This window comes from Pseudonaja textilis, chromosome 3 (genome assembly GCF_049901715.1).
Source record: "Pseudonaja textilis isolate UNSWEBS1 chromosome 3, rPseTex1.2, whole genome shotgun sequence".
NCBI classification, from domain to species: Eukaryota; Metazoa; Chordata; class Lepidosauria; order Squamata; family Elapidae; genus Pseudonaja; species Pseudonaja textilis.
The window spans coordinates 132,072,656-132,144,744 of record NC_141992.1 but is presented as its reverse complement, the minus strand read 5'-3'; the positions used below and the strand labels follow the sequence as shown (position 1 = coordinate 132,144,744).

General features: G+C 38.6%; 2 protein-coding genes across 7 annotated transcripts; one reads left to right on the top strand and one right to left on the bottom strand.

Annotated features, from left to right (window-relative positions):
* The first annotated feature begins 36,157 nt into the window (after window positions 1–36,157).
* On the top strand, window positions 36,158–63,288 carry ECI2 (enoyl-CoA delta isomerase 2). 6 transcript variants are annotated; one of them, XR_015743101.1, is made up of 12 exons: window positions 36,158–36,316; window positions 48,790–48,952; window positions 49,406–49,504; window positions 51,603–51,785; window positions 53,780–53,849; window positions 55,090–55,192; window positions 56,178–56,298; window positions 58,148–58,237; window positions 58,684–58,827; window positions 61,814–61,999; window positions 63,041–63,141; window positions 63,236–63,288. XR_015743101.1 is itself a non-coding variant. In XM_087930797.1 (11 exons), exons 1-10 carry the CDS (start codon window positions 36,243–36,245, stop codon window positions 61,967–61,969), a joined length of 1,203 nt encoding a protein of 400 aa, XP_087786923.1. In that variant the 5' UTR covers window positions 36,158–36,242; the 3' UTR covers window positions 61,970–61,999; window positions 63,236–63,288. The 6 variants fall into 6 exon arrangements, 5 of the variants coding, with proteins under 5 accessions (XP_087786923.1, XP_087786922.1, XP_026570815.1 ...); XM_087930797.1 differs by lacking the exon at window positions 63,041–63,141; XM_087930796.1 differs by having other exon boundaries at window positions 63,041–63,288.
* Window positions 62,091–70,009, bottom strand: LOC113445717 (testis expressed protein 56-like). The gene is made up of 3 exons (XM_026715032.2): window positions 69,739–70,009; window positions 65,726–65,906; window positions 62,091–62,340 (listed from the first exon to the last, which is right to left on the bottom strand). The coding sequence occupies exons 1-3, from the start codon at window positions 70,007–70,009 to the stop codon at window positions 62,091–62,093; spliced, it is 702 nt and encodes a 233-aa protein (XP_026570817.2).
* Window positions 70,010–72,089: the final 2,080 nt, after the last annotated feature.

Below are 72,089 nucleotides of genomic sequence, written 5' to 3'. Positions count from 1 at the left end.
TGAAAGCCAGAGAGGGTATAAAACCCAGAGACTCTCAGCATCTCTTCCCTTTTCTTCGCCCAAGAGCTCCAAGGCATGTGATCTTGTCCACCATTAAACCAGGGGTGGGATTCTACAGATTTTCATTCAAAGTTACAATGGCACTGAAAAAAGTGACTTATGACCATTTTTCACACTTACGAATGTTGCAGCATCCCCACTGTCATGAGAGGCCAGGCGAGGAGAAGCGCCCCTTGATGTGAGTGACCACAAGTTGACCATGCCCACCCAGTCACATGATCAGCAAGCCATACCCACCAACTAAGCCATGCCCACAGAACCGGTTGTTAAAAAAATTGAACCTCACCCCTGCATTAAACCATCTTTCCAAACAGCCTCCATGTTTCCAGTGCCTTTCTCCCCACTTGGAACTGAACCCAGAAGGATATTTCTTCCAACACTATATAAAGCATAATAAAATTTTGGTTTTTTCTCTCTCTTCCGTAAGTTGCATGATTGTACTGTTCAATAGTTTCATATGACCACTCTTCTTTTTTTAATGGACAAATTATGAAAGCCCTTACAGAACCATCCAGAGATGATTCGACGTAATAGGACTGAATCACAGTCATTCTGAGAAATGTGTCATTAAGTAAACCAAACTTTACTTTCTGAATCCACCTGACAAAAAGTAAGAGGGATGTCCTTCTGCCTCTCAGTTGGTCCTGACTTATAGCTTCTTCTCATTGTCTGAACCGTATATCTGCAAGAAGGACCCATACAGATTACTTACCTATGTTTGACCTGCTAGGTTTTTTTAAAAAAAATTATACTTCCACTTTTGTAGAGCAACACTTGAAAAGTATGCTTTAGCATATGGAGGGGAAATTGTGCCCTTCCATAGGCTGAACTATAATTCCTGTATCCTTGAATGCTATGTCGTCTGGGCTACTGAGAGAAAGCCTAATGAGCGAAAAATCAAAAGACATCCAAGTATACTCTCCGAATAGGAATGGGACCATATTTCTCCAATTTTTCCAATCGTTTATCCAGAAGAACCTATTGTTGATGGGTTCTGAAAGCCCACTGATAGGTCCAAAAGAATCAGCAGGATAGCACTCTCGCTCTCTTCTCAAAGACAGTTGCAGTTCAGAATGTGAGAAATCAAAGCAGCTTCTTTTTCCAAAGCTAGGCCTGAAATTGGATTGAAACGGCTGAAGAAAAGTTTCATCTAAATGGGCCCGAAACTACTAAGGAAACATTTAGGCTTCTTACTCAGAAAGAAAATGTTAGTAATTACCTTGCACATGCATTCATCTAAGTAGAATATTCTCGATGACCCAGTATTCTGATTTATCAGGATCCTGGCTGTATGGGAGGGGAAAAAAATCAAACTCATGCTTGATCAAACACAATTAAAATGCCTACTTCAGGACTTACTACTCAGTATAGCACAAGTGAAGGGGTGAAAAAGATCAGCGTGAAGAGATTTTTCTTTGTTTGTTTACTTAACTTGCTGAAAAGTTATCAGTGTCACCTTGGATATGATTTATGTTTCAGATTCTTTCCTTAACCTAACCCAACCTGCTTCACTCTTTCCCTCTTTTTCTTTTTCTCTTGCATTAAGCAATAGTGGCAATTCTGCAATTCCTGTAAAGGAATGTATGACCTTCCTCTTGTCCTTCCATTCCATTTTGTCCAGAATTTGTACCCATATACCTAATAATTGTATTAACCACTCAATATTTCCACACTAGGAATTTATAGAGCATTTTTATGGTGATACATCATTAATAGAGGCAAGTTTTATATTGCCATAGCAATGTCTGGGTGACATTATAAATTACAAGTGTGGAGATATTCATTGCTTGTTTAGTTTTTAAACATTACACAAATATTTCACCTACCTTTGGTTTTCAAAAACAGTTATTTGGTATGTTCTTTATTGATTTCCCTTCTGGATGTCTTAAGTCTTCTGTGGCACACAGTGGAGTTATCATCCATCCTGTTAACTGCAGTCCTGAAGAGACCTGTTAACTACAACAACCACAAAAAAAAACCACCATTCAAATATTACAGGGATGTCAAACTCACGTCATCACGTTGTTGTCACATGATGTATCATGACTTTCCCCCCCGCTTCGCTAAACCGGTAGTGGGCATGGACAGCCCATGATGCATCTAGCCCACAGGCCGCAAGTTTGACACCCCTGAGATCAGTGGTGAGATTCAAAAAATTTTAATACTGGTTCTGTGGGCGTGGTTGGGTGGGTGTGGTAGGGGACGGATACTGTAAAATCTCTATTACCTCCGTACTCCTGGGGAAAGGTTACTGAAAAATCCCATTTCTTCCCCACCCCACTAACCTACTTTCCAGCTCTGTTCTCCTGTGCAGGGCAACAAAAGAAGACCCAGCCGATCAGCTGGGACTCAGGAGGCAGAGAATAGATGGGGGCAGGGCCAGTCAGAGGTGGTATTTACCAGTTGTCCGAACTACTCAAAATTTCTGCTACCGGTTCTCCAGAACTGGTCAGAACCTGCTGAATACCACCTCTACCTGAGATATTACGTGAGCTCCTTGAATACACTGGACATTTACTAGATTTATTATTGAACATGTGTTTACTAGTCTTTCAGAAGGCCTGTAAATCTGTCTGATAACTAAACAAAAAAGAGATGGGTCAATTTAAAAGATGTATTGGTAGTTTCATCCCAAATGAATGTATTATAAGTTTTCTGCTGATTTTTCCAACAAGTGTATTTGCATGGCCATGCTTTCTGTCTATGTACTACTAAAACTCTTGTTATCATGGATTTTTATTTGGGCAAAATGGTGAATCACAGAGCAACAATTTTGAACCATGATACCTAACTGGCAGAATCTGGGATCCATGATTTCCACGGGAATGAAATTTGGGGACGTTGTGGCTGCTTTGGGTTGCTGCTGTGGTCAGGCAGGTGCTGCAACACATGTTCATTTTGAACACATCATGACAGCTGCCCAGCCACTCCCACAATCCCTCAATTCCTCTCCTATCCAGCAGCAGCCACTCAGAAAAGAAAAGAAAAGGTAGAAAGGAAGGAAAGGAGGGAGAGAGAAAGGAAGGAAGATTTCTGATGCTTCATGCTAGTTTTCCACAAGAAAACTCAATGGGGAAGCCAGCAGGAAGTCAGAAACTGCTTCTGTTCCCACAGGTTTTTCTTACCCATTCTGTTTCTTTGTTTAAGTAAGGAAATATCTTAAAACAATGACTTAATGGGGCACCGGTTGTCTGGTTGTATTTATTACTTTGGGAGGGGAACAATTCAATTTTATTAGGTACATTTCATGAGCTATTTCTGACTACAATTCACTATGGCAACTCATAGCCCCCTAGTGGGGAACTGAGGTCCTCCCAATTTCCTCTTTTTGCCAAGTGAAGGAAGTCACTGCTCTTAAATTGTTCAAGAGTGAAACTATAAAGATAAGACTCCTCACAGGTATTGTTAATGAAGGCAGATTAAGAGTCAGCTGTCAGGGCAGCACAAAATATGCCTGTATATTTTTCTGCCAACTTAGTGACTAGAGGAATGCACATTAAAATGGCCATAAAGAAAATCCCTCAGATGCTCGTTTAATGATCCTAACAATGCCAAATGCTTACATATGTGTACGGTAGCACCAAATTCATGTGGAGGCTTATTGTTAGTGACTTTCTCAAGATCATCACATCAACGAATTTTGTAAAAGCTGCCACAAATTAATGCCAAGATTAACTAGATTTACTAGACACAGACATTTCACCACAAAATAGAAAAGATACAATTCAGTAGCCCTGCCAAGAACTCTTGTTACAACTGCAATATCTGTCAAAAGTAGCTTTTGGTAGCCTTTCCAGGGTTTTCAGGAAAACTATCACTGGTGGATTAAGTGAATTACTTTAATTAGCAATATAATTACGGTATTGTTGGATTCTATCTATCTCCTTGTCTCAAATGAAACATTGGAACTAATATAATGTACTATTACGCTCACTTAATATATGCCTTACTTATTTTTATCTTTGATTGCTTGGCATGATTTTGTCTCCTTTAGTCACTTAATAGGATTTGAAATGTAGTGCTAACTTGGTCATACTACTGAGTGAATTTCTCCAGATATGATACTGGTAGCCATGTTTTCGTCAAGCATCCGGGTTAAAACCAGAACTCTCCCAAGAATATGCAAAAACAGTTTTATTGATTTCAGCTTGAGTGGGTGTTTTTCTGTAAAACTCCAGATCACCTGAGATTGTTGCTTCTCTTATTACTTTATCCAAGCTCTTTCCATTTGCATTATACCAGTGGTCAGGGAACAGGGGTAAATTACCCCAAATGGGGTAAAAGTGAAAATCTGGGGGTAATGAGGAGGTTGCGCTGGCCAATGGCGGAACTATCGGCATAGCAGCAGTTATTAAAACACCCTTGAGGCAAATTTATCCCCTCCACCCCACCCTTGTTTCCTGGGTCGGAAATGACTCCAGGCTAGATTCTGCAAGAGCCCCGCCGCCCATTTTTTAGGGGAAGGCGAGCTTCTGGCATAGGGCAGAGCATTTTGGGAAAAGGGACGCTTTCCCCGCTCTGCGATGACTGCACGCCCAGCGCGCAGTTTGTGTCACCGTGGCTCCCAAATATCATCCTCCCTTCCCGCTTCCTCGCCCCAGGCCCTGCCTGCCTGCCAACTAGCCAGCCAGCCCGGCTCCCTCCCGAAGCCTCTCATCACTGCCAGGCACACAGGAAGCGAAGAGGCACCTGCAACTGCCGCCTTGGCCCCGAGAAAATTCCCAGAAGCCCTCGGGAGCCTGGTGACATTTCATTCCCTGGAGCGAGCTATCCCGCCTTCTTCCCAGCCGCGGGGCACCTCCTCCCGCCTCGACCTCAAATTATGTGTCAGCAGCCTGAGGTGGCCGGGGGGGGAGAGGCCGGGAGGGGTAACGCCTGCGTTTATAAATTTTGGGGGTAAGAGGTAAAAGTTCCCTGACCCCTGCATTATACCCTCCTACCGATTTTGCTAAATTAAACTAACTGCAGCTTGTCAGCATCTCATCAGGGAAATATTTCTTAGCTGCCTTTTTTTCACCCACAGTATTTCATGTATGCCTTTTCATATTTTATGTAAGCATAAACATAACATTACACTTTGTCTTCACACTCTTGCAAGTCCAGTGTTTGTGTTACCTTCTGTTTAAGTATGACATTTAAGTAAGCCAGCTTATCTAAAGAAACCTGGAAAAAACATTTCAGAGACTGAAACTGCGATACCTCTTTTCTGGTCTGTATTTCTTTCAAGTACTCCATTCTTAACAAATCTAACAATCCCTTCACCATCATCAATCAAAAGGCACCCACCACTTTGATTTACAATAATCTCCCTAATGGTTTTTTATTTCCATGTCACATGTCCAGATATTCTGTTATCCTGCTAAGAAAAATATTGCATAAATACCCCTCAAATAATTATACTAGCTAAAAATTCTGTAGTCAACTGAGCATTGTCATCTCTCTTAATCAATCACTTCTTGATCATAACTCTATGTAAATAAGTAGATCCAAACCAAAGTAAGTAGTTGATTCTTCTTTATAGAAAGAGGCGCCAGGCAAGGATATCACAAGATCACTGACCCCAATATCTTCTATTGTCACTTATTGTTAAAAGTAAATCAAATTAGAAAAAAAATGTGGTGAGTGCTACTATAGAAGACTGAGGAACTTAGCAATGTAAACCATTTTCCCCCCTGGCACACACAAGAAATATTTGTATAGCAAGAGATATCTAGCCAGCAGAGGCAATACATCTTTAATTTTAACACTTCTATGTTACATGTATAGAGAGCCAGGGAGATAGCCTTGAAAGAAATATTCAGAAACAATTATGTAAACAAAGAGGGCAGAAGCATTTTCAAAATTTCTTTTCTTTGAAAAGGGAGGTAACATTAATAAGAGGCTCAGGATGACTCATCCCACACTGCAGAGGTGGTTTTCAGCAGGTTCTCACCAGTTCTGGAGAACCTGTGGTGGAAATTTTGAGTAGTTTGGAGAACCGGTAAATACCACATCTGACTGGGGATTTTACAGTATCCTCCCCCTGCCAAGCCCGCCAAGCCACGCACACAGAACCTGTAGTAAAAAAATTTGAACCCCACCACTGTCACATTGGCTTGGTCTCAGAATTGCAGAAGTCTGTTACTGTAGCCTATGGTATATGTGCCTCCTGACCTGGTCTGCTTTAAAAGTGTGACATCACGCATGCTTAAAAAAAGTTACTTAGCAAGCTTTAAAGATTACATCATTGTATTGTAACTCACTCTTAACTGTGAGCCTTTTATATGTATTCCTAGTTGTAATAATCAAAATAAAGCCAGCATGTAATCTAATTTAACATGGGGGCGGGGGAACCTAGGTACAAGAGCAATGACCACACACTGAAAAACAATGATTCCTAGAGAAGTATTTTTAGCAAAGAATCACTTATCTGGGTTCCCAGATTATTGATTGGAGATACCAAACTATCCCTAGGTTTCGTCTGCTAGAAATGATGCCCTTTTTGTGGAGGCAGAAAGTCAATTATTTGTATTTCCAAGTTATCAACCAGAGATATCACATTGGTTTCTAGGGATACCATCTTGCTTAAAAATATCTCTTAAAAAGTCTACGGTCTGAAGTTATGACGAAGTCTCTGATAAGATGTGATATCAAGCCATCTTCACATATTATTGTCTGTATCTCCTGTCTCTTAGGAAAGAAGACAAAAGCCCCCAGGTAGCTTGAATCTCAGAATAGACCTAAAATCCTAGAAGAAAAGGAATTGCATAACTGTTGCCCAGTTCCAGGAACCTGTCTGGTAGCACGCTGGGGATTACTGATAAACTGAAAAGACAGGAATGAGGTACATGTTTCTCTATAACTCTCAATGAAATATTTTTTCACATGTTATTCTGGTCTTAACATTGTCCAAGACTCCTAAAGAACTTGCTATATCCTAACTGGCTGCCATTAACGTAATATATAAGCAAGAGAAAACTTACATTTTAACAAAAGCAGGGCACCTGTGTTCTGACCCAAACCTTGTTCCAAGGAAACAAACACAAAACAGAGGTAACAGAAAAATCTTTTAATGATTCTTTACGAATTCCGTTCCTTCATGGTTAAAAGGCTGTTTCAAATTAATTATCTCTGATAAGAACAAGCCTTGCCAAGGTGGTGCAAGGCTGCCAAGAACACTAGATAAAGTTACTAAGAAATATTTCAAACACAAAGAGTCTCCAAACACCAACCAAGATATTCCGAATGTCCACAAGGCTTGAGTGCAAAAACTTTGCTTCCTGCAAAAAACTCCAGTTTCTCAGCTAGCTTTTATCTCTTGAGGGAGGGTCCATTACCTTGCAGCCTTACTCCCAAGTCGCCCATGCTGCTGCAGCTGCTCTTTCCTTCAAGCAGCCCTGCGCGCACACGCGCTGGGCACAGGCTCCTCAGGAACCTCTTCATCACTGCTGCCAATCTCCACAATCTCCAAAGGCAGCATTCTACTCCCTGATGGTCCTGGCCCCATCCCTGCATCACACGCAGGCCCCTCATCTGAGTCCTCGCTCTCCAAGACCCCAGCCGTCAGCACCTGCTGCCGGCAAACCAAAACAACCTGCCTAAGAGACCCTTCAAATTTAGCCAATATAATCAGTACTTAGGGATGTTTGGAATTGTAATTCTACATCATTGTCATGGGCACAGATTGACTATGTTTTATGTAAATGGGCTGCTATTTTACATTACCGGGTCTTTGAGAGAATCCAATGCCTGACTATTCAAACATATGTACTTCTACACTTAATAGGCCTGCTCTTAAGAGTCCATTGAGTTGGGCAGACAGTAAATTCGAATAAATAAATGTTCTAACGAAGAACATCTAGTGAGGTCTCCAAAAGATTGTTAACCTATGTATATGTGTGTGCTTATCTGGATCTCACTACTGCAGTTAATTTTGAGTAGACACATCTATCAAATGAGTAGACACAACTATCTCATTTTGTCACAAGGATATCTATAATATATGAAGCCTTGTTCTTTCCAGACAGTTTCTAGAAACGGAAATCTACATTTCAAAAAACAATTTTAAAAAAAATCACAGAATATTTTATGCTGCAGATATGACTACCATGTTTCTCCAACAATACGCTCCCCCAATAGGAAGACCCAGCATGTTTTCTAGGCCTCCCCCCAAATTTAGGCCTAGTTTAAAACATGTGAAATTGGGGGAGAGGTGGGGGGAACTTGCCATTAGGAGTGCCCCACGGGCAGCTACCATCAGCTGCTCCTAACAGCCAATCATGGTGGAGCATGGAGGGCTCCCTTACCCCTCCCTTACCCGGGTCAGCAGGCAGGCCACGTCAGCGTGGATGTCCGGCAGCATTTCAGCTGCTTCTCAGGCCTCCGTAGCTTCCATGGTTCCCACTGGTGCTGCCGCCTCTCTCGCCAGCGCCGTCTCCAACAACAGCATCTGAGTCGTTCCCGCTTTTCCCCCATCCCAATAACAACAGGAAAAAAAACCATATTGAGGTACCTGGGAGCGCCACGCACTGCATTTTGGTTTAATCCCGAGCGGCTGGGTGGGCATGAGAAGAGCCGAGCAAGCATCTCTGCTGCTGCTACCCTTGGTGCTCCAGCCTTGGGCTCTGCAAAAGTCCCAGTACGCAGCCCGTTCCTGCATTCCAAGTGCCCAGGCTGAGCGGCAGCTGTCCCTCTCTCACTAGCGTCATCTCCAATAACTGCAGCAGCAGCAGCGGGAACCGTGGAAGTTATGGAGGCGGCTCCCCCACCCGAGAAGCGGCTGAAATACTTCCATGGTACCTCAAAATCTTTTTTTTCCTGTTGTTACGGGGATGGGGGAAAAGTGGGAGTGACTCAGATGCTGTTGTTGGAGACGGCACTGGTGCACCCGGGGTGGGGGGGAAGAAATTAATTCACCCCCGAAAAGATGTCCTAGCCGTTTTTCGGGGCTCAAAAAAAAAATAAGGCCCAGCCTTATTTTGTGAGAAACACGGTATTAACATCAGAAGACGAATTGATCAAACCAGTAAGGCTAGTAAAGGAAATAAGGAAATCTTGAGGAAATTTCCTGAGATTAGATTAAATTTAACTTTGTTAACATAAATATATCAATATATACAGAATTTATAACATAAATATATACAGAAGAAAACCACAAATTATTATTATAGGGCTTATTATGGCACAAACTTTGAGTATATTTGCATCAGACAGAAGCTTTAGATTAAGCTATGTTTGAATAAAATTATACAAAATATTATTTAAAACATTTAATTTTTTGTTAAAAATGTATTTTGGCTATAATTTAAATATTAAAGTCTCCAGTCTGTACTATGACAAATTCTATTTTTGTACAACAGATTTTAAGGTGTTTTTTTTTTCTCTATATTTCTGAACATTTTGCTACAGCAGCATTGGCCATATTAAAGACATCTAATTATATGTGTGAAAAGTAATTGAAAGACTTCTTTCAGCCTAGCGATGCAAAATATTTGAACTCTGTTCCTAACAGCATGTCTCCCTTTCATCATCTTGATTATTCTTTTTCAAGGCTGCCAGATTGAATTTTCTGAAGTTCATGTAATAGTTCCCCAGCTTGTGGCTTGGAAAGATCACATTCATGATTCAGATACTCATGAGTTCAGCTATATTTACAAGCTCTGACAAGAAAAAAAAAATCAGATATACAGCCTAATCTGTATCTGTTCTGCAGGCATAAGAACATTGTTGTGAAAGGAGATACTGGAAATAAACAGAAGAGCACAGAATGTGCTCTTGGATGATTACACCCAAGTTCTTGTTATTTGGAGAAAACCAGTTCGATATATCCGAAAACATCGGAGTTCCTGTCAATCATTTTACCATGGCAATGCATATTAGGATGGCATCCATTGTGTTCTATGTGTTGTACCTGGAAGACCACTGGCATCCACTGCAGCTCGTGAAATGTTGCCTGTGTGTACTGTAAGATAAAGGTAAAGGTTCCCCTTGCACAAATGTGCTAGTCGTTCCCAGCTCTAGGGGGTGGTGCTCATATCCATTACAAAGCAAAGAGCCAGCGCTATCTGAAGACATCTCCATGGTCATGTGGCCAGTATGACTAAACGCCGAAGGCGCACAGAATGCTGTTACCTTCCCACCAAAGTGGCCTCTATTTTTCTACTTGCATTTTTACATGCTTTTGAACTGTTAGGTGGGCAGAAGCTAGGACAAGTAACAGGAATTCACCCCGTTACGCAGCATTAGTGATTCAAACCGCTGAACTGCCCACCTTTCGATTGACAAGCTCAGCGTCTTAGCCACTGAGCCACTGCATCCCTGTCTGTACTGTAGTATGTTCCTGATTAGACATGGTGTTGCATTCTGGATCAGATGTCACTTTAGAGTGGCTCTCTAGGAGCTTCATTGTGGAGTACACACAAGAGGGAGGTATGGAATGAATTAATATCAGTTGGGCTTTCCCACCTAGTGAAATTGGCAGACAAGATGGATATGTGCAACAGCCTTCTGAGTGACAGATTCTATATGTTTTTCAAGTAGGAACTGTGAATTTCAGAGAATACACAAATTGTACACTGGGGAAATGTTTTTTCCAGTCCTAACCAGAGATGCCAGTGCATAATCTTGCTCTGCCTATGACCTGTTTGCATTTCTCAGCTGTCTCTCCCCTATTTGACCAGCTGCTTGGATGGAAGCAACTTCGTGTCATCTCTTTTTGCTTATCTGCCTGACCCACCTAATCCCTGCCTACCTAACCCAGAACCAAAATGTTCAAATACCACCCCTTTCTCTTAGTTGAAATTATGCTGTTGGCTTCTTCAATAAAAAAAACTTGATTTTGGAATATAGTTACATCATAAAATTGTAGGGCTTTGCAAAGCATTTAAAGGGCTGCTTTGCAATGTGCAGTGACATCAAACCACTGAGGAGGCACATTCTCAAAGGAGACTGGTGAAGTTTCTTTGAAGGCTCTCATGTTGTGCCTACCTGAGATTTCATGCATAGTTATGTTGCTTTGCTGGTAGTTCCACCTAATGTGTTTGTTCGTTCGTTCATTCTCTCTCTTTCCCTCCCTCCCTCCCTCTCCCCCTCCCTCCCCCCACCTCTCTCTGTCTCTGTAATATATAATTTGGGAAAGCCTGTGAAATTATTCTTCCAAAGGATGTAGCTCTCTCTCAATCCCCCAAGGAGGGGTATTCATGCAAATATGCATTGCAAACTGTGTTGAGCATATTTTATAAAGATCTACTGACTAATAAAGCTATGAGTCTTTCAGAAACAATTGAGAAGAGGAGCTCCCAAAAGCAGTGTGCGTGTTTTCGCAGACTTCCTGATGAGCTTTTAAAAAAAAAATGCAGCTGCTTTGGTGATTAAGGATCAGATTAAAGATATAGCTGTTTTTACAAATGGGGCTGTTAAATAAAACAAGGGGTACTGTTGGAAGAAATATCCACCTGATTCAGTTCCAAGCTGGGAAAAAGACACTGGAAACACAGAGGTGGATTGCAAAGATAGTTTAGTGGTGAACACAGAGGTGAACCACCAAGCACATGATCCTGGTGCAGCTGACCACATGCAATTGAATTGAGAGTGAGAGGTTCTTATACCTTCTCTTGGGCTTTGAACATGAGGTTCCTGTTCCTGTGCAAGAACATGTATTCTATTGGCTGTTGTACGTTCTATTGGCTGGCACTGTAGGTTGTCTCAGCTCCCAGGTTTGGTTGAAGTTTAGCTGATGCAATGCAGGGGCTTGTTGGGCAATTCCTATTGAGGCTGAGGGCTAATCCTACCTTTGTTCAGACCTTGCTGCAGGAAATTTTTGCCTATGAATAGAGCTAGCTACCTCTTTATCTCTTAAGTGCTGGCATCTGCTGTGGGCTATTAAGGAAGGTGGGGGGTGCTTTCCAAGAGCAGTTTCTCTGTTTCTCCTTTAGGGAAATATAATATTCTGCCTTTTTAATATTTCCTAAAACATTTCATTCTTCTGGGAAGGAGTGGCTTCCCACAGTACACAAGCCTTAAAAAAATAAGGTTACAAAAAGTTGCTACACTTGGTCTTCTGCATCTCCCAAAGCAGCTCTTCTTAGTCATTTTTGAAACAGGTCTAGCCCTTCTAGTGAATACAGCGGCATTCTGTTCCTTAGTAGCCAGCAAGGCCCTAACAAGGTTGCTCTTACAACTGCCCTCCCATTCATTTATACAGAGAAGTGTGCTTTTTCTGGGTCTGAAGGTTACTGTTAGGATGATTAGAAACCACTAACAGTTTCATCCACTATTGATTTGTCTGATCTCTTTTAAAGCCACGAAAATCGGTGACCTTCCTAACAAGTGCAGCAGTATATTTCATAGTTTAATTATACCCTGTGTGGATTGCTGACAGTTTAGCTTCATTTGATGATGGCTCTAAAAGAGAGGAATAAAAATTCTCGCTCTCTGCTTTCTCTCCATACCATGTGTGTAATTTTGTACTCCAGTATCGTCTCCTCCGTAACTCACCAAGATTGTCACTGCTTCTTAGGGTCTGTTAGGCATGCTGGAGTACTGATAAAATTCTGGGCAAAGTAGATACCCAAGTCAAACGTAACTCTGCTAGATTTCTAAAAAAAATAAGGCTGACATGAGAATGTGCGAGTTATTTTTCACGACTGTCACTTTCATGCACTTTTAAACCGATGGGATACATTGTGGAGCTGATGGGATTCATTCATTTGCTGTTGCTGTTTTGTTTTCCTAAAGTAAGGATTAATAAAATGGTATTGTAGCAGCAAAATCTTGCTTCCAAGAATTAGGACACAAGACCACGAAAGGCCAGAGAATACAGGTTTATTTACGCAAAGCGTTCAGAGTATTAACATGGCAAATTCTGAACCCCGAGCTCTTCCTGGGACTATACTTTTATACCCAAAAGGACATCAGCAAGGACTTGGGCATTATTCCTATTGCATTTACCAAATATGGACAAAATTGCATACTGTTCTATATGAAAAACGTACATTTCTATAAAGGAAGCATAAAGAGGAAATAACAAGTATATTTCGATCATTCAGCTATCTTACACCACCAGTGATTTTCCATATCCACCCATTCTCAACTACAAAGCTGAGGTTCCTTGGAGGAGGAGGCCCGCCCCTTCCTACTGGCCTCTCTTCCTTGTTTCTTTCTGGGTACTCCCCTTTCCAGTGCCCTTGATTCTTACAGAAGGCGTACTGATTGCGTCCTAACTCCTGCCTGCCACCTCTCGGCAGACTATTTCCTCTGCCCCTTGGTGGGTTGAATCCCCTGCCCCTTGGTGGCCACATCATGGCCGCTGCCACTAGCTCGACCTTTCATTGCATTTTTTGATCCTTTTTCCTTTCCTCCTCCTTATCCCTATTAGCGAAAACTTTCCTGGCCACCTCCATAAGTTCGCTCATGGGTTTTCCCAAGGCCCCCTCAAGTCGTTGCAATTTGCGTCTTATGTCCAGTGCACTCTGGGAGATGAACGCCATAGCCAGCATTCGAGCATTCTCTGGGTCTACGGGGTCAATGGGGGTATACATGTGGTAGGCATCAATCAGTCGAGTATAAAATGCCTCTGGGCTCTCGGTAGGTTCTTGTAGTACTAAAGAGGGTTTGAACATATTGACTACAGGTTTACCTGCGAGTCGGATAGCTTGCACTATCAGAGACTGATAGTCTCGCAGCTTTTCCTTTCCCTCCTCCTTGTAGAGATCCCAGTCTGGATCACTAGATGGGTACTTTTCCTCCATAAGTTCTATAATGGAGTGATGTAATCTAACATCAGGCTTCAATATTTTGGTTACTGAATTCCTGATCTTCTCCCTCTCCTCTGGATTAAACAAGGTCCCCATGATCTGTTCGATGTCTAGCCAGTTGGGATTGTGTGCATCCACTATCGTTTTCACTAAATCAGCTATCTCTGTGGGTTTTTCACTAAATGGGCCATAATGTAACTTCCAATTTAACAAGTCTGAGGAGGTAAAAGGCACATGTTGGAACAGTGAAAGTGTGACTGACTCAGCGGGGTTCTTAAGATTAATTGCTAATTGGTTGACTCGCCTAAGAGGAGCAACGAGGGAAGCCTGTTCAGTTTTTGCCCTAGTCCTGGCAGCTACCGGTTCAGTCATACATGAAGAGCCTGGGCTTGTCAGCAGCCCCTCGGGGGGTGGGGTGCTCCCTGTATCTCTGCGAGGAGACGGGAGGGGGTCAGGCCACTCCTCTACTGGAGTGGAGGCCATCGGGCGGGGCCGGTCAGCTTGGACCGACCGGTCCGCTTTCAGTGGTTTTGGGGGACTTTTCACATAGGGGGATAACTGATCTAATTGGACCATGAAGCCAGAAACCCCTGATGAATCCTCACCCTCAGAACCACTATCGAATCCACCCGGGGGCACTATGGTGGAGGATGCGGCGCTTCCTCTGGGCAACTGGGCAAAACTTGGATTGCCTTTTGCAGCTTTTTAAGGGACACATTTCATGATAATAGGGCCTTACAGCATCGCATTTTAAGCTTTCTTAGCCACGGAGGAGGGTGAGTCAGCAAATCAAGCCAAACGTCTATGTATGGGGCCTGGTCTGGATGCCCTAAAGTAGGGTGGAAGACTAGGCGGTGTACCTGTACTGCTATGGAATGTCAAGTGTGCCTATAGGGGGCCACCCAAAACCAAATGTGGGCCACTCTGTTTCGCAAAATTTCCATAATTTCAGCCTACTCCACTTATAACCGTAATCCTGAGACTGATATGCCTCCTTAAAATGTTTTAGCATAACCTCTAACGGGGTCACAGCTTGCTTTCTCCACCACCCATGAACCCCCAATTAACCAGACAAGACAGATGAGGAAAGGGATTGGAGAGGAGGGTGTTATGACTCCCCTTTGAAATTCAAACGAACAAAACAGAAAGCAGCTGTTTCACAATTAAATCAAATGGAAAGAAGTCTTACAAGATAACGGCTGGCAGAAACCACAGCATAAATCTTTACTCTGTCCGGCAAACCAGTCCTGGCAATAAATCTCCAGTCTCAGAGCTCCTTGCTGTAACGTCCTCACTCAAATAGTCATTTTGTTCCTGGCAAAATGTACCAGCCCAGCTGTGTCCTTTTATACTCATTGAGGCAACGTGCTAATTTACTGATTTGCTCTTCTCATTCGCTCCAGCTGATTTTGCCTTTTCAGCCGTCTTCTATTTTTTACATTTAACCACAAATTTTCCAAGTTCTCATCTCCACTAGAAGACTCTCTCAAAACTTCCCTGTCAGCCATTCCCGGCTGTTGATCAGATAAAGAACCAGAGGAGGTCAAAGGTCCTGACAATTCTAATACATCAGGTCTGTCGTCCTTTGTCACGTCCATCTCCTCATCCTGGTTATCAGTCCAATCAGTAAGCCAGGCCGGCTCATATTTTTCTGCGATGACCTCTTCACTTGAACTCATATCAATCACAGGAGCTGAATCCAAGCCCGGAGCCACAACAGGAGGGTATGGGGTCCCTCCTTTTCCAGACACAACAGGGAGTTGCATACACTCACACCCAACCCAGGGAGCCGGATGCACACGGTCTCCAATGGGAACTGCGGATGCCACTCGCTTTCTACTGGCCCACGGTGCCGGACACTCAGAGTCACCAATGGGAACCGCAGTAGTCTTTCATTCCAAGTGAACTTGACAATTCCTCCCACCTTACCTTAAGAGGGGGTGATCAGTCCTCTCCTCCGTCCCTGCTTACAGGGAGGGATTATTCCCCAAGTTCCATACTTGCCTGCAGGCGTCTTCCTTCTTCACAGCTGGCCAGACCCTGTCCTGGTCTCCTCACCTTTCACCAGTGGTTCTTGGAAGCGTCAATCGCCGACACCAGAGAATAGCAGTTTGAGGAAGTCCCTCAGATTCAAAGGACCGATGGCGCCTGGGATGTTCCCTTCAACTCATTGATACACTGGCAGTGGGGATGGATCTTCCAGAGGACCTCAGGGCCCCTAGTGTCCCATCTGGGTCACCAGAATGTAGCAACAAAATCTTGGTTCCAAGAATTAGGACACAAGACCACGAAAGGCGGGAGAATACAGGTTTATTTGCGCAAAGCATTCAGAGTATTAACATGGCAAATTCTGAACCCCGAGCTCTTCCTGGGATTATACTTTTATACCCAAAAGGACAACAGCAAGGACTTGGGCGTTATTCTTATTGCATTTACCAAATATGGACAAAATTGCATACTGTTCTATATGAAAAACGTACATTTCTATAAAGGAAGCATAAAGAGGAAATAACAAGTATATTTTGATCATTCAGCTATCTTATACCACCAGTGATTTTCCATGTCCACCCTTGTTTACAGTAACGTGGTTAGTTCAAGTTCCTTAAATCAGCAGTTTGTGGATTACACAATGTTATGTTAAACAAGGGCTAAAGGAAGCCAGGACCTTTGCTAAATATGACTTGTTGACCTATCCTAAATATAAAATGTGCTTTATATGAAAAGTGCTTTATATGCTCTTTTGCTCCCCCGCTTCAGTATCACATATACAGTGAGTCTTTTTCTTCTTGAAACTTTATTATTATGTACAATTTAATTACCTTCTCACTTAACAATGGTGGTTAGAACCTAATTTCTGTCACTAAATGATGTAGTTGTAAAACCTAATAATGTCATATGACCATGCGGCTTAGAAATGCTGATTCTGGCACTTCTGGTTGCCACTTTCATTAAGCAAGGATTGACATGGTTGCCATTTGCAACTTCCCGCTGGCCTCCCCACTGATTTTGCTTGTAGGAAGCTGGCAAAGAATGGCATAAACAGCAAAATCTGTGACTGTGGGATATTGAAACATCATAATTACAAGTTGGGTGCAGAGTACCCAGATTGTAACTGTGTGATCAGCAGGACATTGCAACCACCATAAGAATGAGGAATAGTCACCGAATTAATGGTTGTTAGAGACTAAAATTTGAGACCAAGGAGAGCCAGTATAGATGCACTACTCCATTCCAATCTCATCAGAGGTCATCAACAAATGCAACCAACGGTATCTTCCAGTGGTGACATGGTGTTGTGGCGGCACAGGGAAACAACACTCTGTCCCCAGTGCCAAAATTCTTGTGAAACAACACTCTGTCCCCAGTGCCAAAATTCTTGTGATCAGTGGCCTTTCGAGGTAAGATCCAGTCCTGAGGGGACTGGCAAGAAAGAGAGACTACTTCAGAGGTGACGCAAAGAGGTATGATCTCCCACTGTGCTAAGAAGGGGCCCTCAATTCTGATGAAGAAGGAGCCAGCCTTTATGGCTGACCCGGAGGCTTGACATCCGCATTTAAGAAGAAGGAAGCAAAGAGTGCAAACAATGCAGTAATAATGGTGGGAGCAGAAGAAATTGCCAAGTTTTCATTTTTGATTGCTGGTGAGGAGGTGTCCAGAGGAGCAACAAACAAATGTGACAGCTCCAAGCAGTAAACGGGTGGCAAAATGAAGGGGGGAACAAATCAGGAGGAGGGTGAAATGCAAGACCAGTGGCGGAGTCATGGAGAGGAGAAGAAAAGACGATTGAGATTAGAAGAGATCGAAAGTGCTCTGGAAGACTGGGAGAGAGTACTGTACCTGGAACTGAGGTGCTGAAACTTTTCCACTAACTTTTGGTGCTCTAACGGCGGAAGAAGAGAGAAACGGGAAGAAGGAAGGACAGTGACAATGAGAATTTAACAAGACTGCAATTTTGAAGGCAAGAAAACAGCTGATTGTCAGTTTTACAGCTCTATAGTAAGACTAAAGATTTAAAAGATGATTTACTCTTGAATTGCTTAACCCATATAACCTAACAGAAATTTTATATGTAAACCTACCCATTCTATATGTAATTTTTATATCGATACCTATATTTACACATATACCTATATTTATACTTATACTTCTTTTCATACAGTCATGTATAGATTGAAATATATTGATACTCATATATTTATATTTTTATTAGTATTTATTGTTATTTAACGATATATTTAAATTTAGAGTCAGTCTTAGCTATTTATAATTATAATGGAACAATCCTATTAAACAATGCCTCAATTAACCTTATTAATTAATTAACTGATCAATTAATTTGTCAAATAATTAATGAATAGATTGTATTGAATAGATTGTATTTTACTACAATTGTTTTTACTGTTATTAGTATTAATCAATACAAAGTGTATTAATTTAGAAGATTGTATTACCTACGTAGCATTTAGAATATAATATATATCATAGTACATCATATCATAATATAAAAGAACAGAGATTAAGAAAAGAAGTCTAAGAGAATATTGGATGAGGGTTTGGGAAAAGATAGATAGAATTTTAGGAGACCAATACAGAATTCTAAAGGAAATGACAAGCATTATGACGACCACCCTGAAGACTGGAAAGAAAACCACTGCAACAACATCTGCAGCAATTGTGTCTCCAGCAAATCAGAGATCAATCGAAAGAATGTTTGCATCATAAAAATCAAATCCCGCACTGAACATGCAAACTATGCAGGTGTTCTGTCCCAAGCCGTTTTCCAACAAATCAAACACAATCCAAAAGGAACAGAAACCTTGTAATGCTTTTACAAAATAATTAGCTGTGATAAGCACAAGCCTTGCCAAACTGTGCGAAACTTGCCAAAAGATAACAGACAAGAAATAATTTGCAATACAGGAATCTTTAAATACAAAATCAGGATACTGGAATGTCCAGAGGCTGGAGTTTCAAAACGACTTTGCCTTCTGCAAAGTACGTTCCTTTCATAGCTGGCTTTTATCTTCTTGAAGGAGGGGCCATTACCTTGCAGCCTTATTCCTGAGTCACCCATGCTGTTGTAGCTGCTCTTTCCTACGAGCAATCCTGTGCGCGCATGCACTTAGCACAGTGCTAAGGAACTCTGGGAACCTTCCCATCACTGCTGCCAGCCTCCACAATCTCTGAAAGCAGCAGTCCACTCCCTAATGGTTCTGGCCCCTCATCTGAATCCTTGCTCTCCTCAGCCATCCGCACCTGCTGCCAGCTAACCACAGCAGTAGGTTACATCATTAGCAATTCAGGAAACCATGGTGAAAGTGCAAGAGAATATGACTAAAAACCATGGAGAGATGAAAACAGAGATGGAGGAGGTCAAAAGGGAAGTTAAGAGTGACATCCAGAAATTAGATGAAAAAATGGGCTCGATGCAGGACGCAATACAGAAGAATGACTAACGAATAAAAACAATTGAGAAAAGAACAGAACAAACAGAAAAAAATTAGAGCTGGTGGATTGGAAAATGAGAGAATGAAATAAGGAAGTAGAGGATTCATTGATCCAGCTGGAAATAGAATGGGCCTCGTTCTACCTGAGGATCCAAAATGTTGTGGAGACAAAGGAGGAAGATCTGGCAACAGTAATGGTGGAAAAGATAGCAGAGGCCCTTCAGCAAGATAAATGAGAAATAATAAATGAACTAGATGAGGTCTACAGAGTTTATACAAATTATGCCAGATGCTACAGATTGCCAAAGGAAGTTCACGTGTGCTTTGCCTGAAAAAAAGTAAGAGACATCATATATTAAATAACCAGGGATGGGCCATTGACATACAAAGGAAAAGAAATAATCAAGAAAGTCCGAGAGCCATTTTTTAGCAGCTGTACTTAATAAGTGTCGTATATTGTTTTGATGGATAACACCAGTGTCTTGGCAGGGGAGAAAAATTAAAGTTGACACATTAGATAAAGCACAAAATCTCCATGATCTCCATCTTGTTGGCTCAGGGGAAATAGGCAGCAGCAGAAAGGAATTGGAACAACAAGCCAAGAGGACCATCAACAGGAAAGGAAAAACAAAGAACAGAAAGAAGAGAACAAGAAGGAAGAAGAACTCCAAGAAGAAGGAGGGATGAGAGCAAGAGTGGAAAGAGACCCAAAAGCAACAGAAAGCAGTGAGTAGCAGAAAAGTAAGGGAATGGAAAATAATTTGAAATTGTTATCATTAAATATAAATGGACTCAACTCTCCAATCAAATGGAAGCAAACCTTCACAAAATTAGCAAAACAAAAAATGGACATTGTGTGCCTCCAGGAGGTACACATTAGAAAGCAGGATAAAAAATACTTATAGTGTAAAAAATTAGGAGAACTTTATGTAGCTTTGGAAGAGGAGAAAAAAGAGGGGTGGCATTGTATATAAGAAAAGGAATAAAAACTGAATTAATATATGCAGACTTAAAGGGAAGAACATTGATGATTGAAGTAATGTTGGAACAGAAAAGCATATTGTTAGTGGCTATATATGCATCCAATAGTGGACAAAAAGAATTTTACAGGAAAGTGCATGAAAAAAATAATAGAGACAGGTAAAGAGGATATATGTATGATAAGTGATTTCAACACAATCGTAGATATAAAGAAGGATTATAGCAGTGACCAAAAGAATTTTTTTGAAAAAGAACACCCTCCCTAAAACCTTTTTTGATATGGCAGAAGAACTAAATTTGATAGATGTTTGGAGAACCCACAACCCAGAAGAGAGTAAGTTTATCTTTTACTCTAATCCCCATAAATCCTGGTCACGAATAAATATGGCCTGGATAAATAAAGTATTAGTTAAGGACAAAGAAACCATAGAAATCATACATACATTTCTTATGTTCTCCATATTTCATGCATGAACATTATACTAGTTTTATTACTGCTCTTGATTACTCTTCTGTCACTTATATTTTAGTCCCTGATAGATGCAATATTTAGGATTCCTTTTTAAAAAAAACTTTTCACAGAGGAATTAGTTTTAATCTCTTTTGAGCAAATTGGAAAATTCCTGACCAACATGTTCTCAGTTATCATAAGCCGCATCTGTCTTTTGCAGTTTTTCATACTGTCAAATTAAGAAAATATCACTTTTTACTGCTACTAAATGGTTTTATTTTGCACTTAAGCAAGTAAAATGGTCACAAAAAGCAAAAGAACAAATAAATATAAATGCACCTGAAGCAAACTCCCATGGATTTGTGATTTTTTTTGTTACCACATTTTTTAGAAGTTTGGGTAAAGCTCAAATATATACACAATCAATCAGCTGGAGAATGCTGTGCAAATACCATTACCAGTTATGATGTAATCTTCTACACATTCACTCATACATAAGCCCCACTGAATCAATGTTTATTTATTGTATCGGCACTTACCACTTGCAGCCTTAAGCCTGAGAAGGGCATTTCTCTTCTAATTCAGCCCTAGTTATACTAAACTATTTTGACAGGAAAAAACCAAAACAAATTAATTCATACTATAGTTCATGTTTCCTGTGAACATGTCGAATAGCATTTCTATTTTGGCATCTTCAGAAAGCAGGCCATCTCAAAGTCATCCCTGACCATTAAACACTGTCTCTAGGCAACCTTAAGGAGATGCAACATATTTGTTAAAGGAGCAGCTGCCACAAGAGAATTTTTTCTTCTCCTGATCATGAAATGGTGGTGTACATAGGCAGGAGGGAGTGTAATTATGAAAGGTACTCATCAGCCCAACTTGGACAGCTGTAAGAGAAAGAAACTTGTGAATGACAATATATAACCATTGTAACCAGTAGTAATTATCACCAGATTCACAGGCAATAAACCTTTCAACAATTGTTGCAGAGGAAATAGGGTATTATAGGATTCCAATTAGAATTTTGAGTTGCAGCAATAAAGTATTCAAGAATTAGCAAGAATCCTGGCTTCTAAAAACAGTGTAAGGAATTCAGTTTTAAGAAGGTTTAAAATTAAGCTTTTAGTTGTTCTTGTTAAAGAATAAATTAACTCTAGCTTATTATTTTGGTTTTAAACAAGTACATTTTACAACAATGTATACAAAAGAAACATCCTTGCTGAGGCTTAAACGGTCTTCACTATATTGACTAATTAAACTTGTAATAAAAAAACCCTTTTCTCTCAGTTGAATACTAAATGAATAAAACAAGTCTACCAACAAATAAATACAATATGCAGAATATCATCCTGTGAACAATTTTGTTGAAAAGTCAAATGCTGTGGGAAGTTGTCATTTTTGCACAGGGCACTGAATTCTTGCACAGTTTACACATTTATTTTAATAATGTTTTCTCTAAAATACTTCCCACCAAAATATATAGTAGGTTTTGCCTTTTTTTTATTACTGACTAAAATATGCATACTGTCAGGTTTTCAAAAATAAAGAATATAGAGCTAAATAAAATGGCTAAATATATGTCACTTTCAGGCTCGACATATACATTAAATAGTTTTATTTTTTTTTAAGTACATTTTTCTATTTTATTTCTAATCAGTCTTTTCTGTTGTTCAAATAGTGCGGAAAAATCCTGCATACAATTAGTTTACCACAGTGTGACCAGTTTGAAGAATAATAATATTGGATGAGTAGATAAAAGGCATTGAAAGTTTCTTTTTGAAAAAATAATCAAAATTATGATCTCAATCTCCCCCCTTCCTCCCCTTCCCCAAAATATATTCCACTGCTTGTATGTAATGTTTCATTTGTATAAAATGTTGAGCATTGCTTTTTACTACATAGACTGTTTTAGGAAAATTTTATTATATGATAGTAACAGAAAAAAATGCAAAGTTATACTGTGGTGATCTTCCAGAGGTTTTACATAGATATTTTGAACAGTTTTTAACTAGGTGTGTGTGTGTGTGTGTGTGTGTGTGTGTGTGTGTGTGTGTATCACAATCAGTTTTAGAAACTGTTGGAAGAATTATCCTTCTGGGTTCAGTTCCAAGTGGGGAAAAACACACTGGAAACATGGAAGCTGTTTGGAAAGATGGTTTAATGGTGGACAGGACCACATGTCTTGGAGCTCCAAAGTGAAAAGGATAACATGCTTCAAGATGTTGGGTGAAGAAAAGAAGGAAAGGGAAGGGCTGATATGCTGAGAGTGCCTGGGTTTTATACCCTCTGTTGAGATTTGAATCTGAGCTTGTATTCTGATTGGTTGTCAAACTCCCATGGGGCCATGCAGGGGCAACTCTGTAGGCTGTCTTGAGTCCCAGGCTTGGTTGAACCTTGCTGGATGATGATGTAAAATGAAAGGGCTTTGGCAATTCTTATTATAGCTCTACCTGGAGTAGACTTTTGTTATGTAAAATAGACTGGCCTAGGCCAGAGTAATGGTCCATTAGCAAAAATTAAGATGAGCTTCTGCTTCTGAGGTGAGTTTCTGCTTCTGAGTTTCAACTCTTTTTAGGGAAATATTCTGCCTTTTTAATATTTCCTAGGATATTTCATTTTTCTAGGAGAGGGGTGGGTGCTAACTTGCTACAAACCTTTGTTAGATCTAATACAGTAAATGTCTATGGAGATTCTCAGTCATCCAGGTCATGGTTGTCTTGGATGCACCTTTGGGACATTTAATACAGTACTGTTCCAGCTAAATTTAATTCTTGTATTTGGAAAACTTTAAATGTTGGAATTTAATTTGTTGGATGCATGCTGATTTTCATATCTTTTATAGCAAATATATACTATTTATTCAATTTCACGTTAGACTTTTTAAAAATTCCTATGCTGTACGGGTTTAATTTGTAATACTTCCTGCCCTGTCTTCCAACAGAACAGTAAAAATATTGTATTGAAAATCAAAGTTAAAGTTACAACAGCTCAATTTGTACTTACCTTCCATCCTCAAAATACTCTTCAAACAAGCTCTTTCCACTAGCAGCTTCTTGAAGGCCACTTTGGAGAATAATATGTTTTAAAGAGATGAGCATGATTCTGAATAATGTCTCAAACATTTGGAATTTATCTTTATGTGAAGAAGTATACATTTATTGAACAAAGAGCAATTACTTTTTTACAACAAAAGACAAACTTAGATTGATCATATGTGTTTGCTCTCAGCTTATGAACTGACTCTCTACCGAAGGAACGAAAAGATTGATCAATACATGGTCAAGGTTTAATGCTGTATTCACAACTGAGCTATTTTTATATGCCTGGTTTTGGATCATGCTCTTTTTTCTTTATTTTCCCTTGTGTTTTGGTACGTTTTTGTCGTCTTTTTTATATCTAAAGCAAATTTATTTATTTCTAAAACAAATAAGTAGCAATAAATAACATGTGATATATTTCTCTTTCAAGCATAATCATGAGATGGTCTCACAATTAAGACCTTTCTTTAAAATGACACAGCTTAATAGACTAACATTGCTTTTTCTAAATAAAGCCCTCAGTACATAGCATCTGATGCTATGCAGGTCACACCTAAAATTTATAATTTCCTTAGTAGCTTTTCTATTTAGTAAATTTTGGTTTTTGGTTTTTGTTAATTTAGTCTATAAACTTTCTGTTTATGGAGATAATGTTTGAGTATTTGACAGTCTATAACTGCATAGACTAGTACTGATGATAATGGAACAGAAAAATTCACTTTTTAAAATTTATTTACAGACAGTCCCCAGTTAATGACTGTAATTGGGACCAGCAACTGGGTTGCTAAGTAAGGTAGTTGTAAACAAACAAACAAAAAACTTACACGACTGCACCAAATGTCTATGGAGATTCTCAAGTTATCCAGATCCTGGTTGTCCCAAAGGTGCTTTTTCCAAGAGGCAATTTGATTTTCTGGTTTTTCTTTTGAAAAAAGCACCTTTGGGATGACTGCACCAACTTACAAGGGCAGTTCTGGCGGGGTCCAGTTGCAGTTGTTAAGCAAATCATGTGTGGTTGAGCGTAACTCCACATGAAAGTGACTTATGACTTCTTGCCAGCTTTCCTATTGATTTTGCTTGTCAGAAGCCAGCTGTGAATGTCACATGGTGATCATGTGACTGTGGGGCACTGTAATTGTCATAAGTATGCCCTGACTGCCAAGTACACAAAGCACAATCATGTGACTGGAAGACTGAAAGTGCCGCAACTTTAAGGACTGGTTGCAAGTCTCATTCAGTGCTGTTGTAACTTTGAATGGCTGCTGAGCGAGTGGTCACTAAGCGAGGACTATCTGTATGACACTTTTGCAACATTAGTAAGCTGCAGTGAGACAGAGGTAGTAGATTCATGTCCTGTTCCAGGAATATGTGCCTCTGAAAAGAAAAATAACTTCGGAGTAGCAAGTTAATTTCTAGAGTACTACTTCCAAAAAAATATTTTGGAGCTGTTCCAGCATAGGAAAATTAATGGTAACATTAACCTTCTTCAATTAGCATAATTCACAGAAAAAAAATGCTATGTTATAAAGTACATGACAATCATCTTGTCAGCTGTCATTGTCAGTTTTCATGGATAATGATTTAAGAAAAATATTCTCTTACAATTGCTAGTTGTATCTTTAAAACGGATGAGTAATGTTGCATATTATAACTGTAATTGTTGTACTGTGTACTGTAATTCTTTATGAACTTTATATTGTTCAATATGCTGAAGCTGTAAGTTAATTTTATCATGGATGTTTTATTATGTTATAAGTGCTAAGCAGGAAGAGGAGGAAGAGGAAGAAATAATAATAATAATAATAATACCTGACTAGTTTACACTCATTTGTTGTCAAGCAGTTTAACAACAAACTGCGAGGTGAAATTGAAGAGTGGCTAACATCTGGCAAAAAAACCTACCTGATAATGAAAGATCCAGCAAAAGAGGCAGCATCAGGCAATTACAGGTGAACTACCTACTAACTAACAACTTTCAAATTGGTAACGGGTATAGTAGTTGATGCAGTCCAACAGCATTTAGTTGAAAACAAGCACTTTCCGCCAGAAGGGAAACTGTCGAAACAGCAGAAGAGCAAAAGATCAACTCCTAAATGGACATGATGATTCTGGAAAACTGCAAGAAAAGGAAGACCAGATTGAATGTAATCTAAACTGATTACGAGCAGGCCACATCCAGTTTGAACATCTGGCTCTGACTCTGCAACAAACCATAATAATAAGAATAATACTTTTCAAATGAATAGAAAGGAGAATGCCCAAACAGCGGGGAACAAAAGATCAACTCCTAATTAGCAAGGTGATTCTGCAAAACTGCAAGAGAAGGAAAACCAACTTGAATGTAACTTGGATTTGTTACAAGAAAGCATTTGACTCCTTGTCGCATGATTAGATAATCAAATGCCTAGGAATAACAGGAGACAGTAGGAGCATCAGAAGCTTTGTGGAAAAATAAAGGGCATAATAAAAGGCCAGTTGCTGGTCAATGGTGATAGACTGGGAAAGGCTACTATCATGAGAAGAATCTTTCAAGGAGACTCACTACTATTTGTTGTTGCACTGGTTTCTCTTCAACAATACTGACCAAGCCAGGCCATGGCTAACAAACATCAAAAACATCTGCCAAACTATCCCACCTCCTTTACATGAAGCTGTATGAAAAAACACTATCCAAAATAGAATCCCTGTTTTCAATACTGTTCATATATGCCAGCCATTTACTTTGTGAGAAGACTGTGAATATCTGCTGTTGAATGTTGGGGTATGTGGAGGTGCAGGTTGTGAATGGTACGTAGGGATGAGCTAGAGATACCATTCTGGATCAAAAGGGTACATAGGTATGTATAAGAGATGCCATATGGGTTGGGGAGGGCATATGGATGGGCCGGGTCAGGAAAGGTAGCACGTGTGTGTGTGTAAGAGATGCCATGTGAGTCAGGGAAGGTGTGTGTATGGGTATGAGACACTGAGTCATAATTTCAGATATTTCCTCACCAGATTGCTCAATGTCTTCAGTGATGGCTGAGCTTTATTATTTATTTGTTTGTTTGTTTGTTTGTCAAGCAAGTATTAGATAACAGGTATAAGTATAAACATGGTTATGAATGTATGAAATGGATTCGAATAAAAAAGAAACAATAGGACAGGGATGGTAGGCACGTTGGTGCACTTCTAATATATTGGAAAAGTTCTTAAACATTCAGGGAGATATTCAGAGATATTTCCTTTAAAATGGAAATGGGCTGGTCACATAGCAAGGAGGACTGATGGCAGGTGGACCAAGGCAGTCATAGAATGGATCCCACTTGATAAAAAATTATCCACAAGAGAGACCTAAAACAAGATGGATCGACAAGATCAACAAGTATTGAGGACCCAATTGGCAAAAGAAAGCTCAAGACCGTATTGGTTGGAAACATGCGGAAAAAGCCTTCATTCTGCAATGGACAGACAGTGGTTAGAATGATGATGATGATGATGATGATGATGATTCAGAGATACATCTGCCTTGAAAATAGCCCATGTTGAAGTGTATAGCACATCAAACATCAATAATTGGCCACGGGAATTGTTTTATGACATTTTATATTATGTCATAAAATGTTTTACAATAATTTGTTCAATTTGTAAAATATTTTATAAAATTTGCCAAAAAATTAAATTCCACAGGAGTCATGGGTCTTGGATTATGGATGCATTCTCTAAATTAACCCATTTGCGATAACTTAACTGAACTTGCCCTATGATGCACCATTTCACCCAGTTAAAGTTAGAGACAACAGAGTTTTAGAAGTATACATGCTGAACCATACATGCCTAGTCAGAAATAATAGCCATTTGCTCTGCTGCTGTAAGTGATGTAGTAAATTTATAATCCATTTTCTACACTATTAGATACTGCCTTGTTAAAGTGTGTGTGTCTGTGCTTTAAAATGTTCATTACCTTGAGCAGGGAAAAAATAAGTCTGAACATAGCTTTAATTATTTAATTATACCAAATGCTTATTAATTTCATGTGATTGTCATGATAGCCTTTAAAATGTCAAATCAATAAAGAGTAAACATTTTAGCCTGGAAGCATTTAATTAGACTATCAAAATATGCTGCTAAAAAGTAGTGGCCAGAAACAGGATTAAAAGTACTTTTTTAAAATTGGCACTGTAATGTTAAGGTTGCCTTCTTTTAAACTTTAATTCTATGATTTTAGATAGTTTTTTTTAAGTGGAAAAACATTTCATAAGGAGTGTTGAGGTAATTCCCCGTTAGGAGAATGAGCGCATACAGGGAGATGTATTTGAGAGTAGTGTTTGAATAATACACATACAGTACACAGATACACTGTATAGTAAATGTAGGTTTTTACTTCCAGAAACGTTAAGCAAAGTCCAAACAAGCAATCCAAAATCATTCACAGGTAAATCAGTCAGTTTTTCAATCCAGGGATAATCCAAATAGCAAAGTCCAGTGTCAAAAAACAGTTCAGTAACAGACTTACATTAAATCCAGTAATATCAGTCAATTAGAAAAAATGGAGGAACGGCAATACTTTCTAACAGAAGGAAAAACAGAGACTTACACTGTCTTCTGAGACTAAGACTAAAACAACCCAGGTTTCTGGCTCCATCTTATGGCTGTTTGAAAAACCACACCCATCTACAGTTTTGCATTTTCTTAAAGTTATAGTACTAAAATGTCTATCCTGGCTTATACATTTCTAACCCAAATACTTATAACAAGGAGAGTCTGTATGCCATAAATAAGACATATAGGTCTGATGATTTCCAATAACCAATCATATATTGCCTCTTGGTGGCCAGTATAAATGAAAACACCACACAGGAAATATATGCTGTGTAAATTTATAGAAATCAACAGGCTATCATTGAGCAGTCTTGTTTGAAGTAACTAATGTTCTGCTAGGGAAAAATCAAGGCCAAGATTTCTTGCCTAGCCATTCTGCTCAATTTGCACAGCATTTTGCAAAAATCATTTGGATTCAACAGAATCTTGATTCCTCATGGGCAGGAAATTTAGTAATTACTGGGTTCTCTTGTTACAATTCCTGAGACTCCTTCTGGCTTTGAACTCTGAGGAAGCAGACAGGGTTCTCTCTAGATTATCATCTGCCAGTAGCAGGCTTGATCCATGCCTATTCTGGCTCAGAGTGGTAATGTGGATCTGGGACAATGGCAACATCTCTTTAGGTGAGGGAATTTTTTCCTCAATGATATATCGCCTCCTGATGAATACCCATCCCCTGACACACAGATTGCATATAATTATCACCCAATCTCCAACCTTTCCTTTTGGGGAAAAGTTATTGAGACGGCAGTCACAGATCATCTGTAGAGCACCCTAGATGAAGTAGATCAGGGGTGTCAAACGGGATTTCTTTGAGGGCTGGATCAGCATTGTAGTTCTTGTCCATGGGCTGCACCCCCGCACCCTGTTTTGGCTGGCAGAGTGCTGCAGGAGGCCATCCAGGCTGAAAACGGGGCACAGCCCCCCCATTATGCCCCCTGTGGCTTGTTTTGGCCAACAGAGGCACTGTGTGCCAGATTTAAGCACCCCGCAGGCCAGATTTAGCCCACAGGCCTTGAGTTTGACACCCCTGAAGTAGATTAACTGAACTCTTTTCAGTCAGAGTTCATGCCTTGATAGGGGATGAAGATGACATTGATCACTCAGTGATGATTTCTATCAAGATCTGGAGAAAGAGAATGCGCTTTTCTTGATCTTCTTAATTATTTTGGAGGCCTTTAATAGAAAGCGAAAGATTTGTATGATCTGAAGAGAAACTATAAGGTACATTTTGCCCTTTAAGAAATGTATTCAATATTGAAATTCTGCTCAAAGAGCATCCAATCTTGCACTAAAGTTTACATAAGCTCAAAGAAGTATAAAGTTGCTTAAAAGATTTTATATGTCTCTGTATTTTAGACTAAATAAATTAACCCAATTCTCAATGAGCACTTGAAAAGAAATTTATAATTTTCTGAATATTGGCTTTCATAACAGGAGAAGAGGAGGAAGAAATTGTGATTCCACACAAGCACCAGGAAAAGTCTGAAGCAGCTGAAGATTGATGACTTTGGTCCAGGAACAAAGCAGTAGGGCTGTAGATTTCACTGATTCATTCACATTAAGTAATTATTATGACTGCCTGGTCATTTCACAAGATGAGTTAGTACTGGAGTGGGAGGGAGAGAACACAGAAAGTGAGAATGATTCAACATTTCCTGCCGTATTAAAACCTTGTATTAAAAATCAGGATAAGGAAGTCCTTCTTTATCAACTGCCTAATAGGAATACTCTGAAGAATTCCTGGGCTAGGGAATGTATGGTAACAGCAGATACTGTCTATTTAATTTATAAGGAATTGAATGTAATTAATGATAAACTGGGGTCTGGGTCTACTACAGCCATGCAAAAGTAACCACACAATGACTAACAAACATCAAGCATACTCCTGCAAACAATTAAAGAGACCTTGAATACTTTCTCCATCATCCCAAATTACTTCATCGTTTGTAATAATAGACTGCTGATAAATGGGATACTGACAGAAAAATAATACTTTCCCTCAGCTTATTGTTGTATATTTCTCTCTCAGGTGAACTTGAAAACCATGGATTGGGTGCAGTTTTACTTACATATTATTTACTTATAACCAGTCTGTAGTATTTTTACAAATAACTCAGGGCAACAAACATATCAAACACATCTTCCTTCTCCTGTTTTCCCCACAACCACCACCCTGTTGGGCTGAGAGAGAGTAAGCGGCCCTAGGTCAACCAGCTGACTTTCATTTAATATATACACAATTCTATCTATGTTACTTAAAATGAGAAAATATTTAGCTTTATTTCAATTTTTTCCAGTCAAGTTCTCAGAAATACTAATAACACCTCAGCTTACTCTTTCCAAGTCCGGGCATGTTGCCAGCTATAATCTGACAAAACAAAACTTGGATAAGAGTTGGCCTTTCTGACTGGACAGCTGTCCTTGGACAGCTGAGAGCAGATTGTTTTTCTGAATGACTTAACCCTTAACTTTCTTCAGTTTCAATGGCAGAAACTGGTATCGTGGATTATTTTGCCTTTCTGTCTGAGATAAACAAGTCACTGTTCTTTAAAGATTGGAGGAGCTTAAAGATCTTGCTACTTCACTCAGCAGTAGACATGATACTGCTGTTTCTGCTGAGATCCCTAATAAACATAAAGGACATCCTGATCTAGCTGCACTAAATCCTCAACTTACCACCACAATTGGGCCCAAAATTTCTGTTAAGTGAAACATTTGTTAAGTGAGTTTTGTCTCGTTTGACTATGACCATTCCTGTCACCATTGTTCAATGAATCACTGCAGTTGTTAAATTAGTGACAAAGTTGTTAAGTGAAACTGGCTTCCCCATTGAAAATTGTTTGTCAGAAGGTTACAAAAGGTGACCTTGGGCTATTGCAACTGCAAAAATATGAACCAAGCATCTGAATTTCGATCAAGTGACTACCGGATTACTGTTGTGAGTGTGAAAAATGACCATAAGTCACTTTTTTCCAGGGGTGGGATTCTACCAGTTTGCACCTATTCGCTAGAACCGGTGGTTAACATTCTAAGCAGTTCGGCGAACTGGTTGTTAGAAGAAATTACTGGCCTAATCCTGTAAGGAAGGCAGGAAGGAAACATTCTGGTGTTGCTTACAGAAACTGCCTCTCCGTTAACCCTTATTACATTCTTGGCAGGACTAGACTTCCTGTCTCAGGAACTTCTCTGGAGTTTTTTCCCCCTCCTTTGCTGGTACTTTGCTTGAGTGGAGTGACCATTCAAAGTTACAATGGCACTGACCGTTTTTCACACTTATGACTGTTGCAGCATCCCCGCAGTCATGAGAGGCCAGGCGAGGAGATGCGTGCCTTGAAGTGAGCGATATTGAGTTGCCCACACCCAGCCAATGACATGACCACCAAGCCAAGTCCACCCAGTCACATGACCACCAAGCCACACCTACCACCTAAGCCATGCCCATAGAACCGGTTGTTAAAAAATTTGAATCCCATCCCTGCTTTTTTCAGTGCTGATGTAACTTTGAACGGTCACTAAATGAACTGTTGTAAATCAAGGACTACCTGTAATATGAATTCCTGTTCATATTGATCGATCTCATTCTATTACCAGTCAAGCTGCTGCAACGGTGCCGCATGTCTCACTGAAATGGGGTTCTCCGCTCTATTGAATAGTCTAGTCTTTTAAGCTCCTTAATGAAGATTGTCATGCAGAGCCAAGTCAGGAACAACACCCCACTGGAATCTTGTACCTCCCTCTCCCAGGTAGATGATTCATATCCAATACAGGTTACTGGTCGCAACGCTGCACAGATCTATTTGGTCGACTGGAATTTTCGGGTCCATTGTAGTTCATTTGCCCACTCTCTAGCCAGCGCCTCTTTACTGGCTATAAAAAAAATGACTTTCCATTTTCTAACTACTTCATCAAACTTTCCCACATCTATAATCTCCTGAAACATTGCTAGATAGCATGTCAAGTACTCTAGCTTGGGTTTTGAAGAATTTATAAATCAAATTTCAACAATATTTCTACAACAAACACGGGATACTAAACCTTTACAACTTAGAGATTTATTCTCATATCATTCAGGTCTGAAGAGAAGCCAGTCGTTAGAGGTATTAATATCTTATTATCTAGCTCATTTAAGTAGTATCTATCTGTAGATGTGACCATCTAGGGACAACAGTCTCTATACTAATTAATTTAGTGACATTTCTTTTGACAAATGTCTATTTTTCTTAAACCCTGAACAACTCAAACTACTAATTGTTGGGGCTGTTTTGAAATTTGGCTTAGTGACCCAGTAATGCGGCATCTCAATTCTACTTTGCTATGATCTGTGATTTTAATGCCAGATAATCATACTGATTGTCAAAATCCACCATTTTGGCACTACAAACTGAGCCCCCACCCCTCCCCATTTTCTCTGCAAAATGCTTAAAACGGCATGAGCTCCTGCAGCTATATTGACAAAGTTTTTGATATCAGTTGCCTGTTCCAGACAAGCAGGACAAAATGAGATTTAGCTACTATCGCCAATTACGTTGGAAGCTGTATCCAGTGCTATCAAATCTTGGAAATAAGTTCTATAATTGAATTGTTTTTCTTTTCAGCTGGTGTTTCTTTCTAGCTCCTTTGTCTGAAAACATCTTATGAAAACTCAGTTTAGGCAATCCCATATCACAGCATGCTATGTGGAATCCATTCAATCAAAAAGCTTTGGCATTACATTTAACCTCCCAAGGGGTTGCTTGATTGGGTCAATTGAACCCTGTTTGGTGTTCCCATAACACATAAATCCATTGACCCACTTAGAAGTATAGTGAAAAGAAAACAATTCAAAATGCTGGTTCTGACCTTCAGAGTTTGGAACTTGGATAGCCAAAGAGCTTGAGACAGGTAGCCAAAGAAGCACAGAATTAAGGCTAGTCTTGTTATGATTAAAATTGAAATCCGTTTGAAAAAGCTATGATATTAAAAATAGCACTTTACTTTTTCTAATGGGATGGACACAAAGACATTATTGTGCTCTGTAGCTTGTCAGTTCCTGCCTAAATTTTAGCTTTCTTGAGTTAACACAACATGTTGCTCCATAGAGAAGCCACAATCCCTTTATATTAGCATATTGTGCCAAATCTATCAATGTCTTAGTCTCTCAATGTTACAGTAACCTAATGGTTGCTTTATTTAGTAAACCATGGTAGAATTAATCATGGATAAACTTGTATTCAGACATTATCAATACAGTCCATTTAAATGTATCTCATAATATGCAAAAAAAAGAAAAGAAAACCCTTTAAATGGTTATTTATTCCACATTAGACCCTATGAGTTACCTATACCAAAAGGAAGAGATGCTAGCCCATTTTTTAAATAAAATGCCTAAAAATTAAAATGTGAGCATCCAGAGGATGGGAAAGGTAGCAGGGTAAATACTGATGCCACCAACCAAATTCTGCATCTTATATAGCCCAAACAGGTGTTATCATTTCGGTTTCGTTAGTTTGCTGCAGGGCTAAAACTCAATTATTAAATATTTTAATTAATAAATATGTTGGAATATGTATGCCTCCAAGTCAGCCTTAACTCATAGTATGGGCCTGGACAAGTCTATGAAGTTTTCTTGGCATGTTTTTTCAGAAATAATTTGCCACTGCCTTCTTCCAAGGGCTAAGATGTCCAAGGTCACTCAGCTGGCTTTGCACTGAAGGCAGGACCAAAACTCACTGACTCCCAGTTTCCAAGACCACTACACCAAAGTGACTCTCTAATTAATATATCCGATTTGATTTTGTGTATTTATGTGGCTGCCTAACTCCTTAAGATTAAAATCGATATGCTACGTCTCATTTACCCATCTAATGATGGTTCACATCTAAAGCTCTTTCCTGTGCAACTTTCCAAATGCATAGGATCATATTAGACTCCCATTCCTATCTTACCAATATGCAATTATCTGCCTATACAGGCTACTAAAATCACCACTACCACCCATCTCCTCTCTAACTCAATTGGACTTTCTACAGAGAAGCCAGGAAAGGGCTTGCATCATCTTAATATATAATCATATGCATACTTTTACTGGAATAAATGTTACAGCAGGTGGCCTCGGGGTTGTCTACTCAATGGAGTATTAAATTATCAGTCTACAGTAGTCTATTGAGAAGGATGCTCAATTCTCAACTGGTGCCTACTCCAAATGCTGGTCTTCTGACCCCTAATCTTCAGACCAGGCCAGCAGGCAATTATCAGAACTGAACCTCAATAAATCTGGAGAGCACCAACTTAGGGGGCGCTGCTCTACGATGTTTGGAATGATACAGGTAGTCGTCAACTTATGACCACAATTGAACCCGAAATTTATGTTGCAAAGAGAGAAATTTGTTGTGAGTTTAACCCCATTTTACAACTTTTCTTCCCGCATTGGTTAAGTGAATCACTGCGTTTGTTAAATGAGTAACAGCGGCTGTTAAGTGACTCTAGTTTCCACATTGACTTTTCTTGTCAGAAGGTTGCCCAAGGTGATCACTTAACCCAGGACGCTGCAACCATCCTAAATGTGAGTCAGTTGTCAAGCATCTGAAGGTAAATCATGTGACCCTAGGGGGGTGCTGCCATGGTCGTGTGAAAAATGGTGATAAGTCACTTTTTTTCAGTGCCACTGTACCTTCGAACAGTCACTGAGGGAAGAGTTGTAACTCGAGGACTACCTGTAGTCTGCCGGGTATGCAATTCATCAAGACTTCTAAGGAGTCCATGGAAGAGAATATCTATAACTCAAGGCTGAATAGCAGAGTCCTTGGGGCTCTCTTGAGCCTGGCTTTTATTTACAGGCGTACCATTTACCCAACTAGAATTTATTTATTTATTTGTTTGTTTGTTTGTCAAGCGATTATAAGATAACAGGTATAAGTATAAACATAGTTATGAATACATGAAATGGATACGAATAAGAAAAATAAAAAGAAACAATAGGACAGGGACAATAGCCACATTGGTGCGCTTATGCACGCCCCCTACAGACCTCTTAGGAAAGGGATGAGGTCAATAGTAGACAGTCTAAGGTTAAAGTTTTGGGGGGTTGGGGAAGAAACCACAGAGTCAGGTAGAGTATTCCAGACATTGACCACTCTGTTGCTGAAGTCGTATTGCCTGAAATCAAGTTTGGTGTGGTTAACCTTGAGTCTGTATCTATTGTTTGCTCTTGTGTTGTTATGGTTGAAGCTGAAGTATTCATTGACAGGTAAGACATTGCAATGTATGATTTTATATGCTAAGATCTGACCGAAGGCGGCATACTTCTAGGTCGAAGGCGGCATAGTTCTAGAACTAGCATTGATGACGTTTACCTAATTAAGTAATGAAACATGTGCCAGCAACAACCAAGCTCCAGACTGCAGGGGTCGTGAAACTTGACGGCTTTAAGACTTGTGGACTTCAACTCCCAGAATTCCTGAGCTAACAGGACTGAAGGAGGTCTTAAACTCGCCAAGTTTCCTGAAGATCCTTGCTCCAGAGAGCACCAAAGGAGTCCACGTTTCTAGAGCACTTGTCTCAAGCGGGCAGGTGAATGTTACGTGGACAGGACCGGGTGACGAAGTCGGGACAATCCTAAAGGACAGAACCTTTAGGAAGACGCGAACCACGTCACGTGTCCAGATTAACATAGAAAGAGACGCTCGTTTCCTTGCAGCCACCGTTTCCCGCCCGCTGTTCCGCGCCCGTTTCCCCTCAAGAGGGCGCTCGCGCAATTGTCCCGCGTTAATCCGTGGATTCCCCCGGAAGAAGCCCCGCCCTTCTCTTCCCCAGCTCCACCCCTATCCCTCTTCACCCCCGCCCCCCAAGCGGTGGGAGGAGCGACGAAGACGACGACGCCCCCTCGCGGCCTAGGCCGCTTCTCTCTAAACACGCGAGTTTTGGCGCTTGGAGGCGGAACCTCCTTGGTTGACTTTGTGTTGGGGGCATGTTCTCCGCCGCCCTCCTGAAGTGCCTGAGGCTGAAGCCGCTGCGCTTTTACAGCCCGCTTTGGGGGATCAGGTGAGAGCGGCTGTCTAGTGTGGGAGGAGGCAGAAGGGTTCCCTAAAGGGGGAAGCGGGAGAAAAAAGAAAGGGATCTCATGCGGAGAAAACTAGAGAGAGCGAGAGCTTTTTCTTCACCTGCCGGCAAAAGCGCCGTTGCTTCTCTCCCTGTTACAATTCTGGGGCCAACCGATTTCCCCGAATGCTTTCCAAATATATTTGGGATTACAATGCTCATCGCCGCCAGCTCGCTTGCTTTTCAAATGTGGGGTTGCAAGCGCTGCCTGAACAGAAGGGTTTCCCTTTGCAAAGATGCCGGGCGTTAAAAGCAGGCGCTATCATTTATTTTTATTTTTTTTTTCCCATACCGTGGAGTAAAAGGGAAAGAAGTTCTGCTGGATGCTGGAAGGGTGTTTTTAAGAGCTGACTTAAAAGTAACTAAGAGGATCGAGTAAGAGGGTTTCTTAAGTTTGCGTTGGGAAGTAAGACAAGCAGTAAGACAAGCACCGCTTCTGCATATTCCAAAGATGCAATGTGAGATTCTTTGAGAGTTTCACTCTTTTAAAATGTGCTTGCTGGCTGGAAAAAGTTTCCGATGTATATGTCCTAAATATGTGTTTTAGGGTGAGGAATTGAAGAATCCAGATCTTCTTGGACTCTACTCGAGTGTTAGTATTTCACCATGCTGAAACATTGGGTGATATTGAGGTGGTTATTTATGATGGGTTCCAAAACTGCTAAAAGCCATGATCTACATATTTCTCTCTCTCTGTATAATGAAACAGTTGGGTAATAGATATAAGGAAGATCCCTTTAATAATCCCAAGTTTTGGGAAAATCCTGGTTTTAAAACAGCTTATTTTTGTGCAGTAAATAAATATATCTGATAATATTGTTACCCTAGGCCAGTTTAGCTCTGTCGAAGCAGAAGAGGTAATAGTCAGGAAGATGAGACATGGGAATATGTTCATTCTTTACGTTTAAAGTGTCCTCTTTTTCTTCCATCAGTTTTTGGCTGCTGTGTTGCTATGAATCTACAAATACATCCAGTGATCAAACACTATCTCTCTCACTTATTTGACAGTACATATTTGAAAATTTGATCTCAGCAATGCTCCTAAGCATTTAAGTCGCTCAGAGCCTGATTCTCAGCCCATTATCCCATGGCTATATTTGTCCACTTTCGATGAGGTGCCCTATTGTCTCTGAATAGTACACCATGCAAACAGATATCACTAGAAACAGCACACAGTAATCTCTCTTCCTAGACAGTATGCAGCCAGATAAATAAATTTCATCTTGCTGTGAAACAGTAAGGAAGGAAATGTACTTCAAAAGTAACAACTCAACGTACTTTTGATGGCCATTCTGTTAGAATTATGTTGCTGATGGGAGTACGGTTTACACTATTATTGGACTATTGACTGGCTATGCGGTGTATAATTGTAAGTGCTTGAAGTCTCATAAACTTGGAGTGTACTGACCTAAGCATATGTAGGGTTGCCCATTCAATCATTTAAATATATCAAAGATTCATGTTTGCATAGATTATAGCTAGCATAGATTTTATAGTCATAAAATATCTATCTGAACCTGTTCCTGAACCAGTTCCTATGCAACCATGTAATACGGTACCTAAGTTCTTGTGCAAGTTATGCACTAGATGTAAATTAGTTCTTGTGCAATGAGGTAGAAGTATATATTTATACATAATTTTATATTCACTGTGATGAAGACATAAACATATATAGTATGATGTGTTCTTTTCATACTGTTCACCATGAACAGTCATCCAAGAAAGCTGTAGCCAGAATTTCCTGATGGATATGAATTTGAGGGGTACAAACTGGGTATCTGTTTTGTTTTGCCTATTAAAAAAAATATTGCATTCCAAAAGGTCAGTTGAATTGTCTGCAGCTTGACAAAACAAAAAACATTTGTCCTTTCATTGTTTCGTTGAAATAAAACCTAACCAGTTCTAGTGTTGTGACAATAAGGGGAACTCAGAATGAGCTTCTTGGGCTGCAACATTGGCTGCTTTCTTAAAAGTTGTTCAGGTTTTTTTCCCAATTCAGAATTGCTACTCCTGGTTTTCACTGAACAACATTTTTCTCAACCTGAATTCTTCCCCCTGCCATAGCTTTAGCACAGTGTCAAAGATGTGCAGCTTATACAAAAAAATTGTGGATATAGCAAAAGCTAGCAAAAACAGGTAATTAAAAGTAATTTAATATAGGAGACACATTCAACAGTGTGGCAGGGAACTCAGGTGATGTTTGGCAGAACTGAGATGGAATTGTCCTGGTCTTCAGTTACACTGACCATGATAACCTCCTGTATACAAAGATTTGGAGTAGGGGTCACCATGCATCATTGGTTTACCCCCTTCCTAAGCAACTGATAACCAACCGTCTGTGATGGTGGGTGAAGAGAAAACAAGTCCACTTTGCTATTTTATGACCACAACAGGGTTCAATCCTTTCTACCCCTACTTTTCAATGTCTCATGGAACTGCTAGGTAAATACCGTGTCAATGTGCAGGTAAAACCTCTTCATCTCTGCTTGGAGAGATTTTGCAATTGAGATACCTGACTGTCCAGAGGCTGCTAGGATTTGGATAAGGAGGAACAGGAAACCCTAGCAAAACAGAACGGCTATGGATAGATACCTTTTGACCAGAGATATACCTTCTTTAGTTCTGAATGGGTTCAGTTCCCTTGGGCTGAATAGGCTCATAATTGGGCGCCTCTTTGGAACTCATAACTCCTGCTTGAACAGCAAGTAGAGATCATAGCTAGGATATCCTTTGCATAATCAATTTGTATATACCAATTGCAACCTTTCCTGGGCCAGGGGGTATTATGGATAGTCACTCAGGCTTTTTACAGTTCTCAACTGGCCTACTGTAAGACACTCTGCACAGGGCTGTCCTGGAAGACCACCAGGTTTAACATGCAACCAACTTCCAAATGTAATTTAAGGTGTTAGCCATCACCTTTAAAGCCCTAAATGGTGCAAGGTGGCTATCTCCAAAACTATTTTTTTTTCCAGATGAATATGAGCGTAAGCTCATCCTGCGAGTTCAGAGAGGAAAATTCGTGTGGAGGATCCCATCTCCAAAGGAATTCCATTTACAGAGTAGCAGAGTTTTCTCAAATATAGTACTTCTTCTATGACATAGCTTGCCCACACATAAAAGAACCCTTTCCTCCTTACTAAGTTACAAACATAGATGACATTTTAATTCTGGAAAACGGCATTTGGGGAATGTTATATTTTTATTTATGACCAACCTCTGCTGATTATATAATGAAGTTTTACACTGATCGAACATATTTTAGAATAGAGTGGCATAGAAATATCAGAAATAAAAATAGAAGACTCCATTTTTTTTCTTTGCCTCAGTTTATATATGTATGCATTGTGAGACAAAGAGAAAATGGAGTCTTGGTGATCCTAATAATGGCTTATGTGTGGTCACAGAGGTAATATCTTCATGCAGTAATGGTGAGGCCCACCTGCAGCGGCAACACAACCATTAAATAAATTGGCAGTTTCATGAGAAATAGAGAACTGAAATATCTTTCTTTCCACAAGCATCCATGTGGTTAGGGAGTTCACTTTCCAACTTCTTGGATATATGTAGTAGTTGAGAAAGTCAACTTCCCTGGTGCTATGGATAAATATGTAACTATAACCATAACTATCACTATCTCTCTCTCTCTCATGAAATCTCTAAAAAGAATAATGCATTTTCAAGAACATTAAGTTTGATGCATCTTTGTAATCGTGTGACAATTGTAATTTAGCATTATCTACTACAAAAGTAATACTGTACTCTTTTGACTAATATCAAGATTATTTTAAGCAAACCAATTCAGAGCATAATTATGGCAAAAAGACTACAGATATTTTAGAAAATAAGTAATTGTAGGATATGTATTCCAAATCACAGTGAAAAAAACAGGATTTAACATATAATTTATTTTTTAATGTTTAACGCAAAAGAAAGGGGAAAAATACAGTCTTTAGTTCAACCTGAAAAAGGAGGTTGCTTCTAAACAACAGCCTACATACTACACATAGTTTATCACAGAAACTCTTTAAATAGAACATTATTCCGATATGAATTCTGTCAGTTTGTCTGTTTGTATTCTGAAACAATCAGTTGCAAATTGAAATAATCCCTTCCTTAGGTGTCTTTTCCAAGTAATGAGAAAATCAGATTAACATATAATGTGGCTCTAAATTCTAAAATTGATCTAAGACTATTCACTTCAGTTGTGCTCTCACAGAAATTTCCTTTTACAAGTAACTGTTTCACTCATCTCATTATAATAATGTTTGAAAAGGTATTTTATAATCCCCTAGAAATCATTTAAAATCAAGAGACATGAACCCATTGATCTCATCATGATTTTCACTGATCAAGCTAACTGTAGGTTTTTCCTGTAGGGGCAATAGTTACAGGTGAAACTCGAAAAATTAGAATATCGTGCAAAAGTTCATTTATTTCAGTAATGCAACTTAAAAGATGAAACTAATATATGAGATAGACTCATTACATGCAAAGCAAGATAGTTCAAGCTGTGATTTGGCATAATTGTGATGATTATGGCTTACAGCTCATGAAAACCCCAAATCCACAATCTCAGAAAATTAGAATATTGTGAAAAGGTTCAATATTCTAGGCTCAAAGCGTCCCACTCTAATCAGCTAATTAAGCCATAACACCTGCAAAGGGTTCCTGAGCCTTTAAATGGTCTCTCAGTTTGGTTCAGTAGGAATCACATTCATGGGAAAGATTGCTGACCTGACAGTTGTACAGAAAACCATCATTGACACCCCCCATTAGGAGGGAAAGCCTCAAAAGGTAATTGCAAAAGAAGTTGGATGTTCCCAAAAAGCTGTATCAAAGCACATTAATAGAAAGTTATGTGGAAGGGAAAAGTGTGGCAGAAAAAGGTGCACAAGCAGCAGGGATGACCCCAGCCTGGAGAGGATTTTCAGGAAAAGGCCATTCAAAAGTGTTGGGGACTTTCACAAGGAGTGGACTGAGGCTGGAGACAGTGCATCAAGAACCACCACACACAGACGGATCCTGGACATGGGCTTTAAATGTCGTATTCCTCTTGTCAAGCTGCTCCTGAACAACAAACAACATCAGAAGCGTCTTACCTGGGCTAAAGAAAAACAGAACTGGTCTGTTGCTCAGTGGTCCAAAGTCCTCTTTTCTGATGAGAGCAAGTTTTGCATCTCATTTGGAAACCAAGGACCCAGAGTCTGGAGGAAGAATGGAGAGGCACACACTGCAAGATGCTTAAAGTCCAGTGTGAAGTTTCCACAGTCTGTGTTGATTTGGGGAGCAATGTCATCTGCTGCTGTTGATCCACTGTGCTTCATTAAGTCCAGGATCAACGCACCCGTCTACTAGGAGATTTTGGAGCACTTCATGCTTCCTTCCACAAACGAGCTTTATGGGGATGCTGACTTCGTTTTCCAGCAGGACTCGGCACCTGCCCACACTGCCAAAAGCACCCAAACCTGGTTCAATGATTGTGGGATTACTGTGCTTGATTGGCCAGCAAACTTGCCTGACCTGAACCCCATAGAGAATCTATGGGGCATTGCCAAGAGAAAGATAAGACATGAGACCGAACAATGCAGTGGAGCTGAAGGCTGCTATTGAAGCATCTTGGTCTTCCATAACACCTCAGCAGTGCCACAGGCTGATAGCTTCCATGCCACACCGCACTGAGGCAGTAATTGCTGCAAAAGGGCCCCAAACCAAGAACTGAGTACATATGCATGCTTCTACTTTTCAGAGGTCTGATATTGTTCTCTGTACAATCCTTGTTTTATTGATTGCGTGTAATATTCTAATTTTCTGAGATTGTGGATTTGGGGTTTTCATGAGCTGTAAGCCATCATCATCACAATTATGACATGGCTTGAACTATCTTTCTTTGCATGTGCTGAGTCTATCTCATATATTAGTTTCACCTTTTAAGTTGCATTACTGAAATAAATGAACTTTTACACGATATTCTAATTTTTTGAGTTTCACCTGTATTTCATAATATTGAAATCCTTGGAGAGTAAACCAACAAATTGGAGATTGAAGTACTGTAATGATTTCCGTACACATTTGGAATGTAGCATTTGCAATCCATCTAAAAGGAACATCATTTATGAAGTACAATTTGTTAAGAAGTTACATATAAGAATGAAAGATTGGAAGCAATGACAGAATCAAAATTTGAGGTTGAAATACAGACCAATTTAAAATGCAGATTACACAACTGAAAGTAAAGAATACAGAAAAAAATTCATTAGGAAAATAAAAATGGAAAGTGAAGTCAAAGCTAATATGAATTAACATTTTTAATAAACTCAGTCAATAAAAAGGTAAAGATATTAGATGCTTTTATTTCCAGAGGCAAAGGATTGATTGATTATATCAATATTATACTGGAGATGATTAATCCTAGGGAAGAAGACTAAGACAACAAAAATCATGAAGAATAATAACATTTTAGTGAAAACAAAGCTTTTCAAAATATGGTCTAAGTATAAACACTGCACTTTTGAATTATAAATTTGAATATCGTTCCAAAAAGGATTGTTCTTTGTTCAGCAATGAACAAGCAGAAACCTGCATGCTTTGGACACAAGCAAATTAAGAGATTGGAAACATCATTTGCCAAGGATTGTAACTTACTTGGTTGTAGCTAATTCCTGAATTGCTTTATATGTGTGGCTCTTAATTTATATGTTAATTTATATGCAACTTATACTTTACATGCAATGCAGTGGTTAAGGGAATAATTGTCTCATTTTTTAAAAAATGCATTTTTAAGCTATTTTTTAGCAATAGCATTTTTATCTGCTTGGCAACCTTTTTAAAGAGGTTCCTTCTTCCTTTTGTTTTAACTCCTTTTGCTTTTGACAATCTTGTGTAAATGAAAGCAGCTGTAACATGTTTCTGACTGTCAGCATAAATTTCAAATTGGGTCTTAAAATAAGAGCAGGAACTTGCACTGGACATTAAAGTCCAAATAATTTAGCCAATTATTTCTTCAATGGTGCTATTCTCATTCTGTACAATCATATAATATAGCTTGGCTCAGTTAATCTCGGTTTCCACTCACTGAAAGATTTTGGACGCACACACACATACACGCAGAAATATGTCAAATGTAAAAGTGCAGTTGAGGAGGGTTAATTAAAATTGGTAATGCCAGAATTATCACATAAGTGCTATTGACAGTTAACAATAGGAGTAGAAGTAGTAGTGGAGATACTGTAGAAGTAATAGCAGTTGTAGTGAAGGTGGTTCCAATACTAAAACTCCCTGCGGCATAGGATCATAGGAGTATTCAAGCAACCAATAGAGACCAAAGAAATCTGAGGAGCCACCTGGATTGCAGGTGCCAGTGACTATGGTAGAGGCCTAGGTGCCTCTACTTCTGGTGCAGCCCTTGGTACCAATGTATCCAGTAAATCTAGATGTGACTAATAGTGACCATGGTTCTCAGAGTCTGGGTTAGCGATAGCACTTAGACATATACCACTTCATAGTGCTTTACAGCCTTCTCTAAGCGGTTCACAGAGCCAGCATATTGCCCCCAATAATCTGGCTCCTTATTTTACCCACCTCAGAAGGATGGAAGGCTGAGTCAACCTTGAGCCTGGTGAGATTCGATCTGCCAATTTACACTCCAAAGGATTCCAAAGGATGAGACCCAAGGTTTGGGAGGATTGTGGAGCTATCAACATCTGTTTATCTGACTTTAGTTTTTCTAACAAGGCAAAGCTGGAAGTCAATTTCAGTGTCTTCTTCATATACCCCTTTTGCCAGCTCCTCCCAAAGATACCAGACTTACATTTTATAATAATCCTCCAGATAAAACCGGCAGGATTGGTGCAAAACCCTGGGGTCAAATGACCCACTCAGAGGAATTGTGGCCTTCTGTCATTAGCCAACTACTTAATAGTCCTCCAGCTATACAGGCAGCTGCTGGTATGTCATCAGATGGGTATTTAGAAAGTGGATATGCATTTCCTCAGTCCCACTCATGTACTCTTGTGGCTAGTTGGGCCATGAATACTGCTTTTCAAGCAAAATTTGCTTGAACTATCATTGCTTTAATCTCTGTAGGTTACATATTCATCATTGGCAGTTGGTTTGTAAAACGTATCATTCTCTGAGAAGCAGTTATCAGGGAAAAGAAAATATTAATTGGTACTGTTAAAATCAATCTAATGCATAATTTTTGAAAAACATGCTTTGCTGAAGATCCCAATCAGGAAAATGTCCCCCTTCCTCCTTTAAATTCCTGTCTTCTGTGTTTCCAACCTGGTGGAAGATTTAGAATTGCTTAGAAATGTCATGCATATTGGTAATGATGCAGTGACTTTGATCTGTATAAATTTGAAGATATCCTCAATGGTCACAATAGGATTTGCACTTTTTTCTTTTCAAATTCTGCCATTCACCTCCATGGGATGAAGACTCGGGAAACTATGGTAACCTGCCATTTTGTTTAATAGTAGAATTACACTTCTTCCAGTTCCGTTAGCATATATGGGGAACCATTCACTTGTGAAAGGATAGTTTAGTAATAAATCGCTTATTCCAGTCCCTGTCCACTTAAGTAGGAAGATTTATTCCTTTCCATCTCACAACATGTGACCCTTTGTAGCATACAACACCACAACAATTAAAAAATCCAAAACAATTTGAAAACAATCAAAAATAAAATAAGCATCTAAAGCATAGTTTTCCTAAATCTAAACTAATCCTTTTTAAAAAGGATAAATATAGTTGTCTTTTATATTGGTATCTTTCCAATACTTCCTTTTGAATTTTACGACTTTCTCCTATACTAGCAGTTTTATATAGAACTTATAGACAATGGTATACCAAAGACATAAAGCAAATATTTTAATGGGTTTTTGATGACAGAAGTAACATTAACTCTCTTGTTGACTGTGTTTCAATCCATTTAGAAAACATGTCCAGTGTAGCATCTGGGGAAAGTTCACTTGTATATTTATAAAATATTTCATAGTGGTTGTTGGTGGAAACCTCTGTGCTGTTAGCCTTTGCCCCTTTATGTTTCTGGCACTTTAAACAGCTTGCACATGTCTGAGCACTAACCAAATAAAGATGCAGGTGACGCCATAGTTTTGCATTTTCATTTGAGTCACCCAGCAAAATTAGTAAAAGAAAGAGGAGGAGGATGTTTGGAGATTGGGTCTGAGGTAGAGATAGTTCTCGGGAAGAAAGGATAGAAAACTGGAAGGAAATGAGGTGAAGGGAAAACGTAACTAACTATGGTTGAAAGCAAAGAAGAAAAATCCCAAAACACAGGGTTATTTTAGAAGACATTATATACTGGAGTCTTTGTGGTTAAACTGGGAGAAGACAAAAAAACAATGTTATTTGAAAATTCCAGTTTGGTTATCGACGATAGAAGCGTTTTCTTACCCTATAATTTATAAAAAGGAACAAACAGTTAGCTATGGGGAATTACTAGATGAAAAGGGTGAACTTAAATCGATACAAAAATTAGAGGAACAAGGTATACAGATGAATTGGTTTTCATATTTGCAAATACACTCAAGGTATGATGAGGATTCCAAAACAGAGGGATTTTATGATAAACAGACTGATTTAGATAAGATTTTGATGGGTACTGATGAAAAGGTGATTAAAAAATTATATGGTTACTTATTGGAAATTAAGCTAGAGGAAGAACAAGTTAAAGAAACTATGATTGCCTGGGGGAGGAATTTTGGATATGGGATTGACTTAGAGAAATGGCAGAAATTATGGTTGCAAAACTATAAAATGACAATGTCTACAGCCTATAAAGAAAACTTGTATAAGATGTTTTACAGGTGGCATTTTCCCCCAACAAGGATAGCAAGAATGTTCAAGAACAAATCGGAAAAATGTTGGAAATGTCATCAGAAACCTGGTTCATACTACCATATGTGGTGGACTTGTGAGGATGCTAGAAAATATTGGACTAAAATCCGCATGTGGTTGGAAAAAATGACAAAGAAGCATATAGACTTGAAACCGGAGCTTTTCTTATTGGGAATCTTACCAGATGTTTATAGTAAAGAGTTGAAATATTTGATTGTAAATGTATTAACTGCGGCTAGGATTGTATTTGCAAAAAATTGGAAAAATGAGAAAATTCCATTGCAGGAAGAAGTTATAAAGAAAATATTGGAATGTGATGAGATGAGTAGATTGACTTTTGAAATTAGAGAGCAAGAAGATAAACAATTTTATATAATTTGGGATCTTTTCTATCAATGGCTGAATGATGAAATACAAAAATAGAATATTTAGAATGTTAGACAATAAGGAATAATATTGATTTCACTTTTCTTTTTTTCTTTTTCGGTATTTGATATTATATTTATATAATGGTTTTTTTTTCTTTTTTTCTTTTATTTAGGATAGAACTGGTACGACTATATGATTTGTTATAGAATAAATTAATTAAAATATAGTTATCTCATAAGGCATGATTGAATAAAAGTATAGTCAAATTTCTTTTTCTTTAATAATGATATGATGATATATAAGTTTGCATTGACAATAAGAGTTATTATATAAGGTAATTGCAATTGTGACTACGAAGTGAATGCACAAAACTGATGAACCAACCGACTCACTGTTTGTATATAAATACAGGAGAGCTGATGCTTTTATGTTTTGTCTGTTTGTTTGTGTGTTAAAAACAATAAAAAATTTTATAAAAAAAAAAGAAGAAAAATCCTATATAGGTGTGTATTACAAAGAAGTATTTTAAGAGTAAAAATTCATTCAGGTGAGCATCACTGATAATCTGAGGCAGGCTGACTTACAAGTAAGGCTGAACTCTGTTTTTTGTCTTAATAATTTCAACCCATTTTATAATGCCTGAATGTGTAAGCATGATACTGACTGGCAAAGTCAAGGTACTGACAATTGTGTAGTTTTGATGCAAGCCTCTGTCTCCTTTCCTCTTTTGTACACAGGTAGTCCTTGACTTACAAACATTCGTTCAATAACTGTTTGAAGTTCAAAAGACACTGAAAAAGTGACGACCATTTTTCACACTTATGACTGTTACAGTATCGCCATGATGACATGATCAAAATTGGATGCTTGGTAACTGGCATGCATTTATGATGGTTGCAGTGTCTCAAAGTCGTGCAATCACTTTTTCAAACTACTGATAAGCAAAGTCAACAGGGAAGCCAAATTTACTTAACAACCATGTCACTAACTTAACAATTGCAGTGGTTCACTTAACAAGTGTGAGGAGAAAGGTGGTAAAATGGGCAAAACTCACTTAACAACCATCTTGCTTAGCAACAGAAATTTTGGGCTCAATTGTCATAAGTCAAGGACTAGCTTTATACATTCATCATTCTGTCCATTCAACTGCTCTGGATTGAATAAAAGTAAAAATTCTATTCACCACAGAAAAAAAGAAAAAGAAATAGGACTGGGGCAGCTTTGGGATTATTTCTTAAGAGTACATTATCCTAGATGTGACCTCAAACAAACATTACAACTTAGTACAGCAATATAACTAAATATTAGTATTCTGATTAATAAGAAGCACTGCTACCTAAGCAGCCAAAATCATTCTGTTTCTCAGGTAATATTGTTTTGCACCACTGTTTCTTTGTTTATTAAATTATTGAACATAGTTGTTTAATGACAAACTATAATACTCTTACATTATTTTTTACTCTAGAGACTTTTCTGCCAATGTATGGAAAGGGTTAAGCATTACTGCCTTCTGTATAAATAGTGATTACACAACACTCTTGTATATTTAAGTTCGAGATTCCTGGACTAAACTGTTTGCCCAGGGATGGGGTATGGGATCTGGGAATGTTGTAATGACACAGAGAGATTCCATTGCATCTGTTACCTTACGGCTCCGCAGCCATGTTTCTAGAGGCCTCATGCACCAAAAATTAAAACATGCCTCTCTCTAATAACTCCTTTCCAATTTGGAGAAAGAATCTCATCTTCAGGTAATACATGGTATTTATATGTGAGCTTATATATAGGGGTATGTTTGTGTATGCATGTGTATATGAATAGCTAGCTAGAGGTAGGTAGGTATGCATTGATAGGCATGTTTATTTAACGTCAAGCAGTAGAAGATATTGTGTTGCCTTTTGCTTTCTAAAACCAGCCAAGTTGTGTTTTCTGTTTGTGGTTGATTATTAAACCTTTACAGCGTCCAGATTCCTTTTTGGTAGCATTGGAATGAAGTTCACAGCATAATGTTTATCAGAAGAACAAATAAGAACCATCTTAGTAAAGATTAATTACACTACAAGCAGCACTAGCTCTTCTTTGTAGTAAATTGATTTTTGGGACTGTGAATGATATTGAGCATATGACAAGTTCATCTGAGATTTTAATTTAATTTAATTTTGTCTTATTTTTCTCCCTTTTCACAGTAAAGTGCATGGTGTTCATTTCCCTGTGCTTCAGTTACACACAACTAATTCTACCATGCAATTCAGTCAGGAAGATTTTGAGAAGGCCAAAGAACAAGTGAACCTATTGCAGGATGAGCCAAGCGATGACATCAAGTTGAAGCTTTATGCATTGTATAAACAGGTATCCCAACCATTTACCTTCTTAAATATGTAAATGTTGAAAAATATATTTGGAATCTGTCTCTGTCTCTCTCTCTCTCTCTCTCTCTCTCTCTCTCTCTCTCTCTCTCTCTCTCTCTCTCTCACACACACACACACACACACACACACACACACACAGAAGCAGTATGCTCTGTCCCATAATTGAGTAGACCAGCTTGCCCTGATAGACCGGTCTCACCAGGAAAAAACACTTTACACACACACACACACACACACACACACACACACACACCCCTGATTTTATACTTTTCATAATTACTCCTGAAATATAGCAAAAAGTTTCATATAAGTTTTGGAATAGACATAATTTGAATAAAAATAAATGGTTAATTTATACTTTGCAGTCTAGTAACAGTTTTAGTTTCGCTTGATCATTATCTAACTAGTTTAAACTTGATTTGATTTAACGCAGGCTACTGTGGGCTCATGTAATATTCCCAAACCAAGTATGTTGGATTTTGTCAACAAAGCCAAATGGGATGCTTGGAACTCACTTGGCAGTATGACACAGGTAAGCATACTCTTAAAAACCTTGGTTTAACATTTTGGGTGGGAAGAGTCCTTTAAAACAAAACATCCATTATATCCATGTCAATATAATAATGTAATTTACATAATTTGAGATAATATGTAATCTGCATAATTGCAAATAGTATAAATAGATGCAGATGATATAGCTACATCAGTTACTTAAGTATGCAAATGATGAATTGTTATTAAGTGGCTTCAGGATTTTAGCCTTAAATTTAAAATTTTTTAAAACTAGAGACATAAAACTGTCTCTCGTACAAGTTTTTTTTACTTGATATTAAAGTTGTGGAGAGATCCCATTTTAAGCATTTTGTTTAATAATCTTTTAAAATATAAAATATTATAATTTACATAATTTACATTACATTATTACAATATTATCCATTTACCTTATTTCATATATTTTATATGAAGATGCCCATGGAACACAATTGTTGATTCTTATCAAAATATGCAAAATAAAAGGAAAATTTTAATTTCTATGGCGATTTTAATAAAGATGTCACCACCAGAGGAAAGAAAAGGATCTTCTTATTTTACTCCAGGCTGCATTATAAAACTTTGCATAAGTAATGGAGATTCATAACTGATCTAAAGTGAATGAATTCTGCTAAATTAGAAACAAAATTAATTTAGAGTGCTTCTTGATGAAGGATTGTGTACTGCACATCAAAAGACAATGTTCAGTTTTTTGCTAATTTCCAAGTGGTCTTCAAAGAGAATTCCGTGTAGAGCCCATTAGAGCAGTCCATTCATGAGGTACAAGTGCTTTCTACTTCAGAGATATCAAAATAAGAGGAACCCACCAATTTAACTTTTCCTATGTTAAAAATATAAGGACAGCAACAGTTGAGTAGTCACTGATATGATAAAATAGGGTTAAAATGCTAGCCTAGAAACCAGAAGACCATGAGTTCTAGTCCCATCTTGGACGTGAGAGCTAGCTGGGTGACTTTGAGCCAATCACACCTTCTCAATCCAACTTTTACCTCACAGGGATGTCGTGGGGAAAATAGGAGGAAGAAGGAGTATTAGATATTTTCACTGCTTTGAATTACTTATGAAGTAATACAGTCAGGATAAAAGTCAAGTAAATAAATAATGACAAACAAGGCAGAAAATTTTATGTCAGCATATTTTTCTGCCGTCTCAAGTACTAGCACCTGGTACTTTGACATATCCTAAGACTGTGATATAATTATGCTGCAAAGAGGCAGCGAGAGACTTTATGTCTTCATATGCCATCAGAATAGTTCTTCACCCCCCTTTCCATTGCAACATCTATGAATAATATGCACTTTTTCAGGAATATACACTAGTGTGCAGAATTAATAATAAAAAAGTATTCAGCTCAAGGTCAAATTCAAAAGGTAATTAATAATAATAAATTAATAAATCCTCTAGCATATACTGAGAGTAAATGATTTCATTTAGTAGCTTCACAAGTACTAGGGATTTATAATATTGTAGAGAAGAAATAATGTTGAAATGTGCCACTGGAATGAATATGATGTTAAAATGTTTAATTCTGCTATACCATGTCAAATGCCTGTTTTGATTGTTTCATTATGATCTGCAGTGTAAATTGTATTTTTAATAAGAAAATTGCATATATTTTAAAATAATTTAAACTATATGTATTCTAATTCTGAAAAAGCCATAGAAATAATAGCATTCAACATATACCAACATAAAAATTTTCCAAAGATATAAATTAATAAAAAATTTTAAAACATAGCAAGTAGATTTGCACTTTTGACATTTAACATGTCAAAGATAAAACATGGTATTTCTAATTTGAATCCTACACTTTGTGTATTTTTAGTAATTTATTTATTCAACTTCTATAGCCACCATATTCAACCAAGTGACTCTGATGGCTTACAATTTAAAACTTATAAAACAATGTAAATGATTTTAAAAAGAATAAAAACATCTATAAAATAAATAAGTCTAAACAGCAGCTGCGATGATTAATCAACTGATAGCAAAGTCAAGTTATGGGTTTACATTTTCTATCTTGATATCATTTATATACTCTCTGTATATATTATTTTAATACTGACTTCTCATTACAGGACAATGCCAGACAGAGCTACATTGAACTAGTATCAAGTTTGGTTCCTGCAGAACCTTCTCCAGTTAATGAAATTCCACCTGGTAGCAAATCCATCTATGAAACACTTGAGGTTACTACTAAAGACAATATCACAAAGATCATGTTAAACCGCCCAAAGAGGAAAAATGCTATCAGTGTCAAGGTAAAGCTTGTAGATTTTGTAGTTTGGGAGCAAATAAAAACAGAGAAGGAAAGTAATTTTTCAAAAGACCATCTATGGATCATTTAAAATGATTTCACAACATGGTGCTATCTGTATAGGATTACTAATCACCTCAGACATCTGAGGAAAAGTTACCCCAACGCACTGTTGGGGTTCTTTCCCTGTCTTCTCTTTTCCTCATCTGTTTTGATTCTTTTTTGCCTCCTTGCTATTTTTCAAACACAGATGAATCAAGTACACATGGACTTTGTTTTGTATTTACCTAGGATCCACAAAATTTCACAGGGAATGCTACACATATTTATTATGATAACAACTAACCATCCCCTTTTTTACATTTAGATAATTATTTGAATTTTGACAATGGAAAACTGCCGACCACAAAGAGGTCTAGAGATCCAAATAAGTCCATAAGCTTTTTTTTTTTTTTTTAGAAAACAAAAAGCAATGAATAGATCCAGTCCAGTGCTTTGTTTGGAAGTGTATCTATCTGTCAATAACAAGAAAAAGGATTTGTATGTACGCTAGGCAATGTTTTTCAAGTCGAAGAAGCTAATTGGAATAGCAAGCAGTACACTGGTGGGTCGGTTATTTGAAATCGTTGATTGATATAATCAGTCACCTATATTATTGTCAAGTATTCTCTCAGCAGCCATTTAACACAACCACTCAAATGTTCTTAGAACTACAAATGCTCAAGACAATTGGGTTTGTTTGGTTTTTCTTTTGCATATGTTGCTCTTCCCTGTAGGCCAGGGGTGTCCAACCTTTCACCTTCCCTGGGCCACATTAGAAGATGAAAATTTGGTTTGGGCCGCACATAAAATAAAATAACAGTAACGATACCTGATCATCCAAAAAAACCATAGAAAACATAGTTAACATATTAAATTTATTTGGAAATGAAGTTAGTGAGATGTTTTTATTATTTATTAATTATTTATTAAAAATTATTTATTTTTATCACGGTTTTTATATCATGGTTTATCATGGTTTTTTCCGGTCAAATTTTGCGGGGGAAGAAAGCTTGCTCGCCTCGCGCCTACCTCTCCTCCTGCAAATGTCCTGGCTGGATGAGGCAGGACTGGAAGGCAGAAGCGGCGGCAGGGGCAGCGGCGGTGGGGGCAGAAGCAGCAGTGGCGGCAGGGGCAGAAGCAGCAGCGACAGCGGGGGTAGAAGCAGCAGCGGCGGCTGGGGCAGAAGCAGCAGCGACAGCGGGAGCAGAAGTGGCGGCAGCGGGGGCAGAAGCAGCAGCGGCGGAGGTGGCAACAGCAGGAGGTGGCGCTCTTGATGGCGCCCGCCTTTTCTGTTGCTGCTTGGCGTGGCGCTCTCCTCGCCCCGCCTCACGCCTGCCTCTCCTCCTCCTCCTCGCTGGCTCTGGCACGAAGGTTGGGGTGGGCACTGGGCCGCATTACGAGGCGACCTGGGCCGCATGCGGCCCGTGGGCTGCGGGTTGGACAAGCCTGCTGTAGGCAACTAATAATATATACATACTACTAAACTTCTTGTACTCTTTAACTGGGTGAAACTGCATCATAGGGTAAGATTTTTTTTCAACCAAGATACCACAAATGGGTAACTTACAGAATGCCATGATCCATCACTCTCAAGGGAATAAAATTTGGGGAGATTTGGGAAAGTTGTGAGTGCTTCACCTCTGTGGTCATCTACAAAGGAGAAGCTTGCATCATGTTGTAGTCAAGACTGCATATGTTCATTACAAAGGTCAAAACATTTGGTATTCTGTATATTTCATTATTCACAATTTGATATTCTGTATATTTCATTATTCACAATTTTATTTGTTGGAAGCATTCTGTGTCTACAGTAGTTCTTAAAAAAAGATTATATTCTGTTGAGTCTTTGGATGATAGAGATAATCTAGAGATTCAGTACTTCTACCAAAGTTTTTCCTCAAACTTTCTGAATTCTAGAATGGGAATTTATTTTAATTTGTTAATTCTCTTGTGCAGATGTACAATGAAATTATGAAAGCGCTTGAGGAAGCCGCAAATGATGATTCTACTATAACAGTACTTACAGGTATTAGCTTTCACCATGAAAGTGAAAATCTGTGCTAATATTAAATATTAACAAAACAGCAACGCACACGTTTGTGTCAACCTGCATGCACAGTGAATTTGCAGTTGACAATGAAGTAAAGGTGTTGGATAGTTGGTTAAAAACTGGTTTCAGATGGGTAGCGTGCTGAAAAATTGAGAATCCTAGGGAAAATGGCTATATGAAACAGGCAAAATCATGAGTAGAGATATTTCAGTGATAACTAATATCAGAAGAGTGAAAGCAAGTCAGCATTAAGAGCTAAGGTGGTTTGAGAGTATACAAAAACTGACTTCAAACAAGCATTAGGAATCAGAAACTCATATCTTTTGAGCATATCATGCAAGTAGACGATGGACAACAAACCTGACTGCTTGGCAAGGCTGAAGAAAGTAGAAACGATGGATGGATGACAGGGATATTACTGGGATGTCTTTGGAGGAGCTAAAAGCAATTAAAAAGGCAATCTTGTTCAATCAAGATTGAGTTAGCGTGGGGGAAGAATATATTTTCTAGATGTAGTAGTTGCATTAACATGCAGTAACAGCATCCAGGATTCTAAAGAATGCTAGTTTTTCATACTGTTGCCAAAATTATTGCTCCCATTTAGTTACTGATTTCTGGAAAGAATTAAGCATGAAAGCCAGTTGGGTGACTTTGGGCCTATCACTGTCTCAGTCAACACACCTCACTGGGTTGTTGTGGAGAAAATAGGACAAGGAAAGGGCATTGTGTACTTTTGTCACATTTAGTTATTTATAAAGTAATAAAGATGGGATTAAAAATAAGTAAGGTTAATCATTGGAATCAGTGCAGTGTAATCTTCAACTAATGTTGAACCCTGTTCAAAATAAATTGATTACTTTTGCCTAGAGTGCTCTTTTTGAATGTAATACCGGTAGTCCTCTGTTAGTAACCTCTTCATTCAGCAACTGTTTGAATTTACAAAGGCACTGAAAAAAGCAGATTTATGAGCAATCCTAGAATGTGTAGCTATTGCAACAGATATTTTGGGCTCAATTTTGGTTGTAAGTTAAGGACTATATGTCTCAACTTGTGGTCATATGACTTTATATTTAATCATGAATGATTTGCTTAATGACCACAGAGGAACTGAGGTGAGTTAGGTGTGGTCCCAAGGATGTTGCTGATTCAAATTGTAGTCCTTAAGTGACTACTTGTATTTATTTCATTCTTTTTAAAATAATTTGCTTCTATGTAGGTAATGGAGACTATTACTGTAGTGGAAATGACCTGAGCAACTTTACTCAAATTTCACCTGGTGGAATAGAAGAGTCTGCAAAGAATAGTGCAGCGCTACTCAAGTATGACTTGTTTTCATTTTTGTTAAAATGTATAATGAATATGCACAATGAATGATAAGCAGAAAAAGGTCATATCCCATTCTGTTACTTACTCCTTAATAAATAAATACGTACAGGCTTATAACTATAAATCCCCAGTATCAGAAATTAGTGTTTTATTCATATCTATATAAACTTGAACAGTATAAAACTGTATGCCCTCAGCATGTAAAGTTAATATAGAAAAATAATTGCACAGAGTGCACCATGGGAATTATAACTGGAAAGAATTTCCTCTTCTGTTTAGTTTTGACCAGAAGCCTCTGCTTCAATAAATACCTGTCTTGTATTTTTTCCCGTATTTTTTCCCTATTGACAGTTACATCCTGCTCCCTTCCTCACCATCTTTAGTCATAATTTTTATTGATGTTGTTAGCTGCCTTGTGGCGAGATGGGTGGCAAACAAATTTAATAAATAATAATTAAGAAATATTTCTGCCCGAGAATATTCTAAGATTTGGAAAGAAAATATGTTATCTCAAATTATTTCTTAAATACGTATCAAAATGAGACACAAGCAATTAATTGAATAATAGATTTTAAAGAAGCCAGTTTCCACTATTAAAAATGTACATCTTAGTTCCTTTTTATGTGCATAGTGTAGAAAAATCTGTCTAATACTTTGTGTATCTTGACCTAGAAATAAATGATTACCAAGGTTTTTTTTTAAACAAAATCTTCTGATGTACTTTTCACCCATTCAGTCGTAGAATGGTACAGTAGTAACGCCAAAGTCATTTTATGTCTCAGAGAACGATTTCAAGGTAGATATTGTATATCTAAAACTCCAGAAAGATGTACATTCTCAGGGAATTTCAACTGTAGGAATATCTAATAAACTGTTAGTGGGTTTTTTTTCCCCTAACAGAAAAAAATGTTCACTTATTGTAACATTCCAAAATATTATCTTGTTTGTAAATTGATTCCTATTCCTTTCTCTTCGCAGAAAATTTGTTCAACATTTTATTGATTTTCCAAAGCCATTAATTGCTGTGGTAAATGGGCCAGCTGTTGGGATCTCTGTAACTCTGCTTGGACTTTTTGACATCGTATATGCTACGGACCAAGTAAGTTTTTTCTCTTTGATTCCTGTCACTACCATCAGATCATTGTGGACATAGACTTTTGTTGGAATATTGTTTATTTGTTCAAGATAGAGTTCCTTTTTTCCCCTACTTTGAGAATCAAGGTGGCAGAGTGAGATGCTATATATGAGAACTGGAATTTTCTTCATAAAATTGAATTATATTTTTTACTGAATGTTCTCATACTGGAAAGGGATATAGGCACGTAGGCCTATAAAAAAGAAAAACCTCTGTAGAAGCACCTGCAAGCTGGCACACTCATAACTCCAAAAATACAAAGAAATTGTATGTTTAAGTGCAACAATAAAGTCCTAAAGAAAACCTTAATAGTTCTTTGTTTGTAAAATACAAGATAACCTCTCCCACTCCCCCCCACTGCTTATGTAAATGTTTGCCTTAGGATACTAATCACTTTCCTTCACTAGCCTAGTTACTGTGGTTCCCAAAAAAACATGAATGTAGGGAGATAAGAGTGTGTCCCTTTTACTCAAACTCTTAACTCTTTTCATCTGAACTGCCTGGGTCTTGCACTGCATTGCTACTTATCCAAGGGTGCCTTTTCAGGTGAACTTGTTTTTAAATTATCCCCCCCACACACACACACTATCGAAGTGGATCCTGGGCACTGCGCTGCAATGAAGATACGGGCCACAGGGTGGCTGGCATGAGAGAATGAGAAAGCCACTTTCCCTGTTTCTTCTCCCTACTCCCCCTCCTCCATTCATGCCAGCCGCTCTGTTGCACATTTCTCCATTGCAGCACAGTGCCCAGGATCCACTTTGATAGCGAGGAGGGGTGGTGGTTAATTTAACAATTGGTTCATCCAGGGTTTGCTTGGCCATCGCAGGGGGCTCATCCCGCATGTGCGGTGGAGCTGGCGGATGGGGGTGGGGCACCCCTCCCACAACAGCCAACCTGACCTTGGGTGAACCGGTTGTTAAATTGTTTTAATCCCACCAGTGGTGGTTCTTCATCTGTTGCAGAGGTCCCCTGGTCCTTTCGGATGATCAGCTGTGGATTGTCTAAGCTTCCTGCTCATCCAGTTGCCTCTCTCACCTTCCCTCCTCCCATCTCCATGGAACACTACTTTGGTTTTCTTATTCCTTGTCTTATGCACCTCATCTCTTACATTGTCAGCTTGAAAAGGGTTAGGTTTTTTTTTTTCCCCTCCCTGCCTATATGTCAATTTCCTTGCCTCCACCATTGGTTCTCTCAGAAAGAAATTCTTTAATTTGGAAGACTACACTCATGCAAAGAAAATTCCAGTATTCATACGGTATATGCAGCTTGTCCTGTAACACAAGGAAGCATCACCAGCAAATAATAACAGCGATGTAATGGCCGTCACACAATTGCTTTTTCATTTAAGCAGTCTCATATAACATCAATATTGTGGATAATTCTGGTTTAAAGAACATACTGTAATTACATCTGAATAGGGTATTTACTCCAAGGGACACTTTAAATCAGATTTAGGGAATTTACTTTGATAAAACTGCCAGTTTCCATCTGGAATAGCATGGCTTGGAGTAGATTTGACATAGAATAATCCATCCATGAATCTCTGAATCTTACACATCTCAACATCAGAGTCTTGCCACTTGCACACACACACACACAAAAACCTCCCTGTAAATACAGGAATATTCAGTGCATGTTAAAGTTACTCTTGTTGTAGATAACGATTGTACTGTAACTGGATCAGAGAAGTTCACACTTAGAGCTCTCAGTGTGAGTTTTTAATCATACCATTTGAAAAATGCCATGGCTATATTCTTTCTTCTAAGGAAAAATAAAGTCTCTATGTTGACAATATTTCTTTTCCACACAGGCTACCTTTCATACACCTTTCAGCAACCTGGGTCAAAGTCCAGAAGGATGTTCTTCATACACATTCCCCAAAATTATGGGGTTAACTAAGGTAGCACGTGAAGATTTTATCTGCTTGATGGTTGATTTAGGAAAAAAAAAAAAAAACGCTCTTCGGTCTTGTTCCAGAAGGAGGAACACATGTTAGAAATGAAGAACAGGGCCATGTAATGATGGGCTCTTATGTGCCATATGGAGCATGGTCACGACTGTATTTTAATAACATTTTAATATTCAGAGCAGTTAGCTGACCAAAATATACTAATGCTGTAATAATATCATAGGGAACTGCCTTGTCACATATCAGAATTGCTTCTTGATCAGTCATGTCCAAATGACCTATTTTTACTCTGCCTATCAGAGTCATGGGTAGATGTCAGTGGCTGAACCTTGAGATAGTTTATGAATGGTACTCTGACGTGTTCTTCTATCCCTTATATATAACAAGAAACAGTGGAAAGTCAGAATGAGCCGTTGTTTCTTTTCTCATTTAATCAGGCCACTGAAATGCTGCTTTTCAACAAGAAGCTAACTGCTGCAGAAGCCTGTTCTCAGGGGCTTGTGGCTGAGGTTTTTCCTGACAGTACGTTCCAAAAGGAAGTGTGGGCAAGGCTGAAGGCTTATGCTAATCTTCCTAAAAAGGTTAGTGTTAGCAAAATTGCTTATCTAATCATCATCATCTTTTAACAACCCCATAATTCCTTGTAGAGTGGAGTCTGAATGGAACTGACTGTTTACTGGCCAGATGCCCTTCCTGTCACCAATGCGGAGGTATGTTCAGCAGATATATTCTCATCGTGCTCAGAGAGAGAAATACCTACCTCTACCAAGGATCAAACTCACAGCCTCCTGGTTGTGAGGCGAGAGCTCCACCTCTAGGCCACTGCACCACTCCTAAATTGCTTATCTAATAAATTGAATTAAAGATTAAAGCATAACTTAAAAATATGATTTGCAAGAAACCAGCAATGTATTCTAAAATAGTAGCAAATAATAATAGGGCAAGAACATATGCACCTATGTAATCTAATTGAGTAACCCTTTTAACAGAAGAGAACCTCATCAAGAGAGGACAAGAGGTTAATAACAATCCCAAACCAAAATAGATTCATTTGTTTTATCTTATTTGTAAATGCACTCTAGAAATAAAAAGCAAGAGTAGCGAGAATATGAGCTTGCACAAAGTGCACCTACATTCCAAAGTTAAAAAGCAGTCAACCAAAACTTTATAGTTTTTACGTCTGTGCAGCCTTATGAGTAGAAGCCCTGGTGGCGCAGTGGTTAGAATGCAGTATTGTAGGCAAATTCTTCTCACAACCTGGAGTTCAATCGTGATGGGGCTCAAGATTGACTCAGCCTTCCATTCTACCGAGGTCAGTAAAATGAAGACCCAGATTGTTGAGGGCAATATGCTGGCTCTGTAAACCGCTTAGAGAGGGCTGTAAAAGCACTGTGAAGCAGTATATAAGTCTAAGTGCTAGTGCTATGAGAATTGGGACACAGCACTGCATGAACCTACAAAGCTTTGCATTATTTGCTTGCAAAATGAGGCACAACTCAAAATATATACGAATTTTACTCTTAATTGCAACCTACCCCAGTTTCTCAGATCAAATAGCTTATAAAATATCAACAGCTATAACTTAACCAGGCACACCAGCAACGACTGAGCTGCAAGCAAACCTTTTTGAGCTGAACACATTTTTTCTCTTAATATTCCAATCTCATATTATTCTGTCCAAGGTAAACCAGAAGCAGTGAGAACAAGATAGATCCCTGTTGCAGTACTAGCTGAACTGGAAAGAGTAAAATCACAAAAGGGCAAATTACAGGTAGTCCTCAACTTGCAACCAGTCATTTAAAAAATGTTCAGAGTTACAATGAACCTCTCCAAAGCTACCTATGATCTGTTTTTGTAGCTATCATGGAAACAAACCCTCCGTGGTCACGATTGCATTTTAGGCACTTGACAATTGGCTCATTTTATGGCCATTTGCAGTGACCCACAATCACAGTTTGCAGTGTTTTTCACTGCTTTCTGGCTTATTTCTGCTTTCTAGCATAAGTTGCCCATTGGGGGCATAGATTTGCTTAACAAGTGTGGCCCCCATTTAATGACCATTGTAAAAAGATAGTTGTAACTTCAAATCCAGTCAGGTGATGCCTCGACTTACAACCACAACAACCTATGCCTGTATTTATGTTCTAAGTCAAGAACTACCTGTAAGAACTTCAAATTGTATATTGAAATGACACCACTTGAAGCAAACGTTTTGTTCTTGGAGCTATATGCGTTTCCTTTGAAATGTTGTAAGATTGAAATGTTTTGTACATTCCTAATGCCATAATCAATTCACAGGAGGGAAAGTATAAGGAAGAAGGTTGCAACACAACAAATGAACTAGAAATAAAAGAAAAAAGCAAAGGAGTGTAAGGGTACTTCCAAAGTATCTCAGTGAATCTGAACTAGCTTGGTACCCACAGAATATTGAAAAATGGTTTTGGAGGGACAATAACAAACTAGAAAGAAAAGAAATACAACAAATATAATAAAAATATTACCCATTTATTTTGTTTCAAATCCTATTTGTGGATAAATAGCTGAATCTGTATCCTTTCCCTGTCAGAAATCATTCTACTTAAGCTACTTTTGTGTTCTCTCTGTTGTGGAACTCTATAAGGTAGATAATAGTGACAGCTTGAAACTATGCATTTGACAAGCATCTATGTCTGTTAACATTTTTTTCAGACACAATCATGGCCTATCTATCTTACCCTGGAAACAACCAAACCATGAATTATATCTATGCTGCAGTTCTATACATGTCTATATGGTTTTAAATCTCTAAGAACCAATTACGACTTTATTTCTGAGTACATATTTATAGACAAAGACTGCATGTATGTGGAGACGAAGAGAATTGCAATTAAAAATCTGTTGAATTCAAATCATAGTTAAATCTGCCTGACTCTTTAGGTTAAAGACTCTTTATGTTAAACAGTACAGATCTCATAAAAAAGGCTTTCCAACAGTTTTTGACATTAAACAAATACAGTAAACTAATTCAAATTGATAAGGTTTGCTTGTACTGTGGATGGTTTTAACATATACTGAGAGAAATGAGTATTAGAGGCAGAAAGATATGGAATGACCGATTTTATTTGTCCTAATTGCCTTCTTTCTGCTTTTCACTTGTAATGTAGAGGGACAGCTGTTGACCATCTATAAACAGAAAGACAATTTCCATTATAATTTCTTCAACAACATAAAGATAAAATCTGTTATGTAATCTGCTTCGTTTATGAAACAACACCCAGGTTTCTTGTGGTTGTATAGCGCACATAATTTTTAGTAAACTTGTGCTCTAGGCCTATTCTTGCCCAAGAAAGCAACATAGCATAGAAACTTGGGAGATAGGTACCTAATTATTCCCTTGGAATTGTTTTGGGTTTGGAAGTCAGCTGAAGGGAAAATGATTGAGCAGAGAGAGGGCAGAGCGCAGGCCCCGATTTTGGGCTCTAGTTCTCTATGTAAATTCTCTCCTTGATCCTCAGTTAACAATACCAGCCAGATGGGCTTGCGGTGGTCCATATTAACCAGATGTTGCTTATTTCCTTACCTCTCCAGACTTTGGCAATCTCCAAGCAGCTAATACGAAACATGGAGAAAGAGAAGCTATACGAAGTTAATTCTCAGGAATGTGAATGTCTCATGGAAAGATGGCTATCTGAAGAATGCATGCAAGCTGTAATGAGCTTCATGCAGAAGAAATCAAAGCTCTAGTCTCGAGCCAGTCACGCAAAATAAATTGCTGTAAGTTGTTTCTCTTCCTTTACTACAAAAATTGTCATTAAATGAATACCTTGGATACAAATCCAGATGGTCCCTTCATTCTGGCTAGAGCTTAGCTTTCTTTGTCTTTTAGAATGTTGTAGTCTGACATGAATTTATGATGCCAAAAGCACTGGAGATGCCTGTTTGGCCCATTAGGCGGGAAAGCACTCACTGCTTTGCATGCAGAGCGGATTTCTTTGAATGTGACGATGACTGATTGTCTTCCACAAGGGATGAGGGATTCAATGTCACCAAAAGTTTCAAGTTCTTGAATAGCTGATTGGTGGTCAAATTGAAATGACATGGTCTTTGGTATCCATCTATTGTGGAGAAAGCAAAACAAAAACAAAATAATGGCACTACTAAAGAAAAAAATATATCAGATATCTGTTTTCAAATGCATACAATAAGAATTAATACTTTACAACTTCATTATACCCTGATGTATTTTGTAGAGTTTTTAGCAACCGTAAATATGCCATTGAATACAGTTTTTTAAAAACAATGGCTGGCACGTATGGCATTCAGGTTTTATTGCAGAGCAGGAAAATGCCTGCCCTAAAATGTTTTGGTTTTATTTTTCATGGTGGCTTCTTTAACAGTAAATGACTTGGAGAGCTGTGACTTTGAGATTCCAAGACAGAGTGGTTCTGTGGGAAGGAAGGAGACTATTGGACAACTTCCTTGTTTAATATCTAGCATAATTGCAAATCTGACATACAGTTCTATTTTACTAACTACTTGGGGGGTGGGAAATTGATATATGTAATTAATATTTATATTTAATAAGAATCTTTTATTAAAATTGCCTTATAAAATAAACAATGGTATGTGACAATATTCTTGTTTTTGACCTATTTGTATATATCTTAGTAATGTTATTATCCAAAATATTCATCCATTCCACATTCCTACTACTGTTGTCATCATACCAATTCCCCAACCTATTCATCCTGCAAAGAAATGAAATTATTTTTTTAGCTTTATCCGTTAATCATTTGTTCATCTTTCTTGATTTAGGCCTTGATGTTAATACAGTCATATCTTCCCAAGATATCATCAGTCACTGTACTGCTATATTAACTCAAGGGAGAATTTGAAACATCTATATCATTCGTTTGGTCCATATGGTTTTAAAACTGTTAATGTGGTTGTAGTTATCTTATATATCTACAACTGGTAACATTCTCATGTTTTTATGTTCCTTGAATGCAGACATTGGAGAGCAAGCTATCCTGAAGATATTAAATTCTATATTGAGCTAATACGGTAATCCAATCTCTGAATCTCTGGAGTGAGGTGAAATAGTCAAAACATATGGCTCAGTATACAAATTTTAAATTACTGCAATTACTCAAGTTTCCAGGAATACGAGCATAGCTAAATATGGATAAGGATCCCTGGATTCTCCTTCCACAATTGCCTACCAACCTATCAAACACCTGAAAATTTGTACCAGATGTAGGAAGATGGTTGTGTTTCCTTGGTAAATGTGGTGCTCTTTTGCTGAGAAACCATTGCTAATCTTATAATGCCAAATATCAGCATTGGAGTGGGGACACCAATATTCTCCACCTTCTAACCAAAATGATGACAAGCAACTCATCATTACAGGTAGTCGTCAACTTAATGACCATTCATTTGGTGACTTGAAGTTACAGTGGTGCTTAAAAAAAAAATGACTTAACGACTGATTCATGCACAATTGTCATAGCATCCTGGGGTCATGTGATCCCCATTTTGGAACCTTCCAGCAAGCTTCCAACAAGCAAAGTCAAGATTGCTTAATGACTATAGCAGGGATGTCGAACTCGGTTTCATTGAGGACCACATCAGGATTGTATTTGACCTCTGGGAGCCAAGGTGGGTGTGGACAGGGTGGGCGTCACCAGCTTGATGTCACTTGTGTCAGGGGCGCCTGTAGTGGCCCAAGCACTCTGTCAGCAAAAACAGGCTCTCGAGCTCTGTTTTTGGCTGCTACAACTTCCAGCAATCCTCTGCTAGCAGGCATCCCTCCTGAGTTCCATTTTTGCTGGCAGAGGCACGGCGGGCCGGTCCTTTGCTGTTTCCAAAGCAGCCCCATAGGCCAGATCTAAGCACCTGTGGGCCGGATCTGGCCCCTGGACGTTGAGTTTGATACCCTTGGACTATAGCAAAAAGGACATAAAATTGGACATGACTTGAATAATGACCACATTGCTTAGCAGTGGAAGTTCCAGTCCCAATCACGGCTGTAAGTTGAGGATTACTTGTAGTTTTCCATGCTGAATTTCAAAGCATTAAATAAGCAGACTTTACTTTGAGGATCTTGCTGCAGAAACAGTGTCAGTTTCTGATGGCCTTCATTTCCATGGCTTGGCTCTTCCATGGATCTCCCATAGAAAATCAATTATTCAGTAAAAAGGTTGATAGTATATTGATCATGTTCAAAATGTTTATGATACAGTCAGCCTGTGAATATTCATCAAGACTCAAAGGAATCCAATATCATCAGTGTCATCATCCTTCACATTACAGGCTCCCTGTCTCTCTCTGCCTATTTCTTTGTCATTTTGTCATCAATAACATCGGACACAGTCTTAGGTATATTAGCAGAAGCTTCGACCCTATGAATCAGTACACAGCCCATGTTGGAAGTAATGGTGCCTTTTTATTCGTCAAGCCAATTATAGCAACGGTCATAGCCATAGCCAAAACCATACATTGCTAAGTTCTTTCCACACTTTTTCATGTTTTTTTTAAAAATAAAGTTTAATTCAATGCCTTAGAACTACTACCTCTGAATCCAACATCTGAAACATTACAGCTAAGAGCAACAGCTTTACAACTCAAGTTAGCTAAATTGATCCACAGCGTGCATTGCCTGCTTTTGTATTTTGGGGGGGTTTTCATTTTGCTTCTAATTAGGTTTTTCATTTGGTTTTCAAGGAGTTATTCTGTTTTTGCTGCTTTCCTGTATTTTGTTTATTAGTTGTGTTGTTGATTTAATTTTAACTATGAGTTGCCCAAAGTCACCAGTGTTAATGGGCATTAATAGAGGAATGAATGAATGAACAAATTCAGTCACAATTTCAGCTGGGAAACTGACATTTAGATGCAGTCAAATCCAAAAATGCTAGGAATTCTTGGGAGTTTGGCATTCTGATAAATTAACCATCAACAGACATATAAAACTAAGTATCATGTATGCACCATTTAAAAGATCAAATCAAAAGTCAAGGGAAAAAAAGTCCATTGTCCTTAACAACCAGCACCCAATTAAACAAAAAATAGCCCAGATAAACAATGAAAGTAGAAACAGTACTCTAATCAAGGAGATTTCAAGGAAGAAACTATACTCCAAGCAAGGCTGGCGGGGCAAGCTATTACATGTAAACAATCAGCAAACTTTACTTTTCTATGAAGTGGTGGTGTTTAGCTGGTAATGAAAGGCTGCATAAAAACAGTCAAACTCAGAGAAATGCCACAAACACAACAGTTCAACACTGAGCTATACACAATATTCTCTACTTTTGTCATACTATATTTTGTGGAGGTTAGTAAATGCTGTTTCTCTAATATGGCTTGGTATTAGAAAAGAAATCGTCTAGCAAAAAAAAAAGGATTTGGGGGCAACCGAAAAAACTTAGAGAAAAAGAACAATAGAGACTGAATGGGGTGTAGGAGATGCAATGATAAAAAAATAATTGTTTATTTGTACCTTACCTTGCAATGATAGTTGCTAGTGGCATATCTTGTCTATAGACTCCAAAAGGTCTAGGCTGATTAGCAATCTGGTTAGAAATCCTTCTTTTTCTTAGGGGCATATGATTTGGTGGTGGTGAACAATATGCCTCTTTAGGTATCAAATTCATGGAGAAATTGTCAAAGAAGGAAACCTTATAACCTGAAGAGAAGGGAAGAATTGTCTGCAATTTAAAATGTATTGGTGTTTGGTAGGGTTTCCTTTGCTTAATACTGGCCTTGAAACAGTACCTTTGTTGGTCATGTCTGGAATAGCTGGGTCACCATTTGGCTGCATATGGGAACATATTCTTCAGTTCAGTCTTTGTAAACAGCAGTGGTTCATGCCCCACATTTCCAATCGTACCACAACTAACTGTAATGACCTACTACATATTGACTTTATAGAAGATAGCATAGAAAAGGCACTATGTAACCTAAAACCATCCCTATCTATTGGCCCTGATGGATTTTATGCGTACTTCTTTAAAAAGCTCTCCTCTGCCATAGTGGAACCCCTAAGCAATATATATGAGATATCATTCAGAACCAGCTCCTTACCAAACCTATGGTCCTTAGCTACAATCATCCCTATCTTCAAAAAAGGTGACCCCAGCCTGGTTGAAAACTACAGACCAATCTCACTGTGTTGTGTCACGTGCAAAGTCATGGAACAAATTCCACTCTCCACATAGAGTCAAACAACCTACTCTCCAAAAAACAATTTGGTTTCAGGAAAAAATTGTCCTGCAATCTTCAATTCTTATACTGCAAAAACATATGGACTACTCTACTTGGCAAGGTTAAAGCTATCGATGCAATTTACATAGACTTCTGCAAAGCCTTTGATTCAGTGGAACATGACAAACTACTGTTAAAACTGAACTCTTACGGCATTTCCGGATTCCTTCATAAGTGGATTACTGTGTTCCTGTCAAACAGGCAACAAATAGTAAAAATAGGGAGCGCTATATCAAACCCTGCTCCAGTTAACAGCGGTGTACCCCAAGGCAGCATTCTAGGACCTCTTTATTCTAGGATTCTCTTTATACTCTATATAAATGACTTTTGTGATCACCTTATAAGCAACTGCGTCCTCTTTGCGGATGACGTAAAACTTCAACACCACTGACAATGCCGGTATCCTTCAAAGCGACCTTGATTATGTGCCAGAATGCTCAAACATCTGGCAATTCCAAATCTTGACCAACAAATGCTCGTCCTATACATTGGTAAAAAAAAAATCAGTACACCAAATACAAACGGTGGATATAACCTCATTGATGATCTTCATTCTGTCAAGGACCTTGGAGTTCTCATATCAAATGACCTAAGCGCCAGAGCTCACTGTAACAGCATTGTCAAAAAGGCATTAAGAGTTGTAAATTTAATCTTACGAAGCTTCTCCTCAAGAAATATCGAATTGCTAACTAGAGTATACAAAACTTTTGCCAGACCAATACTCAAATACAGCTCATCAGTCTGGAATCCGCACTGCATATTGGACATTAATACAATTGAACGAGTCCAGAAGTATTTCACGAGAAGAGTACTAAACCCCTCTGCTCACAACAGAATACCCTATATCACCAGGCTTGAGATTTGGGGCTTGGACAACCTTGAACTACGCCACCTACAGTTAGACTTAAGTGCAGCACACAACATTATCTGCTACAATGTCCTACCAGTCAATGACTACTTCAGCTTCAACCACAACAATACAAGAGCACACAACAGATGCAAACTCAATGTAAACTGCTTCAAATTCGATTGCAAAAAGTATGACTTCAGCAACAGAGTGGTCAATGCCTGGAATACTCTACCTGACTCTGTTGTTACATCCTCTAACCCACACTCCTTTAACCTCAAACTATCCACTATTGACCTCACCTCATTCCTAAGAGGTCTGTAAGGGGCGTGCATAAGTGCACCATCGTGCCTATCATCCCTGTCTTATTGTCCCCATTTATTCGTACCTATTTCCTGTATTCTTACTCATGTTTATACTTATACCTATTATCTTGTAAGCGATTGATAAATCAAATAAAATTAAATAAACATGTTCTACATGGGACTCCCCCTTGGAGACAATCCGAAAGCTACCACTGACACAATCCAGGAAGTTTAGCTGACTAAATGCTGGCAGATCAACCCCACCAGCACAGGATAACTTCTATTCTGAAATTGCTGTGTTGCTTACCAGTCAGCTTCCAGGTTCAATTCAAAGTATTAGTCATCCTTTTTAAGTCTTACAGAGCACAATTCCAGTTACATCAGGCGCAGAATTTATACACCCAATTCATTCATTGCTTGTTGACAGTCCCTCTACTTCAGAGGCACATCAGGTGTGAGCAAGAAGGCAAGTCATCCCAACAGTAGCTTTCCAATTTATGGAATCATCACTATCTAGAAATACAGCACCTACATTTCTAGTCTTTCGAAAATAAGTTGATTTTTTTTTTTAATTGTGCCATTGTGCCTTTGGCTCAAACTGAAAATAGGTGTTTTAATTCTTTAAAAGAAAGAGGATTTTTATTGTACTGAATGTTTAATTGACTGATATGGTATTGGCTGCTCAGAGTATGGGGCAGGAAGGGAGGGAGGGAGGGATGTGCCCTTACATTTAATTGTATGATAGCTTTTTATTATACACTATAAATGAGAAACAGACCCATGTTTTAACCTGCACTTAAACTTAAATTAATCATGTTTAAATAATATTCAAAACCAGATGATTGTAGTAATGTGCAATTTTGATTCTTCAATAAAATAAATAACTCAATATCTTTTGCTGTTGGTTTTCCCATTTCCTTTTTCTATCTAATTTCAAATATTTTCTTTCTTATTCTGCTACGGAATCTTTACATTAAAAGCTCTCCTTGCAAGAGAAGATTAATTTTATTGAAATATAATCCTTTCTTTATCCCACTTCAGACTTCTGCACTTTAACTTTTTTAAAGTACATACAACTTTTTAGACTGCAGTTATTAAGAAATTAGGAGTTCAGACAGGCCAAATAAACTCAATGCAGTCACTATCTCAGAATCCAGGTTAGCCAACTAAAAACAATGATGCAATTTTGAAATAGTGTTTTGCTTTAAGCCAATTACATATGAACTCCATATGAACAACTGCATCTGCCTTATCCCCAAATTGATGCAATAGTACCAATCTTCATAGTTCATTATCTCACACATCTATGATTGCCCAATTGAACTACTACAATGTACTTTACATGCTGCTTTTGGAGATGATTCAGAAGCTAAGTTGCATCATAACCAACATCAACAAAAGGCAAACATTACCTCAAAATAAACATCTCACAACCAGTCAAGTGAGGTCCAAAATTTCTTAGAGCAGAATTTTGAATTGCTTCTGAAACTTCAACACACAAGGATTATACATATTTCTGGAGATGCCAATGTAGAATTGTGCCTCTACTAAAACTTACACCAGAGCTAAAACCACTCATCTCATCTAGTCATCTGGAGATATCCTTTTGAAACTCTTTCCATTGCTTCACATTCAAGACACATGGGAATATGTGGGAGAGATCAGTGCCCCTATGGTAGTTTCCACTCCTTTGAATTACATTTCCATCCTACCTTTCCAATATATAAAGGTACCACTTTGCAGATATTTTGGAAACAAAGCAGTTTTATTTTAAGGAGAATTTGGATCCATTTGACTGGTTGTGTGCAGCATACTTAGCTTCAGTTTAACTTTGATTTTGTGTTTTGTGATGTTTTCACTGCTGTTGCACAACAGAGCCCTCCAGGTTTGGAGCAGGTTAGATTCCATTAAATAAAATTTACAAAAAAACTTTGTACCTGCTAGATTTTCTACTTCACCTGTTCCTCATCCCAAGAAGCAAGTATTTTCACATGTGGTCAGTTTCATTAAAATTGAGAAATTGCAATCTGTAAGAATATCAGCAACCATATTTTCATGTAGAGATATTCTCTAAAATGGATATATATGTGATAACAACTTACACTTTCGTTGATCTTCACATGCACATTGAAGCAATATATCTCTCAGTGGATCAGGCAAATTGTTGTGAAGCATAGAGAGCTTTAGGAATACTTCATTTATCTCATCCATCTTATCACAGCGTTTCAGCTTCTGAGACTTGACCAGCGATGGTAGATTCAGACTAGATTTTGTCACAGGCCTGATCCTTGAAAACAGGCTTCCTTTCTTTATTGTTTGATGATTTGTGGCTGGCCGTGGGAAGTGAAGACATGATCTTTTCCCAAAAAACATTCTGAAAAGTACTGGTTTTCTTTTTAGTTTTTTAAGGAAAGGAGTTGACTTTCTTTACCTATCAAACTCTTTATAATGTTGGTGAAAAGCCATTTTCTCTGCCCCTGCCTCTATGTAATCCAGGTGTCATAACAGCGATGTGACATCACAGGCAATAATGAGAGACAAAAACTATCTATCAAAATATATTTAATGGCACTGCTGGCTTGATATGATGAACTGGATTTCCAAGAATTAGCATGTCGTTTCAAAGAGTAGGTCAGATCAATGAATAAGCCTATTAATTCGGATAAGTTTTACTCCTAGACCCTCACCCTGTTTAAAGTTAAATTAACTTCCTCAGGGAATTGTATCATCCAAATATGATCATAGAGAAATTCTACAATGTCTCCATAAAAATAGGGTCTCGTTTGGCATTCTGTCTGTGTAGCTGTTGTAATGACGAGGCAGTCGAGTTGTTTGATCCTGAACAACTGAATCATAATGATCTTTATTGGAGTCTAGTCTTGCATTTATACACATTTTTAGTTATCCTTCACTGGTTAACTTTGGTTACTGCTTAACTTTCGCTACTGTTTAGCACAGTAATCCATACAATTAATTATCTCTAGTTAAAGTCTAACATATGTTTACTTCCTCTCTCTAATCCTCCTTTAGATTAGTGACTTTGTTTACCTGAGTTGTATTTGCTTGGAAACATTCTTTATCTGAGGTTTGCCATCCGAGATCGGAACATTCCTGCAATTACAACTCTATAGTAGCTACTTCAGTTTTCACTTGACACATGCATACATACATAGCCACATTGGAAGAATAAATAAGGGTGATAGAGAAGTAGCTATGGTCCTTTGAACCAGTCCACAGGGACGCAAGCCCTAATCATATCACTAATTTTGCTTCCTAAATAAGAAAAATAAAAACATGGAGTAATAGGAAGGGAGGTGAAGTGAAAGCCTAGAAACTAAGTCTTTAAAGCCATACAGCAGACAGGCAGATTACAACATCCTTGGCATGCACTTATGTCAAGCCCCAATCCAGGCTCGCCATACCAGGGATGGGGGGAGCCTCCTTCATGTGCTGTCCTGGATACCTGGCCGGCAGACCAGGTCTTACAGGACCCCATGGTTCCAGCAGCTGGCATGAAGACCCTCACCATTGTAGGCTTTATTTGATGGGGGTGAAGCAGTTAGCTAAGCCCATATGTTTCGAGCAGGTAGACAGCTCATTACTCGGAGGGGTTCCAGCTACTCAGGTCACTGAGCCAGTACGATTAGAAATGGGTGAGCATTGGGAAATCATTAGGTTCATCATGCTAGCAATGATGACCGAGTTGGTGATACTAGGACTGGCATTGAGAGCTTGCCTATAAATTATTCTCTGCTCTTCCCCAAAGTCTTGGCTCGGTTTAAAAAAGGCTTAGTTAAGTAGATGAATAATTTTTGGACGATGTTTTTTATGCAGTTTCATGACAAACATTGAAATGTTTTTCTAGCTTTTCCTTCAGAAAATCAATTTATGCTATTTCTTTTCAAATATTTTAGTACTCTTCCATTTGCAAAAAGACTTCTAATCATTAATATAGGATATCTCAACCAGTGTCATAGGTACCAAGGGCGGTCACAAAAGAAGCGAGATATAGGTGAAAGGTGATTCATCTCCCCAAATCTGAGGCTTGAGGGAGAGTAGGGTTGGTGTTGGTCCAACCACTGCAGCAAATTTCCAATTGTTTATGCTGAGGCAGATTTGCTTCTTGATCATATGGTCAGGAGGAAGGAAGGAGAGGGGGCTCCTCCTTCCCTCCAACTGCTGGAGAATGCTTTGCCCCACCCCCCAACCACGCTGCTTCCATTTGGTGCTTATTGAACAGCATGTAAACGTTGTTGAAATAAACATCAACATCCAGGATCTATAGAGTTCTTAGATGGAGTCCATGCAGAAATTTTATTTCCTTGTTGTTAGATGATATCACTTCCATGAGGGGAGGGATTTTCTTTCTTTTTGGCTGAAACACTTAATGTACTCTTACTGAAGGAGTTGAGTTTCTCATGTCCCTCGTTAGTGAAATAGATGCACGGCCTTC

Bases quoted from the DNA above. Each gene is read 5' to 3' on its own strand.
- ECI2 (XM_087930797.1), top strand. From the start codon at position 36,243: ATGTTCTCCGCCGCCCTCCTGAAGTGCCTGAGGCTGAAGCCGCTGCGC. The intron at 48,953-49,405 runs GTATCCCAACCA...GATTTAACGCAG, and splicing joins TTTATGCATTGTATAAACAG to GCTACTGTGGGCTCATGTAA. The intron at 56,299-58,147 runs GTAAGTTTTTTC...TTTTCCACACAG, and splicing joins TCGTATATGCTACGGACCAA to GCTACCTTTCATACACCTTT.
- LOC113445717 (XM_026715032.2), bottom strand. From the start codon at position 70,009: ATGTTTTTTGGGAAAAGATCATGTCTTCACTTCCCACGGCCAGCCACA. The intron at 65,907-69,738 runs GTAAGTTGTTAT...CCTTCTCTTCAG, and splicing joins ATGTGAAGATCAACGAAAGT to GTTATAAGGTTTCCTTCTTT. The intron at 62,341-65,725 runs GTAAGGTACAAA...TCTCCACAATAG, and splicing joins CTAGCAACTATCATTGCAAG to ATGGATACCAAAGACCATGT.